We start from the raw sequence: 72,089 nt of genomic DNA, 5'->3' as shown, positions 1-72,089 counted from the left end.
TATAAGAGTAATTGTGGATTCATAGAAGGAATTCGGTAGTGCTCCATCTGTTTCAATTTTGTGGAATAGTTTGGATAATATTGGTATGAGGTCTTCTATGAAGGTCTGATAGAATTCTGCACTAAACCCATCTGGACCTGGGCTCTTTTTGGTTGGGAGACCTTTAATGACTGCTTCTATTTCCTTAGGAGTTATGGGGTTGTTTAACTGGTTTATCTGTTCCTGATTTAACTTCAGTACCTGGTATCTGTCTAGGAAATTGTCCATTTCCTGAAGATTTTCAAGTTTTGTTGAATATAGGCTTTTGTAGTAGGATCTGATGATTTTTTGAATTTCCTCTTAATCTGTAGTTATGTCTCCCTTTTCATTTCTGATTTTGTTAATTTGGATACACTCTCTGTGTCCTCTCGTTAGTCTGGCTAAGGGTTTATCTATCTTGTTGATTTTCTCAAAGAACCAACTTTTGGTTCTGTTGATTCTTTCTGTGGTCCTTTTTGTTTCTACTTGGTTGATTTCAGCTCTGAGTTTGATTATTTCCTGCCTTCTACTCCTCCTGGGTGTGTTTGCTTCTTTTTGTTCTAGAGATTTTAGGTGTGCTGTCAAGCTGCTGACATATGCTCTTTCCTGTTTCTTTCTGCAGGCACTCAGCACTATGAGTTTTCCTCTTAGCACAGCTTTCATTGTGTTCCATAAGTTTGGGTATGTTGTACCTTCATTTTCATTAAATTCTAAAAAGTCTTTAATTTCTTTCTTTATTTCTTCCTTGACCAGGTTATCATTGAGTAGAGCATTGTTCAATTTCCACGTATATGTGGGCATTCTTCCCTTATTGTTATTGAAGACCAGTTTTAGGCTGTGGTGGTCCAATAGCACGCATAGGATTATTTCTACCTTTCTGTACCTGTTGAGGCCCATTTTTTGACCAATTATATGGTCAATTTTGGAGAAAGTGCCATGAGGAGCTGAGAAGAAGGTTTATCCTTTTGCTTTAGGGTAGAATGTTCTATAAATATCTGTTAAGTCCATTTGGCTCATGACTTCTCTTAGTCTGTCTACGTCTCTGTTTAATTTCTGTTTCCATGAGCTGTCCATTGATGAGAGTGAGGTGTTGAAGTCTCCTACTATTATTGTGTGATGTGCAATGTGTATTTTGAGCTTTAGTAAGGTTTCTTTTAGGTATGTAGTTGCCCTTGTATTTGGGGCATAGATATTTAGGATTGAGAGTTCACCTTGGTGGATTTTTCCTTTGATGAATATGAAGTGTCCTTTCTTATCTTTTTTGATGAATTTTAGTTGAAAATTGATTTTATTTGATATTAGAATAGCTACTCCAGCTTGCTTCTTCTGACCATTTGCTTGGAAAGTTGTTTTCCAGCCTTTCACTCTGAGGTACTGTCTGTCTTTGTCTCTGAGGTGTGGTTCCTGTAGGCAGTAGAATGCAGGGTCCTCGTTGCGTATCCAGTTTGTTAATCTATGTCTTTTTATTGGGGAGTTGAGGCCATTGATGTTGAGAGATATTAAGGAATAGTGATTATTGCTTCCTGTTATATTCATATTTGGATGTGAGGTTATGTTTGTGTGCTTTCACTCTCTTTATTTTGTTGCCAAGACGATTAGTTTCTTGTTTCTTCTAGGGTATAGCTTGCCTCCTTATGTTGGGCTTTACCATTTATTATCCTTTGTAGTGCTGGATTTGTAGAAAGATATTGTGTAAATTTGGTTTTGTCATGGAATATCTTGGTTTCTCCATCAATGTTAATTGAGAGTTTTGCAGGATACAGTAACCTGGGCTGGCATTTGTGTTCTCTTCGGGTCTGTATGACATCTGTCCAGGATCTTCTGGCTTTCATAGTTTCTGGCGAAAAGTGTGCTGTAATTCTGATAGGTCTGCCTTTACATGTTACTTGACCTTTTTCCCTTACTGCTTTTAACATTCTTTCTTTATTTTGTGCGTTTGGTGTTTTGACTATTATGTGACGGGCGGTGTTTCTTTTCTGGTCCAATCTATTTGGAGTTCTGTAGGCTTCTTGTATGCCTATAGGTATCTCTTTCTTTAGGTTAGGGAAGTTTTCTTCTATGATTTTGTTGAAGATATTTACTGGTCCTTTGAGCTGGGAGTATTCACTCTCTTTTATACCTATTATCCTTATGTTTGATCTTCTCATTGAGTCCTGGATTTCCTGTATGTTTTGGACCAGTAGCTTTTTCCGCTTTACATTATCTTTGACCATTGTGTCGATGATTTCTATGGAATCTTCTGCTCCTGAGATTCTCTCTTCTATCTCTTGTATTCTGTTGGTGAAGCTTGTATCTATGGCTCCTTGTCTCTTCCTTTGGTTTTCTACATCCAGGGTTGTTTCCATGTGTTCTTTCTTGATTGCTTCTATTTCCATTTTTAATTCCTTCAACTGTTTGAATGTGTTTTCCTGGAATTCTTTCAGGGATTTTTGTGACTCCTCTCTATGGACTTCTACTTGTTTATTTATGTTTTCCTGGAATTCTTTCAGGGATTTTTGTGTTTCCTCTCTGTAGGCTTCTACTTGTTTATTAATGTTTTCCTGGAATTCTTTCAGGGATTTTTGCGATTCCTCTCTATAGGCTTCTACTTGTTTATTAATGTTTTCCTGTGTTTCTCTAAGGGAGTTCTTCAAGTCTTTCTTGAAGTCCTCCAGCATCATGATCAAATATGATTTTGAAACTACATCTTGCTTTTCTGGTGTGTTTGGATATTCCATGTTTGTTTTCGTGGGAGAATTGGGCTCCGATGATGCCATGTAGTCTTGGTTTCTTTTGCTTGGGTTCCTGTGCTTGCCTCTCGCCATCAGATTATCTCTAGTGTTACTTTGTTCTGCTATTTCTGACAGTGGCTAGGCTGTCCTATAAGCTGTGTTTCAGGAGTGCTGTAGACCTGTTTTCCTGTTTTCTTTCAGCCAGTTATGGGGACAGAGTGTTCTGCTTTCGGGCGTGTAGTTTTTCCTATCTACAGGCCTTAGCTGTTCCTGTGGGCCTGTGTCTGGTGTTCACCAGGCAGGTCACTTGCAGCAGAAAAGTTGGTCTTACCTGTGGTCCCGAGGCTCAAGTTTGCTCGTGGGGTGCTGCCTACGAGCTCTGCGTGGCGGCAGCAACCAGCAAGATCTGCGCTGCTGTTTCCGTGCTCCGTGAACCAGGTTTCCAGATGGCGTTTGGTGTTTTCCTCTGGCGTCAGAGATGTGTGCAGAGTGCAGTCTCTTCTGGTTTCCCAGACATGTCTGCCTCTCTGTAGGTTTAGCTCTCACTCCCACAGGATTTGGGTGCAGAGAACTGTTTATCCTGTCTGTCCCTTCAGGCTCCGGTGGTGTCTCAGGTACAGGGGTCCTGCCGCTCCTGGGCCCTCCCCCACGGGAGCCCAGAGGCCGTATACAGTTTCCTCTTGGGCCAGGTATGTGGGCAGGGGTGGGCAGTGTTGGTGGTCTCTTCTGCTCTGCAGCCTCAGGAGTGCCCACCTGACCAGGTGGTGAGGTCTCTCTCCCACGGGGTCTGGGAGCAGAGCCTCAGTTTTATTTTTAAAGAGGCTGAGGCAGCTCTCCAGGAAGGTTCACATCAGATCTTAGGCATCCACTCAGCTACAGTTTGCTGGGGCAGCAGGTGTTGGTGAGAGCTCGGGCTGAAAGGCTATGTCCCCAGGCTTTCCAGTTCTCGACCAGTCTCTGGGAAGAAATGCTTCCAAGTGACCCTACAGCATCTCACTGGTTCTTGACGACTAAAGTGGTTCCTTCAGAGATCTGAGAGAAGATTTTCCCGCGTATTCTTGCTGTCGAGTTCGCGCGGGACATTTTGGTGCCGAAACCCAGGATGCCACACCATCGCCAGGCGCCAAGAGTGGTTCTTCTGTCTGCGGAAGGAATCCAGAACTGTAGTGTTTAAAAGGTAAGGTCCTGAGAGACATGCTTAGCCTTGACCTGTTCCACTTCACTCCCCTGCTAGATGCAGTGGAAGTTTTTATTATCGTTTTGGCAGCCCTCATGCTTTCTCTATTGGCTTTTGAATTTCTAGCTACTGCCAGACAGTGTCAGAGGTCGCATGGGAGCTGCCCAGCTGTAATAGCAAAGCAGAGAGCGCTGGGGGAGGTGCAAGGCGGCATGTCAGAAACAGGGCGGGATAAAAAATTAAAGAGCTCAAGGAAAAAAGATAATAAGCAGACAGTCCCCTCTAAAGACTTCAGATCTGCGGAGGCGAGAGATTGGGGAAAAAACGCCCCGGGAGAGAAAAAGGGAGGAGATAAAAGGAACACAGTATTTTGGGAGAAAAATTTTGTCTTTGTGCTTGTAAAAGGTGTGATTAGGCTCTGGAAGCTTCGCAGAGTCATACTGATCAGATTTGGTAGAGGTAGATCGCCTGAAAATTTATTCAGGAGAATCAAACAAAAGGACATCTCAACGCCCATGCACAGCTTGATGGAGTTAATGTAATTGGGTTGTGAGTAAAAATATTCAGGACTGTGTTTCACTTCCATACCATTTGTGAATGTCAGTCGTGCTGCTCAGATATCCCGTAATATATCTCAGTATCTTACAGGAATTTGGTTTCAACACGTTGATGGACTAGTCCAGGAATTGAGACAATCCATCGTCCATATCAACTCCACTCGAGTGGATAGTCACCGTGAAAGTGGTGGGAAAGGGAAAATCCTACCTCTCTGCTGACACCATCTGTTTTTTTCCCTCTTTGTCTATTGTCTGTCCTTGGTGCACCAAGCTGTCCCTATATGTCAGTTTATGTCTGTGGTTTTTGTTTCTTGTTGCTTAAATGTTTTGTTTCATGTTCAAAAGAAAAAATGGTAAAAACTTTATCTGCTGGTCGTTCACATCTTGATTTGGTTTTAGCTTGTTTCAAAAAAGGAACAAATGAATAAAAAGCAGTTTCAATCAGGCCTTTAGAGCCCTGTACCTGCAGCCAGGAGTCTAGGTCAGCTGGAGAAGCTGCCCAGGGGCTAAGCGTCTACACGAGCTGATCTTAAAGGCGCCAGCAGCTCCTCAGCTTCTTTGGTACAAGAGCTGATAGCTGTTTCTCTTAGAAAAATCCCTGACTTATTATTTGACTCAACAGGTGACAAGGTGCTTCTCTTAAAATCATAGCTAAAAAGGTAAAAATGGTGCTTGGCCTAAATATTAAAGATATGTGTAGCCACTTCAATTTTGTTTCTCATTGGTTTTAAATGTATAAATATGCTCTACTTGCCTTGGTCATAGATTGTTGGCTTTTAAGTTATTGGATATGGTTAAAAAGGTACAATATTGATAACAGAAAGTTGACATAAAGCTGGTAATTTGGACGGAGTCATTCTAGACAACATGTGGCATGAGCCAACCTAGGAAAACAGGTCTAAATTGAGGTAATATTTTTATGGAATTCTTATTCTAGAAACCAGGCTTCTAAAAGAATTTAGGACAATGTCTCTTTGTTGAGGTACTGGAGACTACACCATCGTGCATTCATATATAGGAATTGGCAGTCAAACTTTGTAGCATGAAGGATAGACTGGAGACTGGATTTTAGAGACTAGATCGTTTGTTGGAGGTTGAGTTTTGCTTTCCAAAGTTGTGGTTTGCCCTGAAACTATCTGTATTTTGATGCTAATTCCACTGCCCCAAGAACAGCTGCCTATTCAGTACTCAGAACTCAGGTGACTTTCCAAAATTGTGGCTGTGCTCTGGTGTTACAAGGAGAACTTAAAGATTGTGATTAAGGATTGCCAGTGTTACATTGACTAACTCAAACTTATTTGTAATTAAGAAAAATCAAACAGGTAGAGATTGTTACAGGATTTACAAAGGATTGATGAGGTTTTGGAACTTGTGAGAGGACTACAGCCAGTCTGTTTACTCCAACTGCTATTTCAAGATAGATTTAGAGGATTGATTGTGAGTTTTCATTTCGTGAGCTTGCTTATAATTTTAGAGAGCCCATAAAGTGATATCATTAGGAATGGCTAACAGCCTTATATTATGTAATTTTGTTGCTTCTTCAATGTAAGAAGTTAGAACTTTAAATCTTTCAGTGTATATGGAAATTTTTACTACAAAACTTTGCTTTCAAAATGAACTTTAATATTTGGGGAGTAGCTGTTCCACTACTCCAGAAAAGAATATTTGAAACTAATTTTAAGCTTCTAAGGATATGTTAATTGGCTAAGTACCTCACCTTGCCAGAGGACTTAGGTCTTTGTTATCCACATTGGAGATAAAGCTTCAGTTGTGTTAATACAAAATTGTAGGCTAGAGTCATGGAAGTATTTTAAAAAAGAAACCTGGTGAAACATATCTTATTCCAAACAACAGTTAATTGGTTATTACAAAATACTGATATTTGGCCTATTACATATACAAATTTTTCAGGCAAAATTGATAATTTTACTCTTTAAATGCTTTTGTACTTCTTTTATATTTGTGCATGCAACCCATAGGAAATGCGCTTAGTGTATTTATAGGTGGTTCATCTAATGAAAAGGCTACATATATGATTGGATCACTTGTTTATTCTCCTGAGTGTCCCCTGCTTCAACACAGACTATTAAATTACGTGCTGTAGCCACTGTTTTTTAAAATGTTTAAAAAAATCAAGCTTTCAATTCACATACTGATAGCCAATGTGTGGCTTGTGGTTTACAATTGATTTCAATTACTTAATGCTTTATTAGAGACAGGTTTTCTACTTAAAATCAATGAGTGATTTCAGTGTGAATTGTCTGACAATTCACTGTCCTTTCAGTGCTCTGGCTCAGACAACTAAACAAAACCATAGACCCAGCTCTTTGAAAATGGTAATAGAGTTGATATAAAAAGAGGAAGACTCCATTTGCTTACTTTAAATTCTCAACCTCGCCCTGCCAGCTCAGGGATTTCTAGTAAGACTGAAATTAGACAATATTTACAGGATTTGGCATTTCTAATTAATGCTTATGTTTAGGTAAATAAAGCTGGTGAGGGGCTAGAGAGATGGCTTAGTGGTTAAGAACACTAAGTACTGTTCCTTTATAGGACATTTAAGAACTCAAACTAGATTGCCTAGACTCCTTAACAAGGGAGGACAATGATACCAGACAGATTATAGGCCTTACATAGGAACAATTAGTCAAATATCTCATTCTTTATATATCCAAAACAATAATGCTGGAGACAATAATTTGGTATACAAATCAATTTATAAATACAAGTGCTCAGTGTCCTCAATTTAATCCTCGAGGACTTACCTTAATAAATAATATCTTTACTATATCTTAATAAATAAAAAGGGGGAGTTATCCCTGTATGCTAAATAATGCTCCTTTTATTTCAATTTTAAAATTTGGATGCCAAAGTTTATGGCACCCTACAACTAGGCATACTTCTGCCTAGGTGAAATAGAAAGATCCACACATTGGCATGATCCTATCCAGGTATTTTATATGGGGAAGAGGGCATGTTTGTGTTTTTTCTACAGGATGCTACAAGAGTATGCCAGCTGCCAGAGGTGGTTGCTGAGACTTGCTGATCCTGGGAGCATGAAGATTCAGCTCTCGTGGTTCGGGTCCCTAGAGTCATTCCTCTGCCCCGAGAGGAAGATGGAAGATTTCCCCTCATCTTTTGTCATCACAGAGATTTTGCCGTTGCTACAGTCAGTGTTACCGCTGCGTGTGTCCCGTCCCACTGTGGCCTGCTCTCTGACCCTCTGTGCACTGCTGCTTGCTGGAAAAGACTGGACTCCAGCCGTTGCTGCCCCCCTCATTCCCCTGGTGACTCTTGCTGCCTTAACTGGTGTTGTCATTTTGCAGACTGTAGCTTCACAGGAATGCCACCTGCGTGAAGCTGCTGTGAACTGGGGAACTCTGCCCTGGTTGTGCAGATCTCAGACATGGTTCCATTGCCTGCTGGTTGTTCCAGAGATCCTGAACTGTCCTGGGAAAGACCTTGTTACTTTTGTTGCTATTGTAGCAGCCATTTACTGCTATAGCCATTGTGTCTACAGTGTCTGGAGTTACCCTCTCCCAATCTATTGTTAGACAAACACAGTGGGTGAACTTTCTGGAGTAATTGCTAACAATTGGGAATTCTAAATTTATTATAGGAGTGGCTTGACTATGGCCCTTGGTGGTAACAGCTGAGGTGAACCAAATGAGGTGCTCACTACTTATCGGGAGTGGCTCTTTTTGGTGCATCCCTATGCTGTGGATTAGTGTTCATGTTATGGTTGGTTTGCAAACTCAGATCTCAACAGAAACATGACAAGGTCATTGTCACTCAAGCACTTGTGGCCATTGAACAAGGGGCCTCCCATGAAATTTGGTCATCTATCCTCAAAAATTAGTCGGTATCTGGGTTCTCTGCTCTTGCACCCCCATGGATCTGTGGATCCATTGCACTGGGATGAGAGAGACTCAATGATTCTTTGATCAGCCCTTCCACATCGCTGAGGTTTCCTCATTGCACGTGATAGGGTGATCATGATTTCCTCACTAACTCATTTTCTGGCTGGCCTCTTTTTAGAGTTCGCCCTAGGTCATTTAACAGTTACTGTCACACAGCACTGCGGTATCCAGAGATGGGCAACTTTCCTCATGCACAGTACACGGGGCCCGGTGGCGATAGGGTTACCCTTCGATAAGGCTGTGACATAGAGGAACGACCTAAGACAGGAGCCACAGCAGATGGATGTAACTGCAGGGACCTAGACCAGCCTAGACAATAATTTATTGTTATAAATAAAATAATAAGGGGGAGATGTAGAGGGCCGCAATAACATTCGCCACCACAAGATGGCGCTGGCTTCCACTGAGCCTCATGTGGAAGGCCGAGATAGTTTCGCCATTACAAGATGGTGCTGGCCTCTGCCGCGCCAGCCGACTTCCTTTCAGGAAGTTAACTGTGTGCGCATGTGCAAGAGTGCCTTCGTGCCAGGTCTTTGCCCACTCTGGGGCGTGCCTAATGAGATCATGGGTAAGCGACCAATCAGGTGTGGATGCGCCGCACTAGGGTGTCTATAAGCCGCGCCATGCTGGCGCCCCGGGCCCTCTATTATTAATAAATAATAAGCATTTTGGCTACAGAAGGATTCATGTGTTCCTGCGTATTCTTGCTGGTGAGGTCGCGCGGGACATCTATCAACCTTTCCATCTATCAGTTCTTATTTTGAGGTAATGATATTCAGTTTTGTTTTTTAAAATTTATGCAGTATGACAGTTGGGTGAACTGAACTATCTATTGGCACTTGATTTGACTATTAGTGGGAACTTGGTTGAAAGAAATGATTTTTCCTCAAAAACTCAGGTGACAGCAAATGCTGGCAAGGATGTGGAGAAAGAGGAACACTCCTCCATTGTTGGTGGGATTGCAGACTGGTACAACCATTCTGGAAATCAGTCTGGAGGTTCCTCAGAAAATTGGACATTGAACTACCTGAGGACCCCGCTATACCTCTCCTGGGCATACACGCAAAAGATGCCCCAACATATAACAAAGACCCATGCTCCACTATGTCCATAGAAGCCTTATTTATAATAGCCAGAAGCTGGAAAGAACCCGGATGCCCTTCAACAGAGGAACAGATACAGAAAATGTGGTACATCTACACAATGGAATATTACTCAGCTATCAAAAACAATGACTTTATGAAATTCATAGGCAAATGGATGGAACTGGAAAATATCATCCTGAGTGAGGTAACCCAATCACAGAAAAACACACATGGTATGCACTCATTGATGAGTGGATATTAGCCCAAATGCTCGAATTATCCTAGATACACAGAACACATGAAACTCAAGAAGGATGACCAAAATGCGAATGCTTCACTCCTTCTTTAAAAGGGGAACAAGAATACCCTTGGGAGGGAATAGGGAGGCAACGTTTAGAACAGAGGCAGAAGGAACACCCGTTCAGAGCCTGCCCCACATGTGGTCCATACATATACAGCCACCCAATTAGATAAGGTGGATGAAACAAAGAAGTGCAGGCCGACAGGAACCGGATGTAGATCTCTCCTGAGAGACACAGCCAGAATACAGCAAATACATAGGCGAATGCCAGCAGCAAACCACTGAACTGAGAACGGGACCCCCGTTGAAGGAAACAGAGAAAGAACTGGAAGAGCTTGAAGGAGTTTGAGACCCCGTATGAACAACAATGCCAACCAACCAGAGCTTCAAGGGACTAAGCCACTATCCAAAGACTATACATGGACTGATCCTGGACTCCAACTGCATACACCGCATTGAATAGCCTTGTATGAGCACCAGTGGAAGGGGAAGCCCTTGGTCCTGCCAAGACTGAACCCCCAGTGAACGTGATTGTTGGAGGGAGTGAGGTAATGGGGGGAGGATGGGGAGGGGAACACCAGTGGAGAAGAGGATGGGGACGGGTTGGGTGATGTTGGCCTGGAAACTGGGAATGGGAACAATCGAAATGAAATAAGAAATACCCAAGTTAATAAAGATGAAAAAGAAAAGAAATATAAAAAATGATTTTTCCTTTCCTTGACTCTGTTGTTAATCAATTATTCACCTTCAAGAGGTAGCCCTCCCGAAATCCACCTTCCATCAAGTCCTGGCTATTGATGAAAACGTATCTGTGCATAACCTGTGTAGGTATGCCAAACTTCTCTGAACTAGTGACTAGAATGAGCATGTCTTGGCAAGGGTATATCATTTTTGAAGCTCTTCTTATGGATTTTGCTTCAAATCTATCCAGAGAGCAGTTACGTCCTCAATTTTGCTCTCACTGTTGCACAGCTGTGTACATCTTGCCTGCAGGTTGGTCTCATAGAGTGCTGAATTCATACTTGCTTAAGACCATAAATATTTTTAGTCCCATAGAAGCCTTCATAATACCCTATGACCAACAAGAGTAAATTAGTGTTTTTCCTTCCCCATATCCATATCATTATTTCTAGTTCTTTATATTCTTGGTGATATCCATTCTTATAGAGACAAGATAGACTCTTATAGCAATTTACAGTTTCTTGATGGTCACTGATAAGCAATTTTCAAAATGTTAGCAGATACTCATCATTCTTTTTTGGGTATGTGTCTGCTCAAATCTATATTTCTTCCCTTGAATGGATTTCTTCTTTTCTTCATTCTTTACTCTTTGAGTTATTTATGTTTCCTAGACAGCACTCTTCTTTTGAATGGGTAGCTGGCAAATCATATTAATTTTCCTTTATTCTGGTATGTATTCCTGTCTCCTTTATGTTCATTCAGGTGGTTATTCAAGTCCTCTTTGAATTCTATGAACCTCTGAACATGCTTCTATTTGTTCCTTTGAACCCTGTGTTTTGAACTCCATTTAAATTAAATTAAATTCTTCATATGTTTCATAAATATTTTTTAATTTGGTGATATGACCCAAGCATCTGAAGTCTAGTTCTTGGTTATTTCTTTTGGTATAAGGTTTTGCTCACCATTTGGGAGGAGTCCTCAGGTGAGTCATGAAGTATATACTTGGGGGAATTGAAGGGCACAATCTTTTGGAGCAGGAGAGTTTCTTATCAAACAAATTTGAGTTGATACAGAAAAGATCCAGGTTGGGTATACAGTTTGATAGGAAGAATAGATCCAAGGAATGTGGTTTCTATCAGGATGGGTATATCACTTGATTTTTTGCAGTTAGATTCTTTCCTGATGTGGAATGTTATCTTTACCTGATTTTCCAGATCAAAGACGTTTACTCAGAACTGTGTTGTTTGCTGATAGGTTTTTCTTTGCCACTAAACTCTCACATGTCCATGTAGCCTTTCACATCAGCATTCTCTAAATGTCATTTACTTCTGAACTGGTCATTTTTTAGCATGTTCATTTGGAATGTCCCTGCAATTGTTGGAATGACCCTATATCTGTTGGAATATTCCTATATTTTTATAGATTAAGAAAAATTCTGAATTCTAGCTTAGACTATTCTTGAATTCAATGAAATCTTCCTGACCCACCCTCTAGAGTCAGGTATTCCTCAAGTAAGCTACTGTGTCTGATAGATATTTTCTATTAAGTTCTCTCTTTCTCTGCAGTTGTTTCTTTGTTGCATGACATCTATTAACAGTTACTTTTTCTTCATTTTATTTTTTCTCTAAGTTTGCATTTTTAGTTCTCAAGAGTCTTAGAAATTCAGTTAATCTCAGAACCAATGCCTACATTCTGGTCTGAAATGTTTCTAGGTCAACAATCTTGCCATTTATTAAATATCAGAATGATGAAGTACATCATTAGCCATATTGCAGCATATGCCATTCTTTCAAATACACTTCAACTTCCTTTGAAAGAAACATCAGCAATGACATTTCTTCATTTTTATATGCTTTAAGGTACTAAACCTACTCTAAAATATTTGTAAAATCATTTAATCTAAATTTTTAGCCACTGTTGTTTTTATTACTAATTATTCATTTTGAATAATTATTTAATATATCTTATATATGATATATATCATATACATGTGATATTTATCCTATGTATCTTATGTGTATCACATATGTGAATTATATGGGGTGTATATATGTATAAATATAGAGTATATAATTCATGAATAATAAATCAGTGAAAATTCTGAATTACTCAATGTGTCTCAATAGAGAAATATACACTTGTGATATAGCAACAGACAACAGAAAAGTTCTTAATGTCTTCAAAGACATCTGTCAAATTTCATATCTGAAATGGACACTGAGTCCCACTAGTATATATGGCTTGTTCTTTTCAAACTTGTCTTTGTAGGATTTGGTATTCCATTCATGACTATCATTCATGATTTTCATATTTTTCCATTTGGGGTTTCCCCCTGCCAGGGCTAGGAGCAGCTGTTGGTCATGCTTCTGGCTTCTGAGTTCCTGCAACAGAAAAGAACCATCCTTATAAAAGAAAGAAAGGTAGGTTCAGAGTTCTATATCTTTCTGACAGAGCCTGAGACCCTGAGTTTCTTTATGGGGGCCACCAACTACTCTCATACCATTAAAGATCATAGATTATGGATAGGCCACATAAATACAAAGTGCATTTAAATTAAGGCTCCTGAAATACTGGTATAAATAAAGTACTTAGTTTCTATAGTCCTATTTCTCCTCCTGATGAACCAGGTCAGGTATTACCACAAAACTGGGTGTTCATGAATCAGAGTTCACAGCATGTGCTCATGTATTTTTATTTTGTTGTTGTTTCAGGAACATGAGTGGTGATTTCCTAAGCAAGAATCTTAGTATCTCAGCCTCGGAAACTAACATCACAGTGTTGAATGAAAGCTACCACATTGATACTTCAGCTTGTGTCATCAAGATCCAAATAATTACTTTGCTTTTCATCATCATTTCCCTGGTTGGCATCATACTAAATGCCATAGTACTGTGATTCCTGGACATCTGTACGCACATGAATGCCTTCTCTGTCTACATTCTCAACCTGACTATGGCTGACTTTCTCTTCTCGTGCTTTCAGTTTGTATTTTGGTTTCTTTTTTTTTTTTTTCTGGAATCTTTTTTTTTTTTTTATTAACTTGAGTATTTCTTATATACATTTCGAGTGTTATTCCCTTTCCCGGTTTCCGGGCAAACATCCCCCTCCCCCCTCCCCTTCCTTATGGGTGTTCCCCTCCCAACCCTCCCCCCATTGCCGCCCTCCCCCCATAGACTAGTTCACTGGGGGTTCAGTCTTAGCAGGACCCAGGGCTTCCCATTCCACTGGTGCTCTTACTAGGATATTCATTGTACCTATGGGGTCAGAGTCCAGGGTCAGTCCATGTATAGTCTTTAGGTAGTGGCTTAGTCCCTGGAAGCTCTGATTGCTTGGCATTGTTGTACTTTTGGGGTCTCGAGCCCCTTCAAGCTCTTCCAGTTCTTTCTCTGATTCCTTCAATAGGGGACCTATTCTCAGTTCAGTGGTTTGCTGCTGGCATTCGCCTCTGTATTTGCTGTATTCTGGCTGTGTCTCTCAGGAGAGATCTACATCCGGCTCCTGTCGGTCTGCACTTCTTTGCTTCATCCATCTTGTCTAATTGGGTGGCTGTATATGTATGGGCCACATGTGGGGCAGGCTCTGAATGGGTGTTCCTTCAGTCTCTGTTTTAATCTTTGCCTCTCCCTTCCCTGCCAAGGGTATTCTTTTTCCTCATTTAAAGAAGGAGTGAAGCATTCACATTTTGATCACCCGTCTTGAGTGTCGTTTGTTCTAGGGATCTAGGGTAATTCAAGCATTTGGGCTAATAGCCACTTATCAATGAGTGCATACCATGTATGTCTTTCTGTGATTGGGTTAGCTCACTCAGGATGATATTTTCCAGTTCCAACCATTTGCCTACGAATTTCATAAACTCGTTGTTTTTGATAGCTGAGTAATATTCCATTGTGTAGATGTACCACATTTTCTGTATCCATTCCTCTGTTGAAGGGCATCTGGGTTCTTTCCAGTTTCTGGCTATTATAAATAAGGCTGCGATGAACATAGTGGAGCACGTGTCTCTTTTATATGTTGAGGCATCTTTTGGGTATATGCCCAAGAGAGGTATAGGTGGATCCTCAGGCAGTTCAATGTCCAATTTTCTGAGGAACCTCCAGACTGATTTCCAGAATGGTTTTACCAGTCTGCAATCCCACCAACAATGGAGGAGTGTTCCTCTTTCTCCACATCCTCGCCAGCATCTGCTGTCACCTGAGTTTTTGATCTTAGCCATTCTCACTGGTGTGAGGTGAAATCTCAGGGTTGTTTTGATTTGCATTTCCCTTATGACTAAAGATGTTGAACATTTCTTTAGGTGTTTCTCAGCCATTCGGCATTCCTCAGCTGTGAATTCTTTGTTTAGCTCTGAACCCCATTTTTTAATAGGGTTATTTGTTTCCCTGCGGTCTAACTTCTTGAGTTCTTTGTATATTTTGGATATAAGGCCTCTATCTGTTGTAGGATTGGTAAAGATCTTTTCCCAATATGTTGGTTGCTGTTTTGTCCTAACCACAGTGTCCTTTGCCTTACAGAAGCTTTGCAGTTTTATGAGATCCCATTTGTCGATTCTTGATCTTAGAGCATAAGCCATTGGTGTTTTGTTCAGGAAATTTTTTCCAGTGCCCATGTGTTCCAGATGCTTCCCTAGTTTTTCTTCTATTAGTTTGAGTGTATCTGGTTTGATGTGGAGGTCCTTGATCCACTTGGACTTAAGCTTTGTACAGGGTGATAAGCATGGATCGATCTGCATTCTTCTACATGTTGCTCTCCAGTTGAACCAGCACCATTTGCTGAAAATGCTATCTTTTTTCCATTGGATGGTTTTGGCTCCTTTGTCAAAAATCAAGTGACCATAGGTGTGTGGGTTCATTTCTGGGTCTTCAATTCTATTCCATTGGTCTATCTGTCTGTCTCTGTACCAATACCATGCAGTTTTTATCACTATTGCTCTGTAATACTGCTTGAGTTCAGGGATAGTGATTCCCCCTGAAGTCCTTTTATTGTTGAGGATAGCTTTAGCTATCCTGGGTTTTTTGTTATTCCAGATGAATTTGCAAATTGTTCTGTCTAACTCTTTGAAGAATTGGATTGGTATTTTGATGGGGATTGCATTGAATCTGTAGATCGATTTTGGTAAAATGGCCATTTTTACTATATTAATCCTGCCAATCCATGAGCATGGGAGATCTTTCCATCTTCTGAGGTCTTCTTCAATTTCTTTCCTCAGTGTCTTGAAGTTCTTATTGTACAGATCTTTTACTTGCTTGGTTAAAGTCACACCGAGGTACTTTATATTATTTGGGTCTATTATGAAGGGTGTCGTTTCCCTAATTTCTTTCTCGGCTTGTTTCTCTTTTGTATAGAGGAAGGCAACTGATTTATTTGAGTTAATTTTATACCCAGCCACTTTGCTGAAGTTGTTTATCAGCTTTAGTAGTTCTCTGGTGGAACTTTTGGGATCACTTAAATATACTATCATGTCATCTGCAAATAGTGATATTTTGACCTCTTCTTTTCCGATCTGTATCCCCTTGATTTCCTTTTGTTGTCTGATTGCTCTGGCTAGAACTTCAAGAACTATATTGAATGAGTAGGGAGAGAGTGGGCAGCCTTGTCTAGTCCCTGATTTTAGTGGGATTGCTTCAAGTTTCTCTCCATTTAGTTTAATGTTAGCAACTGGTTTGCTGTATATGGCTTTTACTATGTTTAGGTATGGGCCTTGAATTCCTATTCTTTCCAGGACTTTTATCATGAAGGGGTGTTGAATTTTGTCAAATGCTTTCTCAGCATCTAATGAAATGATCATGTGGTTCTGTTCTTTCAGTTTGTTTATATAATGGATCACGTTGATGGTTTTCCGTATATTAAACCATCCCTGCATGCCTGGGATGAAGCCTACTTGATCATGGTGGATGATTGTTTTGATGTGCTCTTGAATTCGGTTTGCCAGAATTTTATTGAGTATTTTTGCGTTGATATTCAGTATTTTGGTTTCTTAATGCCCTTTACATCTTCTATTCAATTGATATTGAAATCCCCCTTTTTATTTATTTTGTGCCAACATTTGCTTATTTTTCTGGTTGGAGCATTCTCAGCACCATTAGCATTGAATGCTGTCTATCTGTAATATGGCCCATCTGGTACCACTGTAAACATCCAAGACACACATCAGTGATCACATGTTTTGTGCTTTGGGCTGTGTCCCTGTTGTTGAGTCTCCTGCAAGGGAATGCATGTGGCTTACTGCTTAACAGTTTTGACTTTTATTGGTGTGAAACATTTTATGTCATCACCACAGTATGGTCAATTGTTTTATTTGTTGTTCTCTATGGATCCAGTCTCACCCTACTTGTCAGGATCTTCTTTCTGTGGCTCACAGAGAATGCCTGTGACCAGGCTGTATGTGACTATTGTCCTCTCAGTCCTGATCTTCCTGATCTTTGGTCTTTCATTTGGGATCTATTGGCTTCTCTATCAATGGGTTAGCGATTTTCATTATTGTGATTTTTATCATGAGATACTATTCCTATCCTGTGTTAACAGCTGTTCCAACCCCATCATTTACTTTCTCATTGGATCCATTCGGAACCACAGGTTCAGGCGGAAGACTCTAAAACTACTTCTGCAGAGGGCCATGCAGAACACCCCTGAGGAGGATGAAGGTGGAGAAAATGGCTCTTGACAACACCCTGAAGAACTGGAAACAGTCCAGGGCTGCAGCTGAAAGCTGCTTGATCAGACAAAAATGGTTTTGAGAGAAATATTTTTTCTTATCTGTGTGGACCATTTTTTACAACTTGTTCAGTTTGTTACCTCATCTTCAGTTGATTAAAACAATAGCTTTTGTAAAAGTTGAGAGATCTGAGTCTTGTCATACAAATACTGACTGAGCATTTCTCAAGCTGTGTTACTTCGGGCTTCAACATCTCCTTTTTTTGGGACTCCTTGTAAGTGTTCTGTTATAGAGAACTGTTCTTACTGTTAGCAAACTATCCTTCCTTCAAAGGCAAACAGAAGATGGAAAGATCTCCCATGCTCATGGATTGGCAGGATTAATATAGTAAAAATGGCCATTTTACCAAAATCGATCTACAGATTCAATGCAATCCCCATCAAAATACCAATCCAATTCTTCAGAGAGTTAGGCAGAACAATTTGCAAATTCATCTGGAATAACAAAAAACCCAGGATGGCTAAAACTATCCTCAACAACAAAAGGACTTCCTGGGGAATCACTACCCCTGAACTCAAGCAGTATTACAGAGCAATAGTGATAAAAACTGTATGGTATTGGTACAGAGACAGACAGATAGACCAATGGAATAGAATTGAAGACCCAGAAATGAACCCACACACCTATGGTCACTTGATTTTTGACAAAGGAGCCAAAACCATCCAATGGAAAAACAATAGCATTTTCAGCAAATGGTGCTGGTTCAAGTGGAGGTCAGCATGTAGAAGAATGCAGATCGATCCATGCTTATCACCCTGTACAAAGCTTAAGTCCAAGTGGATCAAGGACCTCCACATCAAACCAGATACACTCAAACTAATAGAAGGAAAAGTGGGGAAGCATCTCGAACACACGGGCACTGGAGAAAATTTCCTGAACAAAATACCAATGGCTTATGCTCTAAGATCAAGAATTGACAAATGGGATCTCATAAAACTGCAAAGCTTCTGTAGGCAAAGGACACCGTGGTTAGGACAAAATGGCAACCAACAGATTGGGAAAAGATCTTTACCAATCCTACAACTGATAGAGGGCTTATATCTAAAATTTACAAAGAACTCAAGAAGTTAGACCATAGGGAGACAAATAACCGTATTAAAAATAGAGTTCAGAGCTAAACAAAGAATTCACAGCTGAGGAATGCGGAATGGCTGAGAAACACCTAAAGAAATGTTCAACATCTTTAGTTATAAGGGAAATGCAAATCAAAACAACCCTGAGATTTCACCTCACACCAGTGAGAATGGCTAAGATCAAAAACTCAGGTGACAGCAAATGCTGGCAAGGATGCGGAGAGAGAGGAACACTCCTCCATTGTTGGTGGGATTGCAGACTGGTACAACCATTCTGGAAATCAGTCTGGAGGTTCCTCAGAAAATTGGACATTGAACTGCCTGAGGATCCAGCTATACCTCTCTTGGGCACATACCCAAAAGATGCCCCAACATATAACAAAGACCCATGCTCCACTATGTTCATAGCAGCCTTATTTATAATAGCCAGAAGCTGGAAAGAACCCAGATGCTCTTCAATAGAGGAATAGATACAGAAAATGTGGTACATCTACACATCCGCAGCTATCAAAATCAATGACTTTATGAAACTCATAGGCAAATGGATGGAACTGGAAAATATCATCCTGAGTGAGGTAACCCAATCACAGAAAAACACACATGGTATGCACTCATTGATGAGTGGATATTATCCCAAATGCTCAAATTACCCCAGATGCACAGAACACATGAAACTGAAGAAGAATGACCAAAATGCGAATGTTTCACTTCTTCTTTAAAAGGGGAACAAGAATACCCTTGGGAGGGAATAGGGAGGCAAAGTTTAGAACAGAGGCAGAAGGAACACCCATTCAGAGCCTGCCTTACATGTGGCTCATACATATACAGTCACCAAACTAGATAAGATGGATGAAGCAAAGAAGTGCAGGCTGACAGGAATGGGATGTAGATCTCTCCTGAGAGACACAGCCAGAATATAGCAAATACATAGGCGAATGCCAGCAGCAAACCACTGAACTGAGAACGGGACTCCCGTTGAAGGAATCTTAGAAAGAGCTTCAAGGAGCTTGAGACCCCATAGGAACAACAATGCCAACCAACCAGAGCTTCCAGGGACTAAGCCACTACCCAAAGACTGTACATGGACTGACCCTGGGCTCCAACCTCATAGGTAGCAATGAATATCCTAGTAAGAGCACCAGTGGAAGGGGAAGCCCTTGGTCCTGCCAAGACTGAACCCCCAGTGAACGTGATTGTTGGGGAGGGCGGTAAAGGGGGGAGGATGGGGAGAGGAACACCAGTGGAGAAGGGGATGGGGAGGGGTCAGGGGGATGTTGGCCTGGAAACCTGGAAGGGGAATAACAATTGAAATGTAAATAAGAAATACTTAAGTTAATAAAGATGAAAAAAAAAAAACAGAGGCAAATGGAAGTTCACGGAAGGACTGCATTTCTTTTTTTTTTTTTTTTTGGTTCTTTTTTTTTCGGAGCTGGGGACCGAACCCAGGGCCTTGCGCTTCCTAGGCAAGCGCTCTACCACTGAGCTAAATCCCTAACCCCCCGGACTGCATTTCTTTAGTCATTGAAATTTAGAATGCTTACATACATGCTGTGTCTTGCAGAAATTATTTTAAAACACCTTTTTCAGTGTTTAAGATTTATATAGATATACTTTATAATCCTAGTCCTTATTAATTGCTTCAGGTTATAAAGAATATATGAAGTGATAGTCTCTCATATATTGTTTATTAAACAAGTAAACATTCTCAAAAAAGACTGTTCACTCAGATGAGTCCTTACCAGCAAGTTCATTGTGTCTCTAATTTTTAGAATTGAAAGTGTACACTAAGGTTTTGCAATGAGATCCATCAATATCCATGTCTACATGAAGATAGAGAGTCTGACCTCTGTGTTTCTCTTCACAATGCCTTCCTCAGCATCCCATGGTGCAGTCTTTTCCCCTTTTTTCCTTGTCTTTTCTGTGATGCCCACTCTTTCTGACTTTGTAATACCTTATGAAAAATTTCCAGTAATGTCCTCTAGACAATGTTCCTTTGAAATCAAACCTGTCTCAAATTTAAATCATTCTCGGATATATTTATTATGTGAATATATTACTTACATGTATAACTACCATTTTAATTGAATTATAAATATTTTAGTAACATTTTTGGTAAAATAATATTTCTGTTTTCAACCTGATATTTTCAGTTGAAGCACAACAAATTTTATAGTCAAGTGTAGCTACAGGAGTCAGAAGTAATGAAGACACACAAAGAACTTTTATCTCTCTTCATTTCCATTTCCTTCAGTCATAACTCTGCCTCAGGGGTCAGTATTGTCCCTATTTCTGTTCAAAATTAAAATTTCGAGTGAAACATGAAGATTTGAATACATGTGGTGTGAAATGGTTGTTACAGTTGAACAAACTAACCGATGCCTCACTTCACATAAATACTCAATTCTTTCCTTGTTGTAAAATTTCATATGTAGATAAAGTCCTACATGTGATGCAATGTTATTTCATAGTGATTTCCTGCTCTTTATTAATGTGGTGGTCTGAATGAGAATGGGCACAAAGGCTCATGGTCTACAATAGGCATGGCTGTGTGGGAATGGTAAGGAGGTGAGGCTTCATTGGAGGAGATAAAGTACTTGTTGTGTACATGTTATTTCCATAGGCTGCCCTGAGTGTGTGTGTGTGTGTGTGTGTGTGTGTGTGTGTGTGTGTGTGTGTGTGTGTTTGTTTTAAACTTGTGGATCAATTGTATGCAATCAGCTACTGCACAATGTTGTCCCTGCCTGGTTGCTGGCCTAATTGGCCTAATGCTATGTTGTCATGATAGCCATAGACCCTAACCCTCTGGAGTCATGAGCACCCAATTAAGTTTTTTAGAAGTTTTTTTAGTCAGGGTGAGTATAAAGATAACGAATACATAAGTTTGTACAAGGGACTGGGAATATGCTGTGAAAGATTTGAGTATGTTGCTTTTTGAAGGAGTGTGGAAGATGTGGAGACATTGGCATATGAAGGCAGTTAATTGCTAAAAGTGGGCCTTGTCTAGAAGCTTGGAAGACAGAAATGCTGTAAAGAGTATGCACTATAAAACCAACTTAAAAGAGTCTCAGGGGGAACAATGATAGCAACTGTGCTGGAAACAGTTATTGTGATATTTTGCAATAACGTGCCTGCTTTCTTCCCTTGTCCTAAAAATACAGCCGAAGACAAATTATAAAGTTTTTAATTTTGTTTGCAGAGCAAAATAGGTCACCCATAAAAAACACCAAGCAGGCCAAAAAGAATCACAAAATTAAAACTTTGAGAAGAAAATGTACAACAGGAAATTTAATGTTGGAGCTAAGTTTCATGTTCAAAGAGATGAGTAATTTAAAGACTGATGGGAAATGCAATAAAGGGAGCGTTGCCCAAACCAAGACCTCACACAGTTAAACTTCTAACCTGCAAAAATGAAATTCCTAAAGACTCTGCTAAAACCAAGAAAAAACTTGTTCAACAAATGAAACAATAAATCAAAGCTTATGCCACTATAACTCAGAGAAGATGTCAGGTCTCATAATAAGCAGGTATCAGAACATGGCAGCATCAGTCATGTGTTTTTGGCCTTTGAGTCAAGAAGAATGAAAAATTAAAGGGGCTATAGAGTTTTCTTCCAAGATTAAGGAAAGTCATTAAAGTCAGGCACATGGCAGGGGAGTCTCTGCCTAAAGGGGAGTCTCTGGAGAATCCGTTGTGTGAAGCAGTAAAAAGAGAAACAGATTTCACTGGAGACACCAATGTATTGGAGTTGCCAGAGCCATGGGAAACCTGCCAAGGAGCGCTGCATAGAAAGAGTGAAACCAGCACAAGAGAGAGAAGTACGCAGCAGTAGCAAGACTGAAAGTACAGAGTGGTCTCAGCCTTTTCCACCAAGACATGGAACTAACTACAGGGCTTAGAGTTTGCCTCATGAGTTTGCTTTGGCCCAGTATTTCCTCATTATGTCCCATTCCTCTGTTTTGCTATGGTAATATGTGAACTTTGCCTTTGTATGTTGGAATTATTTATCCCCTTGACTTGACCAGGGGTTATAATTAAAATATTGCCTTAAATCTTAGCAAAGACTTTAGGCTATTAAACAGCCACCAGACTGTGATAGACTATAGGGACTTTAGAAGTAGGACTGAATGCATTTTCTATTATGATATAGCTATAAGCCTATGGATGCCAATGAGTGAATCTAAAAGTTTGAATGAGAATGGTATTTGAATGAAAGGTATGAAATAATAATCTTTTGGGAAAGATCATGAGGTGAAGCCTTTTGGAGGGAATGGCACTTTGGGTGGGCTTTTGAGGTTTAAAATTTGTGCCATTCCCAGTTAGTACTCTCCCTGTTTCTCTGTCTCTTTGTCTCTGTTAGTATCTCATTCTCTTCCTCTCTCCCTCTCTCCCTCTCCCTCTCTCCCTCTCCCTTCCTCCCCCCTCTTCTCTCTCTCTTCATGCTTGTGCATCAGATGTAAGCTGTCACCTACTGCTTCAGTACTATTCTGATATGCTGCCGTGGTCTTTCTAATGATTGTTACAGACTCTGACACTTTAGAAATATGAGTCCCCAGATTCACAATTTTCTTTTATCAGTTACCTTGTTTATTGTATCTCATCATAGCCACGGAAAATGAACTAGGATGGTGATTTTACATCATCTTACAGTTTTGCTACTCAATAGTATTGACCTTTTTTTTCTGTCCCCTACTCACCAAAGACAATTACCACATTGTCATTCTGTATATGTTGACTCTAAAATACTTTCTACTTGTAAAGAAGATTTTTTGAGATTTGGCCTTACATTCAACTGTTCTAACACAACCATGCACCCCTTCCTGCCTCCCTGCCCTGACATTCCCCTACACTGGGGCATCGAGCCTTGGCAGGACCAAGGGCTTATCCTCCTATTGATGCCCAACAGGGCCATTCTCTGCTACATATGCAATTGCAACCAAGGGTCTCTCCATGTGTACGCTTTGGATGGTGGTTTAGTCCTTGGGTGCTCTGGTTAATTGGTATTGTTGTTCGTATGGGGTTGCAAACCCATTCAACTCCTTCAATACTTTCTCTAACTCCTCCAATGGGGACACTGTTCTCAGTTAAATGGTTGCCTGCAAGAGTCTGCCTCTGTATTAGTCATGCTCTGGCAGAGCCTTTCAGGATACAGCTATATCAGATGCCTATCAGCATGTACTTCTTGGCATGAGCAATATTGTCTGGGTTTGGTGACTGTATGTATATGGGCTGGATAACTAGGTGGGGGCAGGCTTTTCATGGACATTACTCCAGTCCCTGCTCCAAATTTTGTCTCCATATCTCCTCCTATGAATATTTTTGTTCCCCCTTTCAAGAAGAACTGAAGCATCCACACTTTTGTCATCCTTCTACTTGAGCTCCATGTGGTCTGTGGAATGTATTTGCATAATCTGAGCTTTTGGGCTAATTTTCACTTATCAATGAGTGCATACTATGTGTGTTTTTGTGTGTTTGGTTACCTCACCCAGGATGATATTTTCTGGTTCCATTTATTTGCCTATGAATTTCATGAAGTCATTGCTTTTAATAGCTGAGTAGTGATCTACTGTGTAGATGTACCACATTTTCTGTATCCATTCCTCTGTTGAGGGACATGTGGGTTCTTTCTAGCTTCTGGCTATTATAAATAAGGCTTCTATGAGCATACTGGAACATGTGTCTTTGTTATATGTTGGAGCATTTTTTGGGTATATGCCCAGGGGTGATATAGCTGGGTCCTCAAGTAGTACTATGTCCAATTTTCTGAGATACCTCTAGACTGATTTCCAGAATGGATGTGCCAGCTTGCAATCCCACCAACAATGGGGGAGTGTTCTTCTTTCTGCATGTCTCTGCCAGCATCTGTTGTCACCTGAGTTTTTGATCTTACCCATTCTGACTGGTATGAGGTGGAATCTCAGGGTTGCTTTGATGTGCAATTCTCTGATGACTAAGGATGTTGACCATTTCTTTAGGTGCTTCTCAGTCATTCCATATTCCTTAGTTGAGAATTATTTGTTTATCTCTGTGCCCCATTTTTAATAGGGTTATTTGATTCTCTGGAGTCTAACTTCTTGAGTTCTTTGTATATTTTGAATATTAGCCCTCTATCAGATTTAGGATTGGTAAACATCCTTTCCCAATCTGTTGGTTACCATTTTGTCCTAATGACAGTGTCCTTTGACTTACAGAATCTTTGCAATTTTATGAAGTTCCATTTGTCGACTCTTGATCTTAGAGCATAAGCCATTGGTATTCTGTACAAGAAAATTTCCCCAGTGCCCCGTGTTGGAGGTTCTTCCACACTTTTTCTTCCTTTATTTTTTAATTGGATATTTTTATTTACTTCCCCCATATCTTTTGATTATTTTTGGTTGAAAGCCTATTTTGATTAGATATTAGAATGACTACTGCAATTTGTTTTTTGGGTACATTTTACTGGACAAATTCTATCATTCCTTTACTCAGAGGTAATATCTACCTTTGTTGTTGAGATGTGTTTCTTGTATACAACAATATGATGGATCATGTTTATGCCTTTGTTTTTTAGTATGTGTCATTTTATTGGAGAATTGATTCAATTGATATTGAGAATTTTAATGACCAATGTTTGTTTTTTTTTCCATCTTTATTAACTTGAGTATTTCTTATTTACATTTCGATTGTTATTCCCCTTCCCGGTTTCCAGGTCAACATCCCCATAACCCCTCCCACTCCCCTTCTATATGGGTGTTGCCCTTCCCATCCTCCTCCCATTACCACCCTCCCCCCAACAATCACATTCACTGGGGGTTCAGTCTTGGCAGGACCAAGGGCTTCCCCTTCCCCTTCCTAGTAAGTGCTCTTACTAGGTTATTCATTGTTACCTATGAGGTTGGAGTCCAGGGTGAGTCCATGTATAGTCTTTGGGTAGTGGCTTAGTCCTGGAAGCTCTGGTTGGTTAGCATTGTTGTTCATATGTGGTCTCAAGCCCCTTCAAGTTCTTTTAGTCCTTTCTAAGATTCCTTCAACGGGGGTCCCCTTCTCAGATCACTGATTTGCTGCTGGCATTCGCCTATGTATTTGCTGTATTCTTGCTGTGTCTCTCAGGAGAGATCTACATCCAGTTCCTGTCGGCCTACACTTCTTTGCTTCGTCCATCCTATCTAACTGGGGCCACATGTGGGGCAGGCTCTGAATGGGTGTTCCTTCTGCCTCTGTTCTAAACTTTGCCTCCCTATTCTCTCCCAAGGGCATTCTTGTTCCCCTTTTAAGGAAGGAGTGAAGCATTCACATTTTATGACCAATGTTTGTTAATCCTGTTAGTTTGGTGTTGGTTGTAGCAATAATGCGTGTGTGTGTGTGTGTGTGTGTGTGTGTGTGTGTGTGTGTGTGTGTGTATCTCCTTTCAGTTTGGGTTGTGGGAATTTATTGACTATAATTAGTCTCATTGGGTTAAATTTTACTTCTATTAACTTCTATTTTACTGGTTTGGTAGGAAAATATCATTTAAATTTGGTTTTGTCACAGAATATCTTGGTTTCTTCATCTATGGTGATTGAAAGTTTTTTGGGTGTAGAAGATGTCTGGGCTGTCATCTGTGGTTTCTTAGAGTCTACAAAAATATCTGTCCTTGCCCTTCTAGCTTTTAGAGTCTCTGTGTAGATGTCAAGTATCATTCTGATAGATCTGCTTTTATAAGTTACTTGGCATTTTCCCTTAAGAAATTTAATATTCTTTCTTTGTTCTGTATATTTAGTATTTTGATTATTATGTGGTAGAAGAATTTTCATTTTTGGTACAATCTACTTGGTGTTCTGTAAGCTTCTTGCATGCTTGTATGCATTTCTTTCTTTAAGTTAGGGAAATTTTCTTCTATGATACTGTTGAAAGTTTTTTTCTGGCCTTAAAGCTTGGAATCTTCTCCTTCTAGTACTAATATATTCTGTCTTTTCATAGTGTTCCAAATTTCATGGACATTTTGTGTCATCAACTTTTTAGATTTTCCATTTCTTTGTCTGATATATTGATTTCTTTCATTGTGTCTTGTATGCGCAAGAGTATCTCTTCCATCTCTTGTATTCTGTTGGTGATGCTCATAACAGTAGTTCCTGTTCTCTTTCTTAAGTTTTACATCACCAGGATCACTTCAGCTTTTCTTTTCTTTATTGCTTCTATTCCTATTTTCAATCCTTGGACAGTTTTATTTATATTCTTCACCTCTTTGATTATATTTTCTCATATTTATTAATTTCTTATTTAAAGGCCTCTTATCTGTTTGAATATATTTTCTTGTATATCATAGAGGATTTATCCATTTCCTCTTTACATATCTTTAACCTCTACATAAGGTTAGATTTAAGGGCATGTTCTTGTGATTCAGGTTTGTTACAGTATTCAGGGATTGCTAAATTAGCGTTACTGATTTCTGGTGGTACCATATTGCTTTGCCTTTTGTTGGTTGTGTTCTTTTTTTTTTCCGGAGCTGAGGACTGAACCCAGGGCCTTGGGCTTGCTAGGCAAGTGCTCTACCACTGAGCTAAATCCTTAGCCCTTGTTGGTTGTGTTCTTACACTGGCCTTTATTCATCTTTTTGTACTTGGCATTTTCTGGCCTGGTATTCCCAAATGATAACAGGCCCCTAGTATTGCATGTAGAGCTGGTAGTCTGTGACACAATATACCTCTAGTTGTCCATTATGCAGCAGGCCTCCAAGGGGACACAGGCAGAGCTATTGCCTGGGGAATAGAGTGCAGATCTTGGATTGCATGTAGAGATGAGGACCAAAACTTAGAATGCAAAGGATATGGGGCAGACCTCATGGCTGTTGGGTTTGCCTGAAATCCCAGTTGGCAGGTGTTTTGGGCACAGGAATCTCACTTGATTGTGATGGGTGTCAGCAGAGCTATGGCCAAACAGTGCCATTATCTTCTATTTTAACCAACTATAATCAATGTTTTACAGGATAACTAGACAAGGAGAGTTTACTCATCTTTATATTTTGAGGGTTCAGTCCACAATTGTTTTTAGTCATGTATCTGAGTAGAATATAAAGGAAGTAAAATCACTTATCAAAAGATGGAAGATAGCACTGTGGATGCACACTTTGTCAGGAAGGGACAAGACATCCCTCTCATTGTAACTCCAGTATCTGTTGAGGAACTATTTAAAGCATTCATACATATTGAGTGTTTTCTACACTCAAACCTTTATATTCATTACCTGAATTCAGAAGTTCATGTGCAATTCTGAATTACCAGGTGTATTTATTTAACTTTATTGAAGGCCCAAAGATCCTCATTTCAAACTCCTCTTTGATTCTGTTGGACATGTTTGGACACTAAGTGACCATGTGACTTTTCATGGGAGATTCAAATAAGCATGTATTCAACCAGGAAACACATGAAATACAAAGTAAAATTTCTACCAAAATTCTCACCAATTATTTTATTAGAGTGTCGTACAGGACTATGAATTAGGGATTACTAGTGTATAAAGGACTGTTTATAGGAGTTTGGATGACTCAGGGAAAGCTGACCTTTTGAAGGCCACCCTAGCATGGATGACAACATATGAAAGCTGTAGCCTTGGTGCTCCTTCCAGGACCTGAATACAGTAGGACACTTTAATTTCAAGAGTCTTCTCAAGGTAGTCTTGGCTTGTCAAAGAGCCACAGAAGCTTCCTTTCTTACTCTAGGATGGAATGTTTCAGTTAGAAGAGACTCGTTTCATTAAAACAGCTTTAAGCTTCCTTAGGAGGCCTTGATCCTAAAATGGACTTGTGGTCTGCAGAGTTGTGATAGCTCTACAGAAGAAGACATCTTATCTGGTGTTCTCATAGTCCCATGTGATGTCCTGTGGTAGGAAAAGAACATTCATTCAGATGTCCGTGTGATGTCCCAATGCCCATCAATTCAGTGATAGTAGAATCAATTTTCTCAATACAGAATTTTGTTTTTATCTCCTGCACTCCTCCAGGCTTCACAACTGCCTCTTCTGTCCTTCTTGGAGGCTATGGCTGTTCTTCACCTGCAGCTAACAAGTTTAAATGAGTTGCTCCATTCACTCCACTAAAATTGTCTACAGTTAATATGACCATGCTTCCTTTTCTGGTTCTGGTTTTAGGTAGAGATACGGTTAGTGAAGCTAAATTTCCAAAGAATCGCAATATTCTTAGGTTCATTTGATTTTCATTTCATTTGCAGGTATTTTATAAATCTTCTTAGTATGTGTTATTGTTAAGTCACAAACAGAAGACAGGAAATAAAATGGTAACTGTGATTTTTTTCTTCATCTTTATTAAATTGGGTATTTCTTATTTACATTTCAATTGTTATTACCTTTCCCGGTTTCCAGGCCAACATCCCCCTAACCTCTACCCCTCCCTTTCTATATGGGCTTCCCTTCCCCATTCTCCCCACATTACCAACCTTCCCCCAACAATCACTTTCACTGGGGGTTCAGTCTTGGCAGGACCAAGGGCTTCCCCTTCCACTGGTGCTCTTACTAGGCTATTCATTGCTACCTATGAGGTTGGAGCCTAGGGTCAGTCCATGTAAAGACATTGGGTAGTGGCTTAGTCCCTGGAATCTCTGGTCGGTTGGGATTGTTGTTCATATGAAGCCTCGAGCCCCTTCAAGCTCTTCCAGACCTTTCTCTGATTCCTTCAACAGGGGTCCCGATCTCAGTTCAGTGGATTGCTGCTGCCATTCACCTATGTATTTGCTGTATTCTGGCTGTGTATCTTAGGAGAGATCTACATCCGGTTCCTGTTGGCCTGCACTTCTTTGCTTCATCCATCCTATCTAATTGGGTGGATGTATATGTATGGGCCACATGTGGGGCAGGCTCTGAATGGGTGTTCCTTTTGCCTCTGTTCTAAACTTTGCCTCCTTATTCCCTGCCAAGGGTTTTCTTGTTCCCCCTTTTAAAGAAGGAGTGAAGCATTTGCATTTTGGTCATCCTTCTTGAGTTTCATGTGTTCTGTGCATCTAGGGTAATTCGAGCATTTGGGCTAATAGCCACTCATCAATGAGTGCATACCATGTGTGTTTGTCTGTGATTGGGTTACCTCACTCAGGATGATATTTTCCAGTTCCATCCATTTGCCTATGAATTTCATAAAGGCATTGTTTTTGATAGCTGAGTAGTATTCCATTGTGTAGATGTACCACATTTACTATATCCATTCCTCTATAGAAGGGCATCTGAGTTCTTTCCAGGTTCTGGCTATTATAAATAAGGCTGCAATGAACATAGTGGAGCATGTGTCTGTGTTCTATGTTGGGGCATCTTTTGGGTATATGCCCAAGAGAGGTATAGCTGGTCCTCAGGTAGTTCAATGTCCAATTATCTGAGGAACCTCCAGACTGATTTCCAGAATGGTTGTACCAGTCTGAAATCCCACCAACAATGGAGGAGTGTTTCTCTTTCTTCACATCCTCGCCAGCATTTGCTGTCACCTGAGTTTTTGATCTTAGCCATTCTCACTGGTGTGAGGTGAAATCTCAGGGTTGTTTTGATTTGCATTTCCCTTATGACTAAAGATGTCGAACATTTCTTTATGGGTTTCTCAGCCATTCGTTATTTCTCAGCTGTGAATTCTTTTTTTAGGTCTGAACTCCATTTTTTAATAGCGTTATTTGTCTCCCTGCAGTCTAACTTCTTGAGTTCTTTGTGTATTTTGGATATAAGCCCTCTATCAGTTGTAGGATTGGTAAAGATCTTTTCCCAATCTGTTGGTTGCCGTTTTGTCCTAACAACAGTGTCCTTACAGAAGCTTTGCAGTTTTATGAGATCCCATTTGTCAATTCTTGATCTTAGAGCATAGGCCATTGGTGTTTTGTTCAGGAAATTTTCCCCAGTGCCCATGTGTTCGAGATGCTTCCCAATTTTTCTTCTGTTATTTTGAGTGTATCTGGTTTGATGTGGAGGTCCTTGATCCACTTGGACTTAAGTATTGTACAGGGTGAAAAGCATGGATTGATCTGCATTCTTCTACATGCTGACCTCCACTTGAACCAGCACCATTTGCTGAAAATGCTCTTTTTTTCCATTGGATGGTTTTGGCTCCTTTGTCAAAAATCAAATGACCATAGGTGGGTGGGTTTACTTCTGGGTCTTCAATTCTATTCCACTGGTCTATCTGTCTGTCTCTGTACCAATACCATGCAGTTTTTATCACTATTTCTCTGTAATACTGCTTGAGTTCAGGGATAGTGATTCCCCCAGAAGTTCTTTTATTGTTGAGGATAGTTTTTGCTATCCTGGGTTTTTTGCTATTCCAAATGGATTTGCAAATTGTTGTGCCTAACTCTCTGAAGAATTGGATTTGTATTTTGATGGGGATTGCATTGAATCTGTAGATCGCTTTTGGTAAAATGGCCATTTTTACTATGTTAATCCTGCCAAACCATGAGCATGGGAGATCTTTCCATCTTCTGACATCTTCTTCAATTTCTTTCTTCAGGGCCTTGATGTTCTCATCACACAGATCTTTTACTTGCTTGGTTAAATTCACATCGAGGTATTTTGCATTATTTGGGACTATTATCAAGGGTGTTGTTTCCATAATTTCTTTATCGGCTTATTTCTCTTTTGTGTAGAAGAGATTTGATTTATTTGAGGTAATTTAATACCCAGCCACTTTGCTGAAGTTGTTTATCAGGTTTAGTAGTTCTCTGGTGGAACTTTCGGGATCAATTAAATATATTACCATATCATCTGCAAATAGAGAAGAGAAGTCATGAATCAAATGGACTTAACAGATATTTATAGAACATTCTATCCTAAAGCAAAAGGATATACATTCTTCTCAGCACCTCATGGTTATTTCTCCAAATTGACCATATAATTGGTCATAAAACAGGCCTCAACAGATACAGAAAGATAGAAACAATCCCATGCATCCTATCAGACCACCACGGGCTAAAGCTGGTCTTCAATAGCAATAATGGAAGAACGCACACATATACATGGAAGATATGTATGATAACACAATGATAACCTGGTCAAGGGAGAAATAAAGAAAGAAATTAAAGACTTCTTAGAATTTAATGAAAATGAAGGTACAACATACCCAAACTTATGGGACACAATGAAAGCTGTGCTAAGAGGAAAACTCATAGCTCTGAATGGCTGCAGAAAGAACCAGGAGAGAGCATATGTCAGCAGCTTGACAGCATACCTAAAAGCTCTAGAACAAAAGAAGCAAATACATCCAGGAGGAGTAGAAGGCAGGAAATAAACTCAGAGCTGAAATCAACCAAGTAGAAACAGAAAGAACCATACAAAGAATCAACAGAGCCAAAAGTTGGTTCTTTGAGAAAATCAACAAGAATGATAAACCCTTAACCAGTCTAACGAGAGGTGACAGAGAGTGTGTCCAAATTAACAAAATCAGAAAAGAAAAGGGAGACATAACTACAGAATCAGAGGAAATTCAAAAAATCATTAGATCCTACTACAAAAGCCTATATTCAACAAAACTTGAAATTCTGCAGGAAATGGACAATTTCGTAGACAAATACCAGGTACCAAAGTTAAATCAAGAACAGATAAACCATTTAAACAACCCCATAACTTGTAATGAAATAGAAGCAGTCATTAAATGTCTCCCAACCAAAAAGAGCCCAGGTCCAGATGGATTCAGTGCAGAATTCTATCAGACCTTCATAGAAGACCTCGTACCAATACTATCCAAACTATTCCACAAAATTGAAACGGATGGAGTGTTACCGAATTCCTTCTCTGAAGGTACAATTACTCTTATACCTAAACCAAACAAAACCCAACGAAGAAAGACCAATTTCCCTTTTGAATATCGACTCAAAAGTACTCAATAAAATTCTGACAAACTGAATCAAAGAACACATCAAAACAATCATCCACCATGATCAAGTAGGCTTCATCCCAGGCATGCAGGGATGGTTTAATATACGGAAAACCATCAATGTGATCCATTATATAAACAAACTGAAAGAACAAAACCACATGGTCATTTCATTAGATGCTGAGAAAGCATTTGACAAAATTCAACACCCCTTCATGATAAAAGTCCTGGAAAGAATAGGAATTCAAGGCCCGTAGCTAAACATAGTAAAAGCCATATACAGCAAACCAGTTGCTACCATTAAACCAAATGGAGAGAAACTTGAAGCAATCCCACTAAAATCAGGGACTAGACAAGGCTGCTCACTCTCTCCCTACTTATTCAATATAGTTCTTGAAGTTCTAGCCAGAGCAATCAGACAACAAAAGAAGATCAAAGGGACACAGATTGGAAAAGAAGAAGTCAAAATATCACTATTTGCAGATGATATGATAGTATATTTAAGTGATCCCAAAAGTTCCACCAGAGAACTACTAAAGCTGATAAACAACTTCAGCAAAGTGGCTGGGTATAAAATTAACTCAAATAAATCAGTAGCCTTCCTCTATACAAAAGAGAAACAAGCCAAGAAAGAAATTAGGGAAACGACACCCTTCATAATAGTTCCAAATAATATAAAATATCTCGGTGTGACTTTAACCAAGCAAATAAAAGATCTGTATGATAAGAACTACAAGACTGTGAAGAAAGAATTTGAAGAAGACCTCAGAAGATGAAAAGATCCTACATGCTCACAGATTGGCAGGATTAATACAATAAAATGGCCATTTTACCAAAAGCGATCTACAGATTCAATGCAATCCCCATCAAAATACCAATCCAATTCTTCAGAGAGTTAGACAGAGTAAATGCATCCGGAATAACAAAAAACCCAGGATAGTTAAACTATCCTCAACAACAAAAGTCTTCTGGGGGAATCACTATCCCTGAACTCCAGCAGTATTACAGAGCAATAGTGATAAAAACTGCATGGTATTGGTACAAAGACAGACAGATAGACCAATGGAATAGAATTGAAGACCCAGAAATGAAGCCACACACCTATGGTCACTTGATTTTTGACAAAGGAGCCAAAACCCTCCAATGGAAAAAAGATAGCATTTTCAGCAAATGGTGCTGGTTCAACTGGAGGTCAACATGTAGAAGAATGCAGATTGATCCACGCTTATCACCGTGTAGAAAGCTTAAGTCCAAGTGGATCAAGAACCTCCACATCAAACCAGATACACTCAAACTAATAGAAGAAAAATGGGGAAGCATCTCGAACACATGGGCACTGGAGAAATTTTCCTGAACAAAACACCAATGGCCTATGCTCTAAGATCAAGAATCGACAAATGGTGGAAATCAAAAAACCCTGAGATTTCACCTCACACCAGTGAGAATGGCTAAGATCAAAAACTCAGGTGACAGCAAATGTTGGCAAGGATGTGGAGAAAGAGGAACATTCCTCCATTGTTGGTGGGATTGCATCTGGTACAACCATTCTGGAAATCAGTCTAGAGGTTCCTCACAAAATTGGACATTGAACTACCTGAGGACACACTTATACTTCTTTGGGCATATACCCAAAAGATGCCCCAACATATAAAAAAGACACGTGTTCCACCATGTTCATCGCATCCTAATTTATAATAGCCAGAAGCTGGAAAGAACCCAGATGCCCTTCAACAGAGGAATGGATACAGAAAATGTGGTACCTCTACACAATGGAATATTCCTCAGCTATCAAAAACAATGACTTTATGAAATTCATAGGCAAATGGATGGAACTGGAAAATATCATCCTGATTGAGGTAACCCAATCACAGAAAAACACACATGGTATGCACTCATTGATAAGTGGCTATTAGCCCAAATGCTTTGATTACCCTAGATGCACAGAACACATGAAACTGAAGAAGAATGACCAAAATGTGAATTCTTCACTCCCTCTTTAAGAGGGGAACAAGAATACCCTTGGGAGGGAATAGGGAGGCAAAGTTTAGAATAGAGGCAGAAGGAATACCCATTCAGAGCCTGCCCCACATGTGGCCCATACTTATACAGCCACCAAACTAGATAAGATAAATGAAGCAAGAAGTGCAGGCCAACAGGAACCGCATGTAGATCTTTCCTGGGAGACACAGCCAGAATACAGCAAATACATAGGTGAATGCCAGCAGTAAACCACTGAACTGAGAATGGGACCCCCCGTTGCAGGAATCAGAGAAAGGACTGAAAGAATTTGAAGGGCCTTGAGACCCCATATGAACAACAGTTCCAACCAACCAGAGCTTCCAGGGACTTAGCCACTACCCAAAGACTATACATGGACTGACCCTGGGCTCCAACCGCATAAGTAGCAATAATAGCCTAGTAAGGCCACGAGTGGAAGGGGAAGCCCTTGGTCCTGCCAAGACTGAACCCCAAGTGACTGTGATTGTGTGGATGGGTGTAATGGGGGAAAGATGGGGAGGGGGAGAGACTTGGGGGATGTTGGCCCAAAAACTGGGAAAGGTAGTAACAATCAAAATGTAAATAAGAAATACCCAAGTTAATAAAGATGGAAAAAAAGAATGCCAATAAACATACCACTAGCTTGCTCTTTTCCAAACTGTTGCCAATGTTTGGTTTCACTATATAAAATAGAAATGAGTCTGGATGAGAACTAAATGATGAACTACAGTGATATATTTTCCTTAGGTGTTGAAGAGTGTTAAAAGAAAAGATATATTAGTAGAAAATGAATATATATTAAGTCTTCTGAAGTCTCCATATAGTTTGTATTTCCAAGGACTTTATCTCATTGTAACAAATTGGTTTTTCCTATTAATTTCTACTAGTTTGATTATGTCTTCTTATACAGTGTCATTAGTAATACTGCCACCAAAACTACCACAGAATTAAAGGAGGTGAATTACATGAGAATACACTGCTATTCGTGTTTTAAATTGATTAAGAAGTGAGGTGTGTTTTTGTACATATGAAGAGTGACTTAAAAATAGACCCAATTTTGTAGACCTTACAACACCCAGGGAGAAGTTTTTTCATCTTCCCTCTTCCACCTAATTCTGAAATGTATCACCATTCTTATTTTAGAGAGAGAAATCTGTGTATGCACAGGAAACAGGGGTTATTTAAAAAAACCTCTGTCTACTTTTATTTGTAAGCATCAAGTCACAGGCTGTCATCCAGTTTGTCAGGGTAATTCTAAGCTTAAATTCTAATACCATGTTGCAGAAGAAGACAGACATTTATGTGAACTTGGGAGTATCCATAACCTTTTGGTTGACAGTCACATTCTATATGCATGTGAAGGTTTTTCTCAGGAACACCAAACAGATATCATTTCTCAAAGCTGCTCAATGAGTAAAAGTAGAGCATGGATCCAGATGAATCAAGAAATTATTGAACAACTCTGGACCTTATGATATTAGAAGCATTGTTTCATGTTAAACCTCAGATTCTCTACTGTGAATATGCTGGAGTCTAGAGATACAAACATCAGACAGTCCGGAATTTTAGAGATTTTTGTATTTAATGAAGGGCCAAATTAAAAAACACATTCATAAATGGAGATGCAAAGTGTATTCACTTCAAGAGATAAAAAAATAGTTGGCCTAAAAGAAGATTAGGGACCTTGTGGTTTTTCAATAAAGTATCATTGGTCATGACACAGGACTGCAGTTACGTTCGACAGATACTTCAGCCCATTGCTGACACTCATCTCTTATAGAGAATGTAAGTTCTTTATAATTAGATGCTACCTTTCAGGTGAGTCCTCAGCACTATGGATAAAAGACATATGACTTGACTAAAGAAAGTAAAATCCCATGCATCTAGCTACCTACATTGGTTTGCTCTATTTGTATATCCCCCATTCATTTGATCGAATATTCTTCCTGTATTGCTGAAAAAAAAACCCTCATGTTTTGGATTTGACCTGCTTATTTCTTGTTGTTCCTTCCCTCATGTGAAGTTAGCCAAGAAAACTAGATATTGGATCTACAGGACAGATAAGGTGACACTGTTTCATGAACACAAGTTCATGTCCTAGGCAACAATGTCATCTCTGTTTAAAAAGCTAATGTATTATGATGTGACTTCTACCTCATCTGATGCCATGATATAAATATACCATAATATTCTGTATCATAACCACTTTATCACTAGATTCATCTCTACTATATCATCTTCTCCCTATATTACAGGGTTGAATATACAGAGTGACATTAAAGCTGAGCATTGCCTATCCATCTTGTACCCCATATATTATTAATGATTCTTTCTAAAACAGGCAGACAGCATTTGTCCTTCTCTGCATTTTATCTCTGCTGCTTAGTAACCTGTAGAAGCTGTATATGGCTAGATATTTTAAACAGTTAGTTATGCATTGCATCTGTCAAACTCTTTCATCACAACCTGTGCTATTTATTTTATTGTTTGTTCTTTCCAGGCTTGGCCTATATCTGGTGATCAGGATCTTCAAGGTTCCAAGGAGAGATGCATGACAAGGCTTTATGTGACTCTTATGATCACATTGTTGCTCTACCTGATCAGTAGTCTGCCTTTATGTATCCATTGTGGTGTACCCTTCCAGGTTCAGACTGATGTGGGGTATACCCTTTGATTGTTCTTCATGTGCACTCATTCCATCCTATCTCAAGAGGTGTGACAACAAATCCAGATGGTGCTCTTTTGGATTTTAATCCTATGTCATCACCTTATCAGTGACAGACATTTTAGTTGACTCTAAAGAGCCCATGTGTCACACTCCTCTGGAGGGTAAATGTGGAGCTGGTCTTCTGCCATTAGCCCTGGAAAGGCAGGGAAACAGTGGAGCAGTGATAAAGTGTCTGCTTCCAGTAAACAGCTATGCTTTGAGAGATAATGCCATTATCAATTTGAGAATTTTCTCAACTTTTCTGAAAGATAAAACTGAAGCAGGAGACTACAACACTTTTATGTACATTATATCCTACTATTTTCTGGATATCAACAAAGAGAAACAATCATACAAACTATCAACACACAAATCAGCTAAATCTATGAGTAATCCCAATGCCTAAAAGTTATTCATATTAAAAACAATCAGGAACGTGAAACGTGATTTTTTTCTCCTTTATAAGAAATGATCCTAGGAGCAAAGGTGAGATGCACACTGTTCCTTGACCTCCTATCATTTGGTGCACAACTCTGAAAGCCTTCCCAAGGAGGTCTGTAGAGCCACATGAACATTCTGGTTCACTTGGGACACAGCCAGCAGAGGTGAGCAGCATGCTGTTCCATGAACTCACTTGTCAGGCCCATGGATCTGCCTGACTGCCTACATAAGGAACATCAAGCCAACATCTGGGGAAAACAGATGGTAAAAAGCCAGTATAAGAATACGATAAAGAAGAGTCAGAGAAATATGCTACCATCAAATCCAGGTACCCTACTCTGAAAACCCTGGATATTCTAACACAGCCAAATAACAAGACGATGTCCATAAATTCATTCTTATAAAGATGATACATGTCTTTAAACAAGAAATTAATAAATACATAAAATACACAAAATATCATTAAACATGAAGAAAATAAATAAACCCGTTCAGTACATGAACACACGAATATAAACAATTAAGAAAACACAAAGTAAGGGAATACAGCAGATAGAAAACTTAGAAAACAGAATAGGAACTACAGAGGGAAGCATCACCAACAAAATACCAAAGATAGAAAAAGAGAATCTCAGGCACACAAGACACTATAAAGGAAAATGATTCACAAGTCATAGAAAATGTTAAATCTAAAAAGTTCACAACACAAAATATTCAAGAAATCTGGGATACTATGAAAGACCAATCCTAAGAAAAATAAGAATAGAAGGATTAGATTTTCACATATAAAGCCCAGAAAGTATTTTCAGGAAAATCATAGAAGAAAATTTCCTAAACCTAAAGAAGCTATGCCTATAAATAAATATACAAGAAACCCACAGAACATCAAACAGATTGGGTCAGAAAATAAAATCCTGTATCATGATGATCAAAATACTAAATGTACAGAACAAAGAAAGAATATTTAAAGCTTCAAGGGGAAGAGATCAAGTAAAATATTAAGGCAGAACTAATAGGATTACAGTCAACCTCTCAATAGAAATTCTAAAAGCAAGAAGGGTCTGGGCAGATTTCTTCCAGATTCTAAAAGATGTCACCCCAGATTACTATAGCCAGAAAAACGCCCAATCACCAAAATGGGTGGTAGCAAGAAGATACTCCATGACAAGACCAAATTTTAACCAATGGCTGACCCAACTTGAGAAACATCCCGTGGGAGAGAGATAACTGCTTATATTATTAATGGTACTTTGCTCTGTTTTCAGACAGGAACCTAAAATAACTGCTGCCTGAGAGTATTCATCCAGAAACTGATGGAAACATATGCAAAAAAGCATAGAAAAACTCTTGTTGTAGCCCATAGAGACTTGTAGAAGAGGCAGGGAAAGGATTGAGGTAGCTGGAAGTGTCAAGGCACCACAAGAAGACCTGCAAAACAAATTAACCTGGTCCTACTGGTGCCCACAGGAACTAAAACACCAACTAAAGTGCATTCATATACTGGACCTAGGCCCCCTACATATTTGTAGCAGAAGTGCCATTTGGTCTTCACGGAGGTATTGTAGTAGAACCTGCATCTGAACTAGTTGACTGCATTTGGATCCCATTCCTCTAGAGCTGGGCTATCTTGTCTGGATTCTGTGTGAGGTCATGTAATTTGTTGTGCTGATACTTGAAGTGCCAGCATGGGAGTGGTACCCATGGAAGGTTTACACTTCTCTTATGAGAAAAGGTGGGGTTATTAGAGAGAGGAGTAGCAGAGGGTCAGTCTGCAAAGAGAGGGAGTATGTGGGCTGCAATCTGGATGTGATGTAAAAAATACTGTTCCTTCATAGTCCTGGGGATGTCTCAGTAGTTAAAACTTTTATTCTGCAATTGTGAGGATCTGAGTTCAAATCCCTAATATCCACATTGATGCTGGTTGGTTACCTTTCTGCAGTCCCAGCAATTGGATGTTCCTTGATTAACTGGACTAACTTAATAGGAAAGTTCTTGTTTCTACTGCTACTAACAGGGAAAGGAAGATAGAAAAGTTGACATGACCAGAGGCCAAATGTCAAAAAGTCTCATGAAGAGCATGACTCAAAGGGGTGGCACTCATATGTCAGCAGATGCAAGTAAAGGAAACCACAAGGCTTTCTGACAGTCTCATCTTCATCAACAACAGTCACATTGCCATCCATGAACTACAGACATCTTTCATATTGACAGCTGATTTGGGGGAGCTCTTCTCCTTGACAGAAACCTAATATCTCCCATAAGAAAAATGGAGGAAAGGTAAGAGGTTTATGTCACCCTTTCCCCAAATTTATTGTCTATTTTTCTTAGTCTGTGGCCATACATCTACACCTTGAAGTGGAGAGTACTATAACAATCAGGTTTTCCTGAAAACACAGGAGATGCCAAAGTCATTTGTTCTATAGTTTTGGTGTTTTAATTATTATGTCACAGAAGGATTTACTTTTCTTGTCTAGTGTAATTGGTGTTCTGGAAGCTTTGTGCATGTTTATAGGCCTCTCTTTCTTTAAGTTGGGAATGTCTTCTATGCTTTTGTTGGAGATATTTTCTGGTTATTTGACCACAGACTTTTCAATTTCTTCTATTCCTATTACTTTTGGGTAAGGTCTTTTCATGGTAGGTCATGTATCCTGGATGTTTTCATTTTTTCTTTGCCTATTGCATTGATTTCTTCTATCCTATCTCCTGTGCTTGAGATTCTCTCTTCCATATCTCATATTCTGTTAGTAATGCTTGTGTCTGTTTTTCCTGTTCTCTTCCCTAGGTTTTCTATCCCCAGGATTGCCAAAGTCTGTGCTTCCTTTATTGCTTCTAATTTTTTAATTCCAGGTCTTGCTAAGTTTTATTTATTTCCTTCACCTATTTACTTATATTTTCCAGGATTTCTTTAACTGACTTACTAGCTTCATCTTTAAAGGCTTCTACTATCTTCAGAAGACGAGGTTTAAGGCCACAGTCAGGTGTGTTAGGGTATCAGACCTCGTGGTAGTAAGATAGATGTTTTCTGAAGGTTTCATATTGCCATGGCTTTTGTTGCTGAGAGCTTATGCTGACCTTTAACCATCTGGCTGTCATTGGATGTTCCTGATGTGCTAGGTATTGGAAGGTGATATAACCTTTATTTCCTGATATGGGATACCCTTGGTGGGTATCCTTGGGCTAGACAATGGAACTCATCAGGTAATGCAAGTATCCCAGTTTCTGGGTGTCTCCCTGAGGAAACAGAGTAGAGGATTCCAGTAGAAAGGCAGACAGAATTTGTGGTACAATAGTGCTTAGGAGGATAGTACAGCACTTGGGCCAGTGAGACATTCCCCAGAGGACTCAGGAGGCAGTGGATTGGGTACAGGGAGCAAATCTACATATATCAACAGGTCCTATGAAGGTGTGTAGAGAGATGACTGGACAATGGAGATTGGTTTGTGGGGGGTGACAATAGATTGCTTAGGGCAGCTGGGCATGCCCTGGAGCCCTCTGCAGGGTACAGCAAGGGAAATAATCCTGTATGCTTCGAGATAAGTAGGTCTAATAAAGGCAGGGTAATGAGTGCAGAGAAGGAATCTCATCATTAGCCTTCTTTATGGATCATTAACTCCTGAAACTTGTCACTTGAGTTTGCTGTGGTTGTGTTCATTTCTTCACCATTGTTATACATCTTGCCTTAAACTCATTTTAAAGAACATTTTTTTCTCACCCTTCGTTTTTTTTTTAATTTTAGTTTTTCTTGGATGTTTTATGTATTTACATTTCAAATGTTATCCAGTTTTGCCCGTCTCCCATACTCCTTTCCCCATCCCCTGCCTCTATAAGGATGTTCCCACTCCCACTCACCCACCCCAACTCAATGCCCTGGCATTCCCCTACATTGGGGAAGTGAGTCTTCACAGGATCAAGGATCTTTCCTCCTATTGATGCTGGACAATGACATCTTCTGCTACATATGCAAGCTGGAGACATGGGTTCCTTCATGTGTACTCATTGGTTGGTGGATTAGACCATAGGAGCTCTGGTGGTGTCTGGTTGGTTGATATTGTTGTTCTTTTTATGGGGTTGCACCCTTTGACTCTTTCAGTTCTGTCTCTTTTTTTATATAATATAAAATTTTTTATTACGTTCCAAAAAATGTATATTCATTATTGCCATTTACCCTGCATTCTTAGAATTATAACAGGGCTGGTGAGATGGCTCAGTGGTGAAGAACGCTGATTGCTCTTCCAGAGGTGCTGGGTTCAATTCCCAGCAACCACATGGTGACTCACAATTATCTGTAATGAGAACTGGTGCCCTCTTCTGGTGTGACTGAAGAAAGTGACATTGTACTCACATTTTTGTTCAATCCATTTGCCTATGAAGTTTATGAAGTCGATTGTTTTTGATAGCTAAGTAGTACTCCATTGTGTAGATGTACCACATTTTTTGTATGCATTCCTCTGTTGAAGGATATCTGGGTTCTTTCCAGCTTCTGGCTATTATAAATAGGGCTGCTATGAACATAGTGAAGCATGTGTCTTTGTTGTACGTTGGAACATCTTTTGTGTATATGCCCAGGTAGTGGAATGTCGAATTTCCTGAGGAACCTCCAGACGGATATCCGGAATGGTTGTACCAGTTTGCAATCCCATCAACAATGGAGGAGTGTTTCTCTTTCTCCACATCCTTGCCAGTATCTGTTATCATCTGGGTTTTTTATCTTAGCTATTCTGACTAGTATGAAGTGGAATCTCAGGGTTCTTTTGATATGCATTTCCCTGATGACTAAGGATGTTGAGCATTTCTTTAGGTACTTCTAAGACATTCAATATTCTTCAGCCAAGAATTCATTGTTTATCACTGCACTCCATTGTTTAATAGGGTTATTTGATTTTCTGGAGTCTAATTTCTTGAGTTCTTTGCTTATTTTGATATTAGATCTCTATCAGATGTAGGATTGGTAAAGATCTTTTCCCTATCTGTTGGTTGCCATTTTGTCCTAATGACAGTGTTCCGTTTGTCAATTGTTGATCTTTCAGCATACATCATTGGTGTTTTGTTGAGGAAATTTTCCCCAGGGCCATGTGATTGAAACTATTCCCCACTTTCTATTCTAGTAAACTGAGTGTATCTGATTTGACATGGAGGTCCTTGATCCACTTAGACTTAAACTTTGTACAGGGTGATAAAATAGATTGATTTGCATTCTTCCACATGCTGACCTCCAGTTGAACCAGCACCATTTGTTGAGAAGGCTATCTTTTTTTCCATTGGATGGTTTTAGCTCCTTTGTCAAAGATCAAGTGACTGTAGGTGTGTGGGTTTTTTCTGGGTCTTCAATTATATTCTACTAATCTACTTGCCTGTCTCTTTGCCAATACCATACAGTTTTATCACTCTTGCTCTGTAATACTGCTTGAGGTCAGGGATGGTGATTTCCCCAGAAGTTCTTTTATTGTTGAGTATAATTTTCGCTATCCTGGGATTTTTGCTATTCCAAATGAATTTGCAAACTGCTCTTTCTAACTCTATGAAGAATTAAATTGGAATTTTTGATGGGGATTGCATTGAATCTGTAGATTGCTTTTGGCAAAATGGGCATTTTTAGTATATTAATTTTGCCAATTGATGAGCATGAGAGGTCTTTCCATCTTCTGAGATCTTCAATTTCTTTCTTCAGAGACTTGAAGATCATACAGATCTTTCATTTGCTTGGTTAAAGTCACACAGAGGACTATTTGGGACTATTGTGAAGGGCGCCATTTCCCTTATTTCTTTCTCAGCCTGTTTATCCTTTAAGTAGAAGAAGGCTACTGAATCGTTTGAGTTAATTTTATACCCAACCACTCTGCTATAGTTGTTTATCAGACTTAGTAGTTCTCTGGTGAAACTTTTGGGGTCACTTAAGTATACTAGCATATCATCTACAAATAGTGATATTTTGACTTTTTCCTTTCCAATTTGTATCCCTGTGACCTCCTTTCATTATCTGATTGCTCTGGCTAGGACTTTGAGTATTATATTGACTAAGTATGGAGAGAGTGGACAGCTTTGTCTAGTCCCTGATTTTAGTTTCTTCAAGTTTCTCTCTGTTTAGTTTAATGTGAGCTACTGGTTTGCTGTATATTGCTTTTATTATGTTTATGTATTGGTCTTGAATTCCTGATCTTTCCAGGACTTTTATCATGAAGGGGTGTTAAATTTTGTCAAGTGCTTTCTCATCATCTAACGAAATGATCATCTGGTTTTTTTTACTTTGAATTTTTTACATAGTTGAATTTGTTGATGGATTTCCATATACTGAAACATCTCTGCATCACTGAGATGAAGTCCAGTTCATCATGATGGATGATTGTTTTGTTCCGTTCTTGGATTCAGTTTGCAATAATTTTATTGAGTATTTTTGTGTTGATATTCATAAGAGAAATTGGTCTTAAGTTCTCTTTTTTTTGTTGAGTCTTTGTGCGGTTTAGGTATAAGTGTAATTGTGGTTGCATAGAAGGAATTTGTTAGTGCTCCAATTGTTTCTATTTTGTGGAATTTTTTTGGAGAGTATTGGTATGAGGTCTTCTATGAAGGTTTAATAGAATTCTGCAGTAAACCCATCTAGTCCTGGTTGGGAGACTTTTAAAAACTGTTTCTATTTCTTTGAGTTATGGGGTTGTTTAGATGGTTTTTCTGTTCCTGATTTACCTTTCATACCTAGTGTTTGTCTAGAAAATTGTCCATTTCCTCCAGATTTTCAAGTTTTGTTGAATATAGGCTTTTGTAGTAGGATCTGATGATTTTTTAAAATTTCCTCAGATTCTGTTGTTATGTCTTCCTTTTCATTTCTGATGTTTTTAATTTGGATACACTCTCTGTGTCTTCTTGTTAGTCTGGCTAAGGGTTTATCTATCTTGTTGATTTTCTCAAAGAACCAGCTTCTGGGTTTGTTGACTCTTTGTATAGTCATTTTTGTTTCTATTTGGTTGCTTTCAGCCCTGAGTTTGATTATTTTCTGCCCTTTACTCCTCTTGGGTGTGTTTGCTTCTTTTTGTTCTAGAGCTTTTAGATGTTCTGTCAAGCTGCTAATGTGTGCTCTGTCCTGTTTTTTTTTTTTTTTTTTTTTTGAGGCACTCAGAACTCTGGCTTTTTCTCTTTGCACTGCTTTCATTGTATCCCATAAGTTTGGGCATTTTGTGCCTTAGTTTTCATCAAATTCCAAAAGGCCTTTAATTTCAATTTCCATGTATATGTGGACTTTTTTTTGCTATTGAAGAACAATCGTAGTCTGTGGTGATCTAATAGGGTGCATGGGATTATTTCAATCTGCTGTTATCTGTTGTAGCCTATTTTTTGACAAATATGGTCAATTTTTGAGAAGGTATGATGAGGTGCTGAGAAAAAGTATATTCTTTTGTTTTAGGATGAAATGTTCTATAAATATATGTTAAATTCATTTGATTCATAACTTCTGTTAGTTTCTCTATGTATCTATTTAGTTTCTGTTTCCATGATCTGTCCATTGTTGAGAGTGGGGTGTTGAAGTCTCTCACTATTATTGTGTGAGGTACAATGTGTGCTTTGAGTTTTAGTAAGGTTTCTATTATGAATGTAGTTGTCCTTGATTTTGGAGCATAGATATTCAGGATTGAGAGTTCAACTTGGTGGATTTTTCTTTTGATGAATATAAAGTGTCTTTCCTATTCTTTTTTGACAAGTTTCAGGTGAAAGTCAATTTTATTTGATATTAAAATGTCTACTCCAGCTTGTCTTTTTGAACTATTTGCCTGAAAACTTGTTTTCCAGCCTTTTACTCTTAGGTAGTTTCTTCCTTGGTCACTGAGGTGTGTTTTCTGTATGCAACAAAATAATGGGTATTCTTTCTGTTTCAGTCTGTTAGTGTATGTCTTTTTATTGGCGAATTGAGTCCACTGATGGCAAGAGATATTATAGTGATTGTTGTTTCCTGCTATTTTTGTTGTTACAGGTAGAATTGTGTTTGTGTGACTCTTCTTTTTTTTTTTCAAGATTACTCTCTTGCTTTTTCTAGTGTGTACGTTCCCTTCTTGTGTTGCAGTTTTCCATCTATCATCCTTTTTAGTGCTGAGTTTGTTGAAATATATTGTGTCAATTTGGTTTTGTCACGGAAAATCTTGGATTCTTCATTTATGGTAATGAGAGTTTTCCTGGATATTGTAGCTTGGGCTGACATTTGTGTTCAGTTAGTGTCTGTATGATCTGTCTAGGACCTTCTGGCTTTCATCATCTCTGGTGAGAAGTCTGGAGTAATTCTGATAGGTCTGCCTTTATATGTTACTTGACATTTTTCCCTTACCACTTTTAATATATTTTCTTTGTTTTGTGTATTTGGTGTTTTTACTATTATGTGACAGGAGGAATTTCTTTTCTTTTCCAATCTGTTTAGAGTTATGTAGGCTTCTTGTACATTCTTGGGAATCTCTTTCTTTAGGTTAGGGAAGTTTTCTTCTATAATTTTCTGAAGATATTTACTCACCTGTTAAGTTAGGAATCTTAGCACTCTTCTATGCCTTTTATCCTCCAGTTTGGTCTTCTTATTTTATCCTGAATTTCCTGGATGTTTTGGGTTAGGAGCTTTTGCCTTTTGCATTTTCTTTGACTATTTTGACATCAATATTTTCTATGGTATCTTCTGCCCCAGAGATTCTCTCTTCAATCTCTTGTATTCTGTTGGTAATGCTTGCGCCTATGACTCCTGATCTCTTTCCTAGGTTTTCTATCTCCAGGGTTGTCTCCCTTTGTGACTTTTTATTGTTTCTATTTTCATTTTTAGATTTTGGATGGTTTTGTTCAATTCCTTCACCTGTTTCCTTGTGTTTTCCTGTAATTCTCTAAGGGCTCTTTGTGTTTCCTCTTTAAGGGCTTCTACTTGTTTACCTGTGTTCTCTTGTATTTCTTTAAAAGAGTAATTTATGTCCTGCTCAAAGTCCTCTATCATCATCATGGTATGTTCTTTAAATCCAAATCTTGCTTTTCAAGTGTGTTGGGGTATCCAGTGTTTGCTGTAGTGGGAGAACTGGGTTCTGATGATGCCAGGTACTCTTGGTTTCTGTTGCTTAGGTTCTTGTACTTACCTTTCTCTACCTGATTATCTCTGATGTTAGTTGGTCATGCTGTCTCTGACTGGAGCTCGTCTCTTCTGTGGGCCTGTGAGCCTGGGGTCTTAGGGGTTAGAGCACTTTGGGCAGACCAGCTCTCTGTGGGCAGGTTTTGCATCTGAATTGCTGTGGGACAACTCAGCTCTTGGTGCAGATGGAGATTGGATGTGTCCTGTCCCAGGCCTCCCTGATGCTCTTGTACCCAGTGTGCTCCCCACAGGTCTTTATTTGGATACTCAGTAGAGAGAAAGTGTGGTCACACCTGTGCAATTAGGAGTGAGAGAGCTCCTGGCAGGCCAGTTCTTTGTGAGCAGGTTTTGCCTCTGAGGGTTTGGGGACAGACCCTGCTCTGGGTGCAGATGGAGACTTGAAGGGATGTCATTTCTTGATGTGTATTTTGGAACACCACCTATGTTTGAATATCCATATGTTCCTTTAAATCAAGGACAGTCTATTTTATGTAATTAATTTTCTGTGCTTTAGTCTGAATCCCAGCCCATTATATTCACAAAAGATTTACATGTTTGTTCTTTAAATTGACTCTAATATTCTTCTCTCTCTCTCTCTCTCTCTCTCTCTCTCTCTCTCTCTCTCTCTCTCTCTCTCTGCTTTCTCCCTTAACCCAGGCTTTTCTGGAACTTACTATATAGCTTAGACTGTCCTTGATCTTAAGAAAATTTTCCTGTTCCAGAATCTATATGTCGGTATTCCACAAGTAGTATAGCATGGCTAGTAGAACTTCCTCCAAGAGAACATCTGTCTACAAGCACTGTAGATATTTCTGTGTCACAACCCCCTTTATTTAGTATTGCTGTATATTATTCTCTCTCTCACTGGGATTGGGGAATGACAAAGGCCATCATTAGCCATCTCTTCACCATAACCCATTTTTCAAGAATACAAGAGACATACACTGACAGAATCATCAAAAATGTCATTTTTTCTTTTCATATGTAATTTGTTGCACTGAAGTTGCTTTAAAATATTTTATTTTATTTTATTTTTTTTTAAATTTAGAGAATACTTTATTAGTTTTTGTAATCAAACCCATGTAGATAAGACCTTACATATTTAATACAGTGTGTTACCCCTGTACAAATGGAAAAAACTTAAGTTCAACATTTCTAGACCAATATGGCTGTTAATTTCTGTACAGTGCCAACTCAACACAGTAAACGGGGATACTTTTTTCCAAAGTTGACAGCACAGCTAAAGTTTCAAAAAATTCAAATTATATATCTGTATATATATATTTATATTTATATAAAAAGACCAATAATAGCAGTGTGTTATGCATCAACAGCAGCAACCGCTTTTCCAGGTTCTGCAGTCATCTGAACAAAACTGTAGAGACATCCAGCACACTCCATTAAAAAAAAAAAGTAAAAAAACAAAACTCGAGAAAACAGCACAGTTCTGTTACTCTTGTGGTACCTGGCACCATTTTTTTTTAAATTAGCTTCTCAATCATCATCTGGAAAGAAAACATTCTGAGCAACATCATTAAAAACAGCTCTGATAAAGCACGGTCACTACTACGTATCATAAAGCAGGTACAAGCTATTTTACATCCACAGAGGTCTGATACAGTACTGTCCTACATCTATAATACTAGAGGATACAATTTAAAAGGCATTATTTGAGACTTGATTCTACTTTTCCAGCAGAGGGCCCAAATGATGGTGTGACACAGCTTTGTAAAGAAACATACTCTAGACAGGATTTCCTTTCACTAGTGGCACAGTTCTAAGGATTCATTCTCTCCATGAATGTCAGCTAAAACCGTTATTAAAAAAATGAAATATCCCTAGAACAAAACCGTATAACCACCGGATTCACATGAAGATGACCTAGTGGAGACAAGCTGGACCTCACCTTACCAACAAGCTATCAAATCTGTTATGTTTAAACAGTGAGACCTCCAAGGAAGGAGATGCCAAGTAGTGCTTCAAAGCTTCGGACCACAATCAAACACAGCATCCTTTTCAACAGAAGCAGAAGCTCATCTGAATATGCTCAAGGATGCTGACATCAACATTTAATCATCTCCTCACTCATCCAGGAAGAAGGGGAGATCAGTTACTACTGTACTTTATTGTGTTCAACAAAATCACTATGTTACAAAAATAGCAAGCTGCCATAATAAAAAATAAGGCTCCTCTATCCAGCACCAGATAGCATCATTTTACTTTCAAGCCTAGAAATTGCACACGTGTGTATAAACCAACCGAAGATGAGGATTGAGAGTTCATCTTGGTGGATTTTTCCTTTGATGAATATGAAGTGTCCTTCCTTATCTTTTTTGATGACTTTTAATTGAAAATTGATTTTATTTGATATTAGAATGGCTACTCCAGCTTGCTTCTTCTGACCATTTGCTTGGAAAGTTGTTTTCCAGCATTTCACTCTGAGGTAGTATCTGTCTTTGTCTCTGAGGTGTGTTTCCTGTAGGCAGCAGAATGCAGGGTCCTCATTGCGTATCCAGTTTGTTAATCTATGTCTTTTTATTGGGGAGTTGAGGCCATTGATGTTGAGAGATATTAAGGAATAGTGATTATTGCTTCCTGTTATATTCATATTTGGATGTGGGGTTATGTTTGTGTGCTTTTCTTCTCTTTGTTTTGTTGCCAAGATGATTAGTTTCTTGCTTCTTCTAGGGTATAGCTTGCCTCCTTATGTTGGGCTTTACCCTTTATTATCCTTTGTAGTGCTGGATTTGTAGAAAGATATTGTGTAAATTTGGTTTTGTCATGGAATATCTTGGTTTCTCCATCTATGTTAATTGAGAGTTTTGCAGGATACAGTAACCTGGGCTGGCATTTGTGTTCTCTTAGGGTCTGTATGACATCTGTCCAGGATCTTCTGGCCTTCATAGTTTCTGGCGAAAAGTCTGGTGTGATTCTGATAGGTCTGCCTTCATATGTTACTTGACCTTTTTCCCTTACTGCTTTTAATATTCTTTCTTTATTTTGTGTGTTTGGTGTTTTGACTATTATGTAACGGGAGGTGTTTCTTTTCTGGTCCAGTCTATTTGGAGTTCTGTAGGCTTCTTGTATGCCTATGGGTATCTCTTTTTTTAGGTAAGGGAAGTTTTCTTCTATGATTTTGTTGATATTTACTGGTCCTTTGAGCTGGGAGTCTTCACTCTCTTCTATACCTATTATCCTTAGGTTTGATCTTCTCATTGAGTCCTGGACTTCCTGTATGTTTTGGACCAGTAGCTTTTTCTGCTTTACATTATCTTTGACAGTTGAGTCAATGATTTCTATGGAATCTTCTGCTCCCGAGATTCTCTCTTCCATCTCTTGTATTCTGTTGGTGAAGCTTGTATCTACAGCTCCTTGTCTTTTCTTTTGATTTTCTATGTCCAGGGTTGTTTCCATGTGTTCTTTCTTGATTGCCTCTATTTCCATTTTTAATTCCTTCAACTGTTTGGTTGTGCTCTCCTGGAATTCTTTCAGGGATTTTTGCGATTCCTCTCTGTAGGCTTCTACTTGTTCTCTAAGGGAGTTCTTTATGTCTTTCTTGAAGTCCTCCAGCATCATGATCAAATATGATTTTGAAACAAGATCTTGCTTTTCTGGTGTGTTTGGATATTCCGTGTTTGCTTTGGTGGGAGAATTGGGCTCCGATGATGCCATGTAGTCTTGGTTTCTGTTGCTTGTGTTCCTGCGCTTGCCTCTCGCCATCAGATTATCTCTAGTGTTACTTTGTCCTGCTATTTCTGACCGTGGCTAGACTGTCCTATAAGCCTGTGTGTCAGGAGTGCTGTAGACCTGTTTTCCTGTTTTCTTTCAGCCAGTTATGGGGACAGAGTGTTCTGCTTTCGGGCGTGTAGTTTTTCCTCTCTACAGGTCTTCAGCTGTTCCTGTGGGCCTGTGTCTTGAGTTCACCAGGTAGGTTTCTTGCAGGGGAAAAGTTGGTCCTACCTGTGGTTCCAAGGCTCAAGTTTGCTTGTGGGGTACTGCCTAAGTCCTCTCCGCGGCGGCAGCAACCGGGAAGATCTGCGCCGCTCTTTCCGGGAGCCTCCGTGCACCAGGGTTCCAGATGACGTTTGGTGTTTTCCTCTGGCGTCTGGATGTGCACAGAGTGCAGTCTCTTCTGGTTTCCCAGGCGTGTCTGCCTCTCTGAAGGTTTAGCTCTCCCTCCCACGGGATTTGGGTGCAGAGAACTGTTTATCCGGTCTGTTTCCTTCAGGTTCCGGCGGTGTCTCAGGCGCAGGGGTCCTGCCGCTCCTGGGCCCTCCCCTACGGGAACCCAGAGGCCTTATACAGTTGCCTCTTGGGCCAGGGATGTGGGCAGGGGTGGGCAGTGTTGGTGGTCTCCTCCACCCTGCAGCCTCAGGAGTGCCCACCTGACCAGGCGGTGAGGTCTCTCTCCCACGGGGTTTGGGAGCAGAGAGCTGCTGCGGGCCGGGATCCGAGGGTGTGGGACTTCCGGTAAACACAGGAAGTGCCCGGTCGTAGAGGAATTTTGCCTCTGTGTGTCCTGAGTTCGCCAGGCAGGTTTCTTGCAGGGGAAAAGTTGGTCCTACCTGCGGTTCCAAGGCTCAAGTTTGCTCGTGGGGTACTGCCTAAGTCCTCTCCGCGGCGGCAGCAACCGGGAAGATCTGCGCCGCTCTTTCCGGGAGCCTCCGTGCACCAGGGTTCCAGATGGCGTTTGGTGTTTTCCTCTGGCGTCTGGATATGCACAGAGTGCAGTCTCTTCTGGTTTCCCAGGCGTGTCCGCCTCTCTGAAGGTTTAGCTCTCCCTCCCACAGGATTTGGGTGCAGAGAACTGTTTATCCGGTCTCGCTTTAAAATATTTAAAAACCTTTATTCTAAATTCACATCTACTTTTTGCTTTGTGATTTATTTATCCACTTGTTGAGTGAAAATTTCTAGCTATTCATTGTGTTCTTAGGGAAAGATAGATATTTTTTGTACAGATGGGTAACAGAAAAGTGCTTAGTGTCCTCAGAGGATTTCCTCTTTTCTAGTTTAGAATTTGAAATAGAAACCGAGTCATGCAATAGACCTCATTCCTTTATACTGGTCTCAGTATAATTTGACATACATTTTATGACTGTCCTCCAGGATTTACATATTTTCCCAATTGTTAGCCCTCTACCTCCAAGACTGAGAGCAGCAGCTCTTGGTCATGCTTCTGGCTCCTGAGTTCCCAAAGCAGAGAATAACCAGCCTTAGGACTGAAAAAAAAAGTTGGGATCAGAGTTTTGTTTCTTTCTGAGAAATAGTTTGTTTTAGAACAAGAATTTTAAAACAGCTTAAGACACTTAGAGTGTATAGAGTAAGTGGAACCATCAACTACTCTAATATCAACTCAGGTTATGGATTATGGATAGCCTAAATAAATATAATCTAGACTTAAATTAAGGTTGCAGAAATATTGATTTTAATAAATTATCTCTGCAATCCTGTTATACCACCTTATGAACCAGAAAACCATTAACATATATGGATGATCCTGTGAATCTGAGAGTGAATAACATGTGCTCATGTCTTGTTTTTCTTTCCAGAAACATCAGCGAAATGCTAAGAGTGGACTCAAAGATCCTAAACAGCACAGCTGTGAATGAAAGCGCCCCTGGAATGTTCTTTTGTGTAGTAGTGTTTAATAGAATGATTTTGCTTTCCTTCATCGTTGCCCTAGTTGGGCTGGTTGGAAATGCCACAGTGCTATGGTTTCTGGGCTTCCAGATGCCTAGGAATGCCTTCTCTGTCTACATCCTCAACCTGGCTGGTGCTGACTTTCTCTGCATTTGCTTTCATATTGGACATTATTTATATAATATCTTGGACACTGATTCCATCCCCATCGAAGTTCCTGCATTTTTCACTGTTGTGAGAAACTTTGCTTATCTTTGTGGCCTGAGCATTCTTAGTGCCATTAGCCTTGAACGCTGCCTGTCTGTCCTGTGGCCCATCTGGTATCGCTGCCAACGCCCAAGGCACACATCAATTGTCATATGTACCTTGCTTTGGGTCATGTCCCTAGTCTTGAGCCTCTTGGAAGGAAAGGAATGTGGTTTCATATTCAGTTTAAGTGGTTCTCATTGGTGTCCGATATTTGATTTTATCACTACTGCATGGTTAATTATTTTATTTGTGCTTCTCTTGGTGTCCAGTCTGGCCTTGGTGATTACTATCTTCTGTGGCTTACACAGGATTCCTGTGACCAGGCTGTGTGTGGCCATTGTGTTAACAGTGATGGTCTTCCTGCTCTTTGGTCTGCCCTATGGGATCTATTGGTTCCTCTTAGAGTGGATTGAGGGATTTAATTATATTTTTCTTTGTAGTTTTTATTCAGTGGCATTATTTCTATCCTGTGTTAATGGCTGTGCCAACCCCATCATTTACTTCCTCGTAGGTGCCATTAGGCATCATCGGTTCCAACGGAAGTCTCTCAAGCTACTTCTGCAGCAAGCCATGCAAGACACTCCTGAGACAGAAGAATGTATAGAGATGGGTTCCTCTGAAAGATCTAGAGAGATTAAAAACAGTCTGGAAGAGACTAAGAGCTGCTTTGATCAGTCATAAATAGTTCTGAAGAGAACTATGTCCTTATCAGTTTGTGCCATTTTCATACCATTGTTTAGTTGGTGACCCAAGGAAACTCAGTTGGGAAAGTAGTCAATGTTGTAGAAGTTGATTGATATTTGACTTGTTATAAATACTGAGTGCAGTATTTTGCAGTTATCTTGCTCAGGGCTTTCCCAACTTCTTTTGATGTTACTTCTTGTAAAATGTATGGTGTCTAGGAGAGCTTTTGACCACAATTGACAAATCCCTTCTTTAGAAGAAGGCTGAATGAAGTGCAGGAAAGAGTTGCATTGCTTAACTTGATAGTGGATACATTCATGTTATAGTTTGCAAAATAGTATCCTTTCTTTCTTCAGTGTTGAAGGGTAAAATAGATACGATTTATAGTCCCAGATTTTACTAATTTCTGTAGATTTTAATGAGTGTATGGAGCAATAGTCTTTTTAATATAAATTTCTTAGTAAAAAATACATATTCTCAAAAGAAGTCGTTAAATCATTATTTACCCAGTGGAGTCCTCATCTTCAAGTTCACTCATGTTCAAATTTCAGCATTGGAAGAGTCCAGTCAGATTTTATAATGAGATCAATCAGCATCCATATGCACAGGGAAATGGAGAATGTCTGTCCTCTGTTTCCTTCACAGTGTACTACTTAGCATCTCATGGTTCAGTCTTGTCTTTGTCATGATTCTCCTACTCTCCTACTGTATAATCCCTCAAGTTTCCAATGAGTTCCTCTAGCATAGGCTCCCTTGAAATCAAACTTATTTTAAATTTATACCATTTCCAGGAATCCACAGCATTTATTAATTATGTAAAATTTAGTAAAACTTTCTATAAAATAATATTTCTTTTGTAAAGCTGCAGTATGTGATAATTCAATTGCCCTACAATTAAAAGAATACAATATCAACAGACTAAAGTAAGCAAATCAACAGATTTTTCATTTTTTCTGTTTTTTTGGATATTTTATGTATTTACATTTCAAATGTTATCCCCTCCCCTGGTTCCCCACTCTACCATCTCCTTCCCCTGTTTCTATGAGGACGCTGCCCCTCCCACCCACTCATTCCCACCTCAACATCCTGGCATGCCCCTACCCTGTCTTTATTTTAACAGAAAAGGATCATATGCTGTGTTTCCATTTTAATTATTAACAAGGCTTTTTTTAAGTTCAAAAAAGAGAGGTGAGTAGTTTAAAGAAAGGCCTGATGGGAAATGGAATAAATGAGGTATTGATCCAGGAAAAGACATCACCCAGCTAAGCTTTCAACTTACACAAAGGAAGTAGCTAAAGACTCTCTTAAAGAAAATAAATTATTCAGAAAATGAAAGCAATAAATCAAAGCTTATGCAAATGTAATTCAAAAACGTGAAGCTGTACGATCTGTGCCACTTTATGTACCAAACATGTACTTGTCAGTTTAATATTGAGCAGACTGCAGAAGTTGGCAGTATCAGTCATCTGGTTCTGGCATCAAGAAGGAGGCAAGAGTGATAGGGTTGTAGAATCTTCCTCTAAGGTTAGGAAAAGTGAAGGAGACCAACCACAAAGCAGAAGTTCCTTGCACGGAGACCTGGAAAGGTCTGGAAACTGTGAAAATGAAGCCTGATTTACTGGAAGTGCCAAGATATTGGAGATGCCAGAAATATGGGATACCTGCCAAGAAGAGCTTTATAGAGAGCAAAACCAGCACAAGAGAAAGAAGTGTATTGCAGTAAAAAAGCGGAACATTCACAATAATCTCAGCCTTTTGATGGCAAAACATGAAGTTACAGGATTTAGGTTTTGCCCTGCTAGATTTTGATTTTGCTTGGCTCAATATTTCCTCACTATGTCCCCATTCCTCTCTTTTGGAATGGATGATAATGTATGATCTGTGCCTCTGTATGTTGGAAAAAATGTGCTTTGCTATTTGATTTGACAAGGAGTTACAATTACAATTATGAGATTTCTTTGAGTCTTATAAGAGACCTTTAAACTGTTTTGAGACTGTGAAAGACTGTAAGTACTTTTCAGGTTGGAATTAATGTGTTTTTACCTGTGGTATAGTTACAAAATTATTTGGTACAAGGATTGAAATGTGATGGTTTATCCAAAAATGTCTCAATTTTGGAATGCTTACTTCTAAGTAGGGAGAACTGTTTGGGATGGATTAAAATGTTTGTCCTTGTTGGAGGATATCTTATTAGGGGTAGTCTTTGAGGTTTCAAAAGCCAGTATTATTACCAGTTAGCACTTTATCTGCATCAAGCTTGAGGGTCACATTTGAGCTTTCAGCAAATGCCCCAGTGCCATATCAATCTTGCCTGCTGTCATGTTTCTAGTTATGATGATCATGGATTATACTCCATGGAAATTGTGAGTCTCCTTATTGAATATGTTTTTTATGAGTAGATTTTGTCATAGCAACAGCACTTTCTTTTACTTCATATTTTGTTAATATTTTTAAAACTATATGTTTTGCATTCTAACATAAAGACTTGATGGAAACTACATTTTTCCTTATATATCCTATATAGATACTGAGACTTTAAAATAAATTCTACTTCTAAATGAAAGGATGTCATGTATTTCTCTTTACATTTATCTTGCATAATATAGAATGATATACATTAAGTCATCCACCCATAGTAAATTATCAAATCACCAGGTTCTTAATACTTGAGTAATCATTGTCCTTATGTGACTCCCACAGCTTCACAATTGATTATTTCATTGTTCCTTGTCTGGTTTGCTCCCCTACTTTGAATATTGTAAAAATGAATATAAAGACATAATGTAGCTACTTGATGCACAGTTTTAGATAGAGACAGGTCAGATTAAAATTAAACAATGGACAAAGATATGTTACTAGGGTACATGCTCTCCCTCATTTTCTGGTTTTCTACAGTCTGTTTTCCTATTCCTCAATGTCTTGTGAATATCAGGTGTGGGAGTCATTTATACATGCTTTCATTGCAACTGGTATCCATAAATCTGCATTTTTTTCTGGTTTTCTTTTGTTGTCTCTGTCTGCTACAAAGAGAACTGTTACAGTTCTCCCACCAGGGGTGCACAAAGCTCAGGAGCCAAAGGGTGGTCTGGGACTGGACACTTCAGTCTTCATCTACACCAGGAGCTGGGCTGTCCCACAGCCCTGGACACAAAACCTGCCCACAATGAGCTGGTCTGCCAGGAGCACTCTCCCTCCTTAGCCCACAACTCACAGGTAGGGTCCCATTTTCTTTCTACTGCCTGTCCATAAAAAGACCTGCCAGGTGTTCACAGGGCTCAGGAACCACAAGGTGGCCAGGGACTGAACCCTCCGGTCTCCAACTTTACACAGAGATAAGGCTGTCCCACAGCCATTTAGACACAAAATATTCCTGCAGAGAGCTGGTCTGCCTGACGTGCTCTCATCCCTAAAATCACAGGCTCACAGGCCCACAGGAGAGACAAGCTCCAGTCAGAGACAGCATGACCAACTAACCTCAGAGATAACCAGATAGAGAGAGGCAAGCATAAGAACCTAAGCAACAGAAACCAAGAGTACTTGGGATCATCAGAACCCAGTTCTCCCACTACAACAAGCAATGGATACCCCAACACACCTGAAAAGCAAGATTTGGATTTAAAAGAACATACCATGATGACAACATGATGACGATAGAGGACTTTGAGCAGGACATAAATTACTCTTTTAAAGAAATACAAGAGAACACAGGTAAACAAGTAGAAGCCCTTAAAGAGGAAACACAAAGAGCCCTTAGAGAATTACAGGAAAACACAAGGAAACAGGTGAAGGAATTGAACAAAACCATCCAAAATCTAAAAATGGAAATAGAAACAATAAAGAAATCACAAAGGGAGACAACCCTGTAGGTAGAAAACCTAGGAAATAAGTAAGATCACCAGTGGAAGGGGAAGCCCTTGGTCCTGCTGAGACTGAACCCCCAGTGAATGTGATTGTTAGGGGGAGGGCGGCAATGGGGGGGAGGATGGGGAGGGGAACACCCATAAAGAAGGGGAGGGGGATGTTTGCCCAGAAACCGGGAAAGGGAATAACATTCGAAATGTAAATAAGAAATACTCAAGTTAATTAAAAAAAAGAAAAAGAAAACCTAGGAAATAGATCAGGCATCATAGGCCCAAGCATCACCAACAGAGCACAAGGCATAGAGGAGAGAATCTCAGGGGCAGAAGATACCATAGAAAACATTGATGTCAAAATAGTCAAAGAAAATGCAGAAAGCAAAAGCTCCTAACTCAAAACATCCAGGAAACTCAATATGCAATGAGAAGACCAAACCTGAGGATAATATGTATAGAAAAGAGCTAAGATTCCTAACTTAAAGGGTGAGTAAATATCTTCAAAAAATTGTAGAAGAAAACTTCCCTACCCTAAAGAAAGATGCCCATGAGCATATAAGAAGCTTACATAACTCAAAAAAGATTGGAACATAAAATAAATTTCTCTTGTCACATAATAGTGAAAACAACAAATACACAAAACAAAGAAACAATATTAAAAGCAGTAAGGGAAAAACCTCAAGTAATATATAAAGACAGACCTATCAGAATTACACCAGACTTCTCACAAGACGATGAAAGCCAGAAGATCCTAAATACATGTCATATAGACACTAACAGAATATAAGGGCGAGCCCAAGCTATTATATTACATTATATTATATTACATTATATTATATTATATTCAGCAAACCTCTCAATTACTATAGATGGAGAATCCAAGGTATTCTATGATAAAACCAAAATGACACCATATAGTCCCACAAATACAGCACTACAAAGGATAATAAATAAAAAAATTCTCCATCACAAGGAGGGAAACTACACCCTAAAAAATCAAGAAAGTAATCTTGCAACAAACCCAAAAGAACATAGCCACACAAACAAATTCCAAATGTAACAACAAAAATAACAGGAAACAACAATCATTATTTCTTAATATTGATTAACACAATGGATTCAATTCCCCAATAAAGAGACATAGACTAACAGACTAGATCCATAAACATGACCTAGCATTTTGCTGCATGCAGAAAACATATCTCAGTGACAAAGATAGACATTGCCTCAGAGTAAAAGGTTGGAAACAAATTTCCTAGTAAACAGCTCCAAGAAAGAAGCCTGAGTAGCCATTCTAATATCAAATAAAATCATCTTTCAACCAAAAGTTATCAAAAAAGTTAAGGAAGTCCACTTCATACTCACTAAAGGAAAAATCTAACAAGATGAACTCTCAATTCTCCATGTGTATGCTCACTCCAAATGCAAGGGCACACATATCCATAAAAGAAATTTTAGTAAAGCTGAGAGTATACACAGTGACTCTAACAGAAGTTGTGAACCACATGGATTTAACAGATTTCTATAGAACATTTCATCCTAAAACCAAAGACTAATCATTCTTCTTAGTATCTCATCATGTCTTCTAAAAAATTGACCATATAATTGATCACAAATCAGACCTCAATAGATACTAGGTGATTGAAACAATCCCTTATATCCTACTAGAGCAGCATGGACTAAGACTGGTCTTATTAACAACAAAATAAGAGAAAGTCCACATACATATGGAAGCTGAAAAATGCTCTAGTTAATGACAACTTGATCAAGGATGAAATAAAAGTATTAAAACTTTTTAGAATTTAATGAATATGAAGGCACATCATACCCAAAAAATGGAATACAGTGAAAGCAGTGCCAAGAGGAAAACTAATAGCAATGATAGCCTCCAAAAAGAAATTGGAGAGAGCATACACTAACAACTTGACAGCACAGCTGAAAGCTCTAGAATAAAAAGAAGCAAATTCACCCAAGATGAGTAGACTATAGGAAACAATCAAACTTAGAGCTTAAATCAACCAAGTAGAAACAAAGAGAAGTATACAAAGAATCGACAAAACCAGGAGTTGGTTCTTTGAAAAAAATCAACAAGATAGGTAAACCCTTAGCCAGAATAACCACAGGGCACAGAGACAATATATTCAATTTAACAAAATAAGAAATGAAAAGAGAGACATAACAACAGAGATTGAGGAAATTCAAAAACTTATCACATACTATTACAAAAGTGTATACTCAAAACAAAACAAAACAAAAAAACTCCCTGGAAAATCTGGAAGAAATGGGCAATTTTTTAGACAGCTACTAGGTACCAAAGCTAAATGTGAATCAAATAAATCATCTAAACAGTCCCAAAACACCTAAAGAAATAGGTGTTATTAAAACTCTCCCAAACAATTAAAGCCCAGGACCAGATGAGTTTAGTGCAGCATTTTATCAGACCTTCATAGAAGACCTAATACCAATACTCTTCAAACTATTTCACAAAATAGAAACAAAAGGAACACTATACAATTAACTCTCTGAAGCCACAATTACACTTATACCTAAACCACACAAAGACCCTACAAAGAAAGAGAACCTCAGACAAATTTCCCTCACAAATAACGATGCAAAAATATTCCATAAAATTCTCCCAAACAGAATTCAAGAACACAGCAAAACACACATTTACCATGATCAAGTAGGCTCCATCCCAGGAATGGAAGCATGGTTCAATATAATGAAATCCATCAAAGAAATCCACTATATAAACAAACTCACGATCATTTCATTAGATGCTGAGAAAGCATGTGACAAAATTCAACAGCTCTTCATGATAAAAACCTTAGAAAGATCATGAATTCAAGGCCCATACCTAAAAAAGTAAAAGCAATACATAGCAAATCAGTAGCCAACATTAAACTAAATGCACTCACATGATTAGTGGACATTAGCTAAAAATATCAAATTACCCAAGACCCAATCCATTGACCACAGAAATTCAAGAAGAAGGATGACCAATGGGCAGATGCTTCATTCCTTCTTTGAATATTCATTGGAGGAGATATGGAGACAAAGTTTGGAGCAGAGACTGGAGGAATGGCCATTCAGAGCCTACCCCACCTGGGGATTCAGCCCATATACGTACAGCCTCCAAACCCAGACAGTACTGGTGATGCCGTGAAGTGCATGCTGACAGGAGCGTTTTATAGCTGTCTCCTGAGACCCTCTGCCAGAGCATAACAAATGCCATCAGTTAACCATTGAACTGGAATGGGATCCCCATTGGAGGAGGCAGAGAAAGGCTTGAAGGAGCTGAAGGGGCTTGCAACCCCATAAGAAGAACAATAACAATCATCCAGAGCTCCAGGGACTAAACCACCACCCAAAGAGTACACATGGACAAACCCATTGCTCCAGCTGCATACATAACAGAGGACAGCCTTGCTGGGCATTAATGGGAGGAGAAGCCCTTAGTTCTGCCAAAGCCAGAGCCCCCAGTGTTGGGAGCTGTGCCCTTAAAATGTTTCGTTATTGATGTTAATATTATAGTAGAGTTAAGTATGACTGGGTTCATTAAGAGGTCAGGATGATGGAAAATCCTCAGCCAGCTGCAGAAGGCTAATACGAATCTGGTGGTCAGGATGCCTAATGATATGACAAACTTGTGATCTTTCTGAGAAACCAATATCCTGTTGACGTCAGCCGATTACCTGACCACAAGAAAATTGTGTCCTTGACTTGCGTAGATATTTCCTGCTTATCCCTGCCCTTGGTTACCCCTGCTATGGTATAAATTCAACCTTGGGAAAATATAAAATTTGTTGCCTTGATCAGACTCTTGTCTTGGTATCCTTCTTCATGCCTCTTGTCCTCCATTTTCTCCTAGGTGGTCCCCAACCTCTGCTGACTGTCCTGAGGGTCAGGGCACCCCAGTGTAGGGGAATAACAGGGCAGAGAGGTGTGAAGGGGCAGGTGGTTGGGTGGAGGAACACCCTCATAGAAGACGGGGGAGGGGGATGTTACAGGGGGGTTATAGACGGGAAGTTGAGAAAGGGGATAACATTTGAAATGTAAATTTAAAAAATCCAATAAGAAAGATATGTATGACAAGAACTTTAAGTCTCTGAAGAAAGAAATTGAGAATGATCTCGGAAGATGGAAAGATCTCCCATGCTCATGGATTGGCAGAATTAATAAAGATGGCCATTTTACCAAAAGCAATCTACAGATTCAATGCAATCCCCATCAAAATTCCTACTCAGTTCTTTATAGAGATAGAAAAGGCAATCTGCAGATTCATTTGGAATAACAAAAAAAAAAAAAAACAGGATAGGGAAAACTATACTCAACAATAAAAGAACTTCCAGGGGAATCACCGTCCCGGACTTCAAGCAGTATTACAGAGCAATAGTCATAAAAACTGCATGGTATTGGTACAGAGACAGGCAGATAGATCAGTGGAACAGAATTGAAAACCCAGAAATGAACCCACACACCTATAGTCACTTGATCTTTGACAAAGGAGCTAAAACCATCCAATGGAAGAAAGATAGCATTTTCAACAAACAGTGCTGGTTCAAGTAGAGGTCAGTATGTAGAAGAATGCAAATAAATCCATTCTTATCACCATATATAAAGCTTAAGTCAAAGTGGATCAAGGGCCTCCACATCAAACCAGATACACTCAAACTAATAGAAGAAAAAGTGAGGAAGAGTCTTGAACACATGGGCACTGGGGAAAATTTCTGAACAAAACTCCAGTGGCTTATACTCTAAGATCAAGAATCACCAAATGGTACTTCATAAAACTGCAAAGCTCCTGTAAGACAAAAGACACTGTCATTAGGACAAAACGGCAACCAACAGATTGGGAAAAGATCTTTACCAACCCTACAACTGATAGAGGGCTAATATCCAAAATATACAAAGAACTCAAGAAGTTATACTCCAGAGAACCAAATAACCCCATTCAAAATGGGGTAAAGAGCTAAACAAAACATTCTCAGCTGAGGATTATTGAATGGCTGAAAAGCAACTAAAGATATGTTCAACATCCTTAGTCATCAGGTAAATGCAAATCAAAGCAACCCTGATATTCCACCTCATACCAGTCAGAATGGTTAAGATAAAAATCTCAGGTGACAGCAGATACTGGCGAGGATGTGAAGAAAAAGGAACACTCCTCCATTGTTGGTGGGATAGCAGCCTGGTACAACCACTCTGGAAATCAGTCTGGAGGTTCCTCAGAAAATTGGACATTCTACTACCTTTGGATCCAGCTATACCTCTCCTGGGCATATAGCCAAAAGATACTCCAACATACAACAAAGACACATGCTCCACTATGCTTATAACAGCCATATTTAAATAGCCAGAATCTGAAAAGAACCCAGATACCCTTCAACACAAGACTGGATTTAAAAAATGTGGTACATCTACACAATGGAGTACTACTCAGCTATCAAAAACAATGAATTCATGAAATTCATAGGCAAATGGAATGAACTAGAAAATAGCATCCTGAGTGAGGTAACCCAATCACACTTGGTATGCACTCATTGATAAGTGGATATGAGCCCAGAAGCTTGAATTACCCAGGATGCAATCCACAGACCACAGAAAGCTCAAGAAGAAGGATCCCCAAAATGTGGATGCTCACACTCCTTCTTAAAAGGGGACTAGAAATATCCATAAGAGGAGATATGGAAGCAAAGTTTAGACCAGCAACTGAAGGAATGAACATTCAGAGCCTGTCCCACATGTGGCCCATATATATATATATATATATATATAGCCAACAAAACTAGATAAGATTGATGAAGCTAAAAAATGCATGCTGAAAGGGACCGGATATAGATCTCTCCTGAGAGACACATCCAGATCATGTCCAATACAGAGGTCAATCCTAGCAGCAAACCACTGAAGTGAGAACAGGACCCCTTGGGGAGAATTAGAGGAAGTATTGAAAGAGTTGAAGGAGCTTGCAACCCCATAAGAACAACAATGCCAACCAACCAGAGCTTCCAGGGACTAAACCACTACTGAAAGACTATACATGGACTGACCCAGGGCTCCAATTCCATATGTAGCAGAAAAAAGTCTTGTCGGCACACCAGTGGAAAGGGAAAACCCTTGCTCCTGCCAAGGTTGGACCCCCAGTCCAGGGGAATATGGGGGGCAGTAAGGGGGGTGGATGGATGGGGGAAATCCCTGCATGGCGGAGGGGGGGGCTTATGGACAGGAAATCAGGAAAGGGAATAATATTTGAAATGTAAGTAAAGAAATATACCTAATAAAATCACTTAAATAAAAAAATCCAATAAAAAAGGAACAGAAATTATACAGATACACAGTGAAACTAATAGATGTTACAAGCCAAATGGATTTAACAAATATCTACAGAACATGGTATGTTCTTTAAAATCAACCATATAATTGTTCACAAAACAACTCTCAGTTGATACAAGAAGATGGAAATAATCCCATGAGAATTCTATCAGAACACCATGGCCTTCGGCTGATCTTCAATATTAGCAAAAATAACAGAAGGCCCACATACACGTAGAAACTGAACAACTCTACTCAATGATAACTTGATCAGGGAAGAAAAAAGAAAGAATTTGAAGACCTGAAATTTAATGAAATGATGACACAGCATACCCAAACTTAAGTGACACAGTGAAAGCAGTGCTGAGAGGAAAATTCATAGAATTCCAAATGCCCTGGTAAAGAGACTGGAGAGATCTTACACTAGTAACTTATCAGCACACCTGAGAGCTCCAGTACATAAAAAACAAATTCACCCAAGAGGAGTAGACTGCAGGTAATAGTCAAACTCAAGGTCAAAATCAACCACATAGAAACAAAGAGAAGAACAAGAAGATTCAGCCAAACCAAAAGCTGGTTCTGTGAGAGAATTAACAAGATAGATACACTCCCTACCTAAATTAATTAAAGGGCCCAGAGGCAGTATCCAAATTAACAAATTCAGAAATGAAAAGGGAAACATGAAAACAGAAACTGTTGATGTAGCTAATGTTTGTCAAGAACACGTCTCCCAAGCAGAAAGCACGACATCATGATGTCAGTGTAAACTTCCTGCAATGGCTGTACTCTCACCTAGAACTATATAAGTTCAGTCCACTGAACTGCTAACTTTGGATAGAGAGGATGCTTCAATGACTGTGCCACTGCTTCTGGACTATCAGCAGGTATCTGATTTGGGAAGAAAACGATGGTCCTACAGAGAATCTAAGGCCATATTTAATGAAGGTGTTCGGGAATGAACTGTGTTTCTACCACTACTGAGTAATGTAAAGCAAATAGGGGAAGGCAGAGCAGCTGATCTATGAGTGTGAGACAAGCAGATATCAGGGGAAATTATTAAGAGATTTTCCAAAGATCTGACCACGAACCAGTGCATTGCTACCCCAAACTATCTGAATGGTATTTTAATTCTAATTCTAAATATTGAGTAAGAGAATTCACTAAGGAGAGTAATAGAAATTTAAAAATGGACCGATTAATGTGCCAAGGAAAGTTGTTAGTAACAAATAAGAATTTGTATGAGCTTTAGTATGGTAAGTGTAGTGAGTCATTTAAATGTGTACATTAAAAGGTAAATGAGTCCTTCCCAGAACGTATGAGATGATGAGTGATCATATTCTTTTACTGGTAAAGAGAAAGCGTTTGAAGACATCTTCCAATACAATAAATGTGTGCCAATAGACTGTGTCACTTTATACATTCAGGTATCTTTGTCAACTACACATGGAGGGAGGAATATCAACAAGAAACGGGCACTTCAAATCCAAACTATGAGTTTTTTTCAGCTAATTTCTAAAATCCACGGAGAGTATCCAATTGAATGACTGGAAGATAGGCAAATAGAACAGATGATATATATACAACTGAATGCATGAGTTCTTTCTTGCTTCAGAAAAGACAACTGTCATTCTTCCCCATTGCTAACAATTTACCAGGCAGACAGAAACAAAGAAAAAAGATGTTACATTCTGTAGTAGAAATGAATGTCAGTCCTGGGCTAAAACATCTTGGAGTTACACATTGCTCCTGTCTGACATCATAGGTAGTTAATGAGCTGTAGAAAAACCACAAGGTTTCTTATCCCCGCATCTGTTTCTTTATTGCAGTGAACACACTCTGTGGCTCCAATTATGAATGCATTCTTTCCCTTGATCCTTCATTAAATACAGACTCTAGACTTGTCTGGCGTTTGTGTTGTATCTGCTTCTTCCAGGATATTACAATTAGAGTACCTGATGCCCAGAATATAGTGATATTGCTAAGGTTTCACGATCTAAAGTGTGTTTAATCACAGCTTCAGTCACTTGGTTCCATGTTTTAACTTTGCCCATTACATAGCTACGATATAGGATACTTATATTCCTGAGTGGGGAGGCATATTTGCATGTCTGTAGCATATTACTTGAAACCAGAAGCTTATAGATGCTCCCAATTTTCTCTCATGTTTGTCCTCTTCTGTACCATAGTAAGTGTTAGAATTTAAGCTCAGAATAATTAACCCAATTATCAGGTTCTTGGTCTTTCTTCCTTTCTTCCTTCCTTTCTTCCTTTTTTCTTTCTTTCTTCTTTATGTTTTAAGACTCAATTTCTTTGTGTGACCCGGGACTTCACTCTGTAAGTTACACTGGCTGTAAATTCAATGAGAGCTGACTACCTCTGCTTTCCAAGTACTGTGATTAAAGGAATGTACCATCACTGTCTATTGACATCCTTTATTGATTTTAGATGACAGTTTGTGACTTAATGATGACAAATAGAGGTGGATAGAGGTTTTATAAAAGTGTTTCTTGGTTCCTGGTGACTGTATAAGGAACCCAGAATCATCTTCCTTGAACCAAAATGCTGTTGGATTTCAAAGTGAGGTGGGAGAGATGAGAGAAATTATTCCCAGGTGTGTCAAAGTCTAAAAATTGTTTTCTTTGAATTACTCTTTATATGTATATATAATCCAAATCCTTTACTTACTGTAGAAAAAATCCTGGTGCACCCCTATTTTATTTGCTTCCTGGCATTCTTTTCTTTTTTTCTTTTCATTTATTGGATATTTCCTTTATTCACATTTGAAATGTTATCCCGTTTCTCAATTTCCCCTCCAGAAACCACCCATCCCATCTCCTCTCTCCCTACTTCTATGATGGTGCTCCCCCAAAAAACCACCCAATCCCTCTTGCCTGTCCACCCTGGTATTTCCCCTACACTGAGATATCAAGCCTTCATGGGACCAAGGGCCTCTTCTCCCACTGATGCCTGACAAGGCCATCACCAGCTACATGTGCTGCTGGAGTCATGGGTCCCTTCATGTGCACTCTTTGGTTGGTGGTTTAGTTCCTGGGAGCTCTGGGGTGTCTGGTTGATTGATACTGTTGTTCTTCCTATGGGGTTGCAAACCCCTTCATCTCCTTCAGTTCTTTTTCTAACTCCTCCATTGGGCACTCTGTTCTCAGTCCAATGGTTGGCTGTGAGCATCCACCTCTGTATTTGTGAGGCTCTGGCAGAGTCTCTCAAGAGACAGCTGTATCAGGCTCCTGTAAGTATGCATTTGTTGGCATAATAGTATCTGGGTTTGGTGACTGTATATGGGATGGATCCCCAGGTGGTGCAGTTTCTGGATGTTCTTTTCTTCAGTCTCTGCTCCACTCCTTGCCTCTGTACTTCCTCCTGTGAGTATGTTGTTCCCCCTTCTAATAAGAACTGAAGTATCCACACTTTGATTTTCCTTCTTCAGCTTCATGTGGTCTATAAATTGTATCTTGGGTATTATGAACTTTTGGGCTAATATCCACTTATGAGTGAGTGCATAACATTTTTGATTTTTTTGTGATTGAATTACCTCACTCAGGATGATATTTTCTAATTCCACACATTTACCTAATAATTTCACAAAGTCCTTGTTTGGAATAGCTAAGTAGTACTCCATTGTCTAAATGTACCACATTTTCTATATTCTTTCCTCTGTTGAAGGGCATTTGGGATCTTTCCAGCCACTATAAAAATGTCTGCTATGAACACAGTGGAGCATGTGTCCTTCTTACAGTTTGGAGTATCTTTTGGGTGTATGCATGGGAGTGGTATAACTGGGTCCTCAAGTAGTACTATGTCTAGTTTTCTGAGGAACTGCCAGACTGATTTCCTCAGTTGTTGTACCAGCTTGAAAACCTATGAACAATGGAGCAGTGTTCATCTTTCTCCACATCCTCTCCAGCATCTGCTGTCACCTGAGGTTTTAACCTTAGCTATTCTCACTGGTGTGAGGTAGAGTCGCAGGGTTGTTTGATTTGCATTTTCCTGATGACTAAACATGTTGAACATTTCTTTATGTGTTTCTCAGCCATTTGGTATTTCTCACTTGATAATCCTTTGTTTAAATCTATACCCCATTTTTAATAGGTTTATTTGATTCTCTGGAGTCTAACTTCTTGAGTTCTTTGTATATATTGGATATTAACCCTCTATCAGATGTAGGATTGGTAAAGACCTTTTCCCAATCTGTTGTTGCCATTTAGTCCTATTGACAGTGTCCTTTGACTTAGAGAAGTTTTGCAATTTTATGAAGTTCCATTTGTCAATTGTTGATCTTAGAGCATAAGCCATTAGTTTTCTGTTCAGGAAAATTTTCCCCGTGCCCATGTGTTTGAGGCTGTTACCCGCATTCTCTTCTATTAATTTCAGTGTATCAGGTTTTACATGGAGGTCATTGATCCACAAATAGGCTTCATCCCAGGGATGCAGAGATGGTTCAATATACAGAAATTTATCAATTTAATCCACTATATAAAATACTCAAATAAGATCATCTCATTAGATTCTGAGAAAGCGTTTGACAAAATTTGTTTTTTTTTTCTTTTTTTTCGGAGCTGGGGACCGAACTCAGGGCCTTGCGCATGCTAGGCAAGTGCTCTACCACTGAGCTAAATCCCCAACCCCAACGTTTGACAAAATTTGATACCCCTTCATGGTCAAAGTCTTAGAAACATCAGGAATTCAAGGCCCATACTTAAACACAGTAAAAACAATATACAGCAGACCAGTAGCTAACATCAAACTAAATGGAGAGAAACTTGAAACAATCCCACTAAAATCAGGGACTAGACTAAGCTGCCCAATCTCTCTGTACCTAATCAATAGAGTATTTGAAGCCCTAGCGAGAGCACTTAGACAAAAAAGGAGATCAAAGGGATATAAATTGGAAAGCAACAAATCAAAAACATCACTATTTGCAGGTGATATTATAGTATACTTTAGTGACCCCATAATTTCCACTAGGGAACTCCTAAACCTGATAAACAACTTCAGCAAAGTGGCCGGATATAATTTTAACTGACAAATCAGTAACCTTTCTCTATTCAAAGAATAAACAGGCTGAGAAAGTAATTAGGTAAATAACACCATTCATAATAGTCACAAATAATATATAATGCCTTGCTGTGACTCTAACCAAGCAAGTGAAAGCTCTGTATACCAAAAACTTCAAATCTCTTAAGAAAGAAATGAAAGAAACCTCAAAAGACAGAAAGATTTCACATGCTCATGAACTGTCAGGATTAATATAATCAAAATGGCCAGCTTGCCAAGAGCAATCTACAGATTTAATAATGGCTGAGAAGCACCAAAAGAAATGTTCAACATCTTTAGTCATCAGGGAAATGCAAATCAAAACTACCTTGAGATTCCACCTCACACCAGTCAGAATGGCTAAGATAAAAATCTCAGATGACAGCAGATGCTGGCGAGTATGTGGAGAAAGAGGAAAACTCCTCCACTGGTAAAACCTCTCTGGAAATCAGTCTGGATGTTCCTCAGAAAATTGGACATTGCACTACCTGAGGACCCAGCTATACCTCTCCTGGGCATATACCCAAAAGATGCTCCAACATGCAACAAAGACACATGCTCCACTATGTTCATAACAGCCTTATTTATAATAGCCAGAAGCTGGAAAGAACCCAGATACCCTTCAACACAGGAATGGATTAAAAAATGTGCTACATCTACACAATGGAGTACTACTCAGCTATCAAAAACAATGAATTCATGAAATTCATAGGCAAATGGAGTGAACTAGAAAATATCATCCTGAGTGAGGTAACCCAACCACAGAAAAACACACATGGTATGCACTCACTGATAAGTGGATATTGGCCCAAAAGCTCCATTTACCCAAGATGCAACCCACAGACCACAGGAAGTTCAAGAAGAATTTTTATTGGACTAAAGGGATATTGTTGATGTTTGGTCTTGCTGTCCCTTGTCATGCTAATTTTAGCCACTGATGCCAGGAGTCTGTATGTAGACCTAAGACCCAGCCCCCATGTGTTTATGATCTATAGATAAAGATGCCAACTGCTAATAGTTGGGAAGAAAAGTGGGTGTAGTTGAGGTTTTGAGGGCTTGGGTTTGGAGGAGGAACAGTAAAAGAAAGAAATGTTCTGGAGAAGGAAGGAAAAGCTACTATGGCTTAGCAATCAAGAGAATGTGGGCCTGAAGTCTGGTCAATTGCAGTTAAGATGAACCCAGACGAAGCATAGCAAGTAATATCTCAGAGCATTGGTAAGAGAGTAGATTCTAAAATCATAGAGTGTAATATATGCCCAGCTATTGTACTGATTAAGGCTTACTGTAAATATAAATGTAATTATCTTTCATGCTGGAACTTAAATAATTAAAATGTGAGGTAAAGACCCAAATTCTGTGGGGAAGAGAGCTGACCACCCAGGAGTGTAGACATCCTGAGACGTAGGAGAGACTGCCATCTCTGCATACCTCTGTCCACATCCCTGGTTCAAGGGGTAACTGAACAGTGCCTCTGGACACAGGGATATAGGAACTGACAGCTGCTGCTACCTGTGGTTCTGGTCTGCTCCCAGGACCGAACTGAACCTGCCAAACAGCTCCCTGCACCCAAATCCTGTGGGGGAGAGAGCTGGACCCTCAGAAGTGTGGATACACCTGAGAAGTCAAAGGAGACTATCCTCTACCCACAGTCCAGACTCAACAGGGAATCACATAGTGCCAACTGTGCCCGCTGGGTACAAGGACTTACGAGCAATCAGGGGCAGGACGCTTTGATTCCTGCCTGCACCTAGAGGGGGAAGACAGTCTCCAGAAGTGCCGCCACAGCTAAGAGCAGAGGTAAGATCCACTTTTTTGCTACCAAGTGACATGCCTGGTGGATTCAGGGTGCAGTGCATAGAGGCAGAAGTCCTTTGGGTCAGGTCACTTCCTGTTTCTAGCTCTGCCAAGAAGTGAACTGATACCATCCCACAGTTCCCTGCACCCAAATCCCATGGGGAAGAGTGCTGACCACCCAGGAGTGCAGACATCCTGAGACTTCAGGACAGACTGCCACCTCTGCACACCTCTGTCCACAACCCTGGTCCAAGGGGAATCTACACAGTGCCTCTGGACACAGGGATAAAGGAATAGACAGCACCAGTACCCGTGGTTCTGATCTGGGCCCAGGACTGAACTGACCCTGCCAAACAGCTCCGTGCACCCAAATCCTGTAGGGGAGACAGCTTGACCCTCAGAAGTGTGGATACTCCTGAGAAGTCAGAGGATACTACCCTCTGCACACAGTCTAGAGCCAAGAGGAGATAGCATAGTGCCATCTGTGTCCGCTGGGTGCAGGGACCTACAAGTAATCAGGGGCAGGGTGCTTTGATTCCTGCCTGCACCTAGAGGTGGAAGACAGTCTGCAGGAGTGCTGAGACACCTGAAGTCAGAGCACCTGTCCTCAGGAAAGGCTGAAAGAAAACAGGAAAACAGTTGTACAGGAGTGCTGACACAGAGGTCTACAGCAGGGTCAAGTCACTCTCAGAAACAGCAAGAAAAGCAAACACCAAAGACAACCCAATGACTAGAGGCAAGCACAGGAATCTAAGCAACAGAAACCAAGACTACTTAGCATTATCACGGCCCAGTTCTTTCACCAAAGAAAATACTGGATATCCAAACACTCCAGAAAAGCAAGATTTAGATTTACTTTTAGATTTAGAATCACATTTTTTGTTAATGATGGAGGACTTTAAAAAGAACTCCCTTAAAGAAATGCAGGAAAACACAAGTAAACATGTAGAAGACCTTAGAGAGGAAACACAAAAATCCCTGAAAGAATTACAGGAAAACAGAACCAAACAGGTGAAGGAATTGAAAATAGAAATAGAAACAATAAAGAAAGCACAAAGGGAGACAAATCTAGATATAGAAAACCTAAGGAAAAGACAAGGAGCTATAGATACAAGCATCACCAACAGAATACAAGAGATAGAAGAGAGAATCTCAGGGGCAGAAGATACCATAGAAAACATCATCGGAACTGTCAAAGATAATGTAAAACACAAAGAACTCCTATCCCAAAACATACAGGAAATCCAGGACACAATGGGAAGATTGAACCTAAGGATAATAAGTATAGAAGAAAGTGAAGACTCCCAACTTAAAGGGCCAGTAAATATATTCAACAAAATTATAGAAGAAAACCTCCCCAACCTAAAGAAAGAGACGTCCATAAACATACAAGAAGCCTACAGAACTCCACATAGATTGGACTAGAAGAGAAATTCCTCCCATCACACAATAGTTAATACACCAAATGCATAAAACAAAGAAAGAATATTAAAATCAGGTAGGGAAAAAGGTCAAGTGACATATAAAGGCAGACCTATTAGAATTACACCAAAGACTATGAAAACCAGAAGATCCTGGACAGATGACATACAGACCCTAAAAGAACACAAATGCCAGCCCAAGTTACTGTATCTAGCAAAACTCTCAAATAACATAGATGGAGAAACACCATGACAAAACCAAATTTATACAACATCTTTCTACAAATCCAGCCCTACAAAGGATAATAGATGTAAAACTCCAACACAAGGAGAGAAACTACATGGTAGAGAAAGTAAGAATATAATTTTCTTGCAATGAAAACAAAAGATGGACAAACAAACATAATTCCATCTCTAACAATGAAAATAACAGGAATCAACCATCACTATTCCCTAATATCTCTCAACATCAACAGATTCAATTCCCCAATAAAAAGATATAGACTAACAGACTAGATATGTAAAGAAGACCCCGCATTTTGCTGCATGCAGGAAACACACCTCAGAGACAAAGACAGACACTACCTCAGAGTAAATGACTGGAAAAAAACTTTCCAAGGAAATGGCCCGAAGAAAAAAGCTGGAGTTGACATTCTAATATCAATTAAAATTGACTTTCAACCAAAAGTCATTAAAAAAGATAAGGAAGGACCCTTCATATTCATCAAAGGAAAAATCCACCAAGATGAACTCTCAATCTTAAATATCTATGTTCCAAATGCTAGGCAACCTACATTCATAAAAGTAACCTTACTA

At 39.4% G+C, this 72,089-nt stretch overlaps 1 protein-coding gene and 1 pseudogene across 2 annotated transcripts; both read left to right on the top strand.

Moving 5' to 3' along the window:
• Nucleotides 1–13,165: 13,165 nt before the first annotated feature.
• On the top strand, nucleotides 13,166–17,111 carry LOC148007354 (mas-related G protein-coupled receptor member B2-like; annotated as a pseudogene).
• A 22,221-nt stretch (nucleotides 17,112–39,332) lies between these two features.
• Nucleotides 39,333–55,400, top strand: Mrgprb3 (MAS-related GPR, member B3). 2 transcript variants are annotated; one of them, XM_087592710.1, is made up of 3 exons: nucleotides 39,354–39,465; nucleotides 51,817–52,141; nucleotides 52,668–55,400. In XM_087592710.1, exons 1-3 carry the CDS (start codon nucleotides 39,455–39,457, stop codon nucleotides 52,758–52,760), a joined length of 429 nt encoding a protein of 142 aa, XP_087448836.1. In that variant the 5' UTR covers nucleotides 39,354–39,454; the 3' UTR covers nucleotides 52,761–55,400.
• The last annotated feature ends 16,689 nt before the right edge of the window (nucleotides 55,401–72,089 follow it).

Source organism: Rattus norvegicus, chromosome 1, assembly GCF_021556685.1.
Source record: "Rattus norvegicus strain SHRSP/BbbUtx chromosome 1, alternate assembly SHRSP_T2T, whole genome shotgun sequence".
Classification (NCBI taxonomy): domain Eukaryota; kingdom Metazoa; phylum Chordata; class Mammalia; order Rodentia; family Muridae; genus Rattus; species Rattus norvegicus.
Note: the sequence above shows the minus strand (reverse complement) of the source record. Positions and strands in the feature narration are given on the sequence as shown.

Coding starts and splice junctions, on each gene's coding strand:
- Mrgprb3 (XM_087592710.1), top strand. Junction 52,142..52,667: donor TTCCTGCATTTTTCACTGTT/GTGAGAAACTTT, acceptor ACTTCCTCGTAG/GTGCCATTAGGCATCATCGG.